At 48.6% G+C, this 71622-nt stretch overlaps 2 protein-coding genes across 3 annotated transcripts in view; both read right to left on the minus strand.

The window, feature by feature from the left end:
• Window positions 1-1724: 1724 nt before the first annotated feature.
• On the minus strand, window positions 1725-31472 carry fbxo32 (F-box protein 32). 2 transcript variants are annotated; one of them, XM_072466940.1, is made up of 9 exons: window positions 31006-31472; window positions 26169-26281; window positions 19848-19897; window positions 19658-19750; window positions 16543-16636; window positions 12064-12248; window positions 8368-8550; window positions 8121-8264; window positions 1725-6186 (listed from the first exon to the last, which is right to left on the minus strand). In XM_072466940.1, exons 1-9 carry the CDS (start codon window positions 31116-31118, stop codon window positions 6097-6099), a joined length of 1065 nt encoding a protein of 354 aa, XP_072323041.1. In that variant the 5' UTR covers window positions 31119-31472; the 3' UTR covers window positions 1725-6096. The 2 variants fall into 2 exon arrangements, with proteins under 2 accessions (XP_072323041.1, XP_072323042.1); XM_072466941.1 differs by lacking the exon at window positions 31006-31472 and adding an exon at window positions 28475-28585.
• Window positions 31473-64257: 32785 nt separating this feature from the next.
• Window positions 64258-71622, minus strand: part of LOC140385112 (kelch-like protein 38) — a 24265-nt gene continuing 16900 nt past the window's right edge. Inside the window, exons 3-4 of the mRNA XM_072466942.1 lie at window positions 66941-67046; window positions 64258-65391 (exon numbers count right to left, since the gene is read on the minus strand). Of these exons, the coding sequence (XP_072323043.1) occupies window positions 65102-65391; window positions 66941-67046 (396 nt within the window). The 3' untranslated portion in view covers window positions 64258-65101. The remainder of the gene's footprint in view (window positions 65392-66940; window positions 67047-71622) is intronic.

Below are 71622 nucleotides of genomic sequence, written 5' to 3' on the forward strand. Positions count from 1 at the left end.
TGCAGGGTTCTTCGGAGGTTTATTTCATTTCCTGGTTCAATTTGAGGCATTGTGCTGTCATTCCAGGTGAAGGAAGGTTGTTTTACAGCTTTAAAAGATGTTTTCTTTGATTTGGGATGTTTCCCCTTTAAATGGTCGTGGTCCGGGGCCTCTGACGTCATGACGCACGTGACGTAGTACGTAGGAGGCGTTTGCACATGCGCAGATCGCGGTTCCTTTACTGATGGCCGTTTTCGTGATTGCGCATGCGCGGCGTCGGCAACTGCGCAAGTGCAGTCCCTTTAGAAAGATGGCCGCCCACCAAAATAGTTCTCTGCTCTGGGATTTCGGCCTCGTGGTGCGTACTGGCGCTTCTCTTCCCTTTTCTTTCTGGTTGGAGTGTGTTTTCCTCACAGTATTTGCCGAATTTGTCCAGGACTGCCTGGAAGTCGCTCCTGTTTTGCCCCTTGGAGAACTTGAATTTTTAAAAGATTTCTTCTGCTCTGGCACCGGCGATGGTGAGGAGAAGCTCTGTTTTTTCTGGATCAGCCAGGTCTTCTAGTTCGGCTGCCAACAGGAAGATTTCAAACTTTTGCCGGAATGCCCGCCAGTTTTCGCGGAGATCGCCGTGGCACTGGAGCTGCTGCGGAACCTGGATCTTGAACATCTTGCCTGGGTATCGTTGCTGGTTGTCACTGTACGCTGAGGTATGGCTATCTGGACTGAACCAGTTCACTCCTGGTATCATGATGTGTTGGGTGTTCTGGATCACAAACAGGTCACCAACATTTGAAGTGGTGCAACTCTATTTTATTATAAGGTTAACTATATTAACATACTTGACCTGTGGGTAAATGCAATACCAGCTTTAACTGTTGACCCTTGCCTAGTCCTAACCAGGTGATGCACTCAGCACATGGTGAATGTCTGTGTTGCAGGCTGTGAACTCTGTGCTCTGAGCTGGCTGCTACTAGAATGAGCGGGAACTCTGATGTCCCCTGTCTTTATAGTGCGTGTGCTCTCACTGGTGATTGGCTGCGGTGTTGTGTATGCTGATTGGCCCCACTGCATGTCCATCAGTGTGTGTGTGTGTGTCTGCACCATAATATACTGGTGTATATTATGACATGTACGTTCTCCCTGTGTCTGCGTGGGTTTCCTCCGGGTGCTCCGGTTTCCTCCCACAAGTCCCGAAGTGCTTGTTAGGTGAATTGGACATTCCGATTTCTCCCTCGGTGTACCCGAACAGGCGCCGGAGTGTGGCAACTAGGGGATTTTCACAGTGACTTCATTGCAGTAAACCTACTTGTGACACCAATAAAGATTAATATTTGCCTCAGCCACTCCACATGGTCGCGAGCTCCACTCTCTCACCATTCTCTGGGTGAAGAAACCGCTCCTGAATTTCCCTATTGGATTTACCAGCGACTGTCCCGTATTTATGACCCTCCAGGTTGTAGCCTCCCTCTCAAGCAGAAACATTTTCCCTCCCTTTTAACTTCTTGAACGCCCTCTATGATTGCCAGAACAAGATGCTCCTTGTGCTGGGACAGGGATATCTTATAACCTCAGCACTTTTGTTGTTTCTCTGCGAATGCTGTCGGTACCTCACTCTGGGCTTAAACCAGGAAGTCAGGAAAGCCTCTGTAGAATCTCCACACCAACATCCCGCATCTTAATAGAGGGGTTACACATGCAAATGCAAAAAAAAAAATTCATTCAAAAAGACACCAGGATACCCTAAATTTTAAAGATATCATTTATTAAAAAGATATCAATTAAAAATTTACAAATAAGTATTTTACATCAGAGTATAGGGTTATTAATTTACAGATTTTCAGAAGCTGGGGAGACAGCACACAAAGTCAATGCAATTGGCATTATCATTTTACTCGCAGAGGGCAAGTTATGTTTCGACTGCATCAGAATTTTAGGCATTAAATTCCTGAGATACAAAGCAACAGGAAGATTAGTATCTGGAGCTGTGTACTTCAGCTCCGAAGGATAAAAGCAGAACTGTGGTGATTACCTATAAACTTGGTGAAAACAGCATACTGCTATCTTCTGAAAGTCATCATACGGTTTCCTCTTTCAAAATAAAATTCACTGAAATCAAGTAGCAACACGGGCACCAAATCCATAGATTTAAACCTTCAATTCGTAAATCACCTTCAATTCGTAAATCACCTTCAATTCATAAATCACCACTGTTAAAACTGTTCTTTGCCATGGCCAAAATAAATCTAAGCGTTTGCAGAGTGAAAAACAAAAACTGGTTATTACAGGATGAGGGATTCCGGATTCGCTGCTGATACTGCGACACTTTGCTTACTCAAACGCTTTGTTTGGGATCCCAAATCCACTGCCGTTTCATCCAGGTTCACTATTAATGTGATCCAGCGACCTCAGACGTCCTCCACAACATCTACCGGGTTGCGCATTCTCAGTGGAAAGCCCCTACCAAAAAGCAGCTTTAAAAACAGGTAAACCCCAAATGGGTATAAAACCGGGGAGAGAGGCGCAAGTCTCGGGTGTCAATATCCTCTCACTCGCTTTGCACGGGGCTTTAAAGAGATTGAAACTGGGCATCAAACTACCTCAACGGACCCTCTCCAGCTGCCGCCGCTGCGCACCGAATAAGCCATGTCCCAACACAAACCCAAAATACTGCTGTACACAGGAGGAGGCCATTCCCGTAACAGCCCCCCCCCGAACAGGAGCCGGGATGTGGCAACTAGGAGCTTTTCACAGTAACTTCATTTGAAGCCTACTTGTGACAATAAGCGATTTTCATTTTCATTCCGCCTGTTCCATCGTTCAGTGAGAGCACAGCTGATCTGCCACCTAATTCCACATGCCCTCCTTTCCCCTCCAAAACCCTGGTTACCTCTAGCTAACAAAATCCCATCAATCGCAGATATAAAATTAACAATTGATCTTGCACCAATTGCCGTTTGCAGAAGAGAGTTCCGAACTTCTGCCGCCCTCTCGTGTGTGCAAATGTTTCCTAACTTCACTCTTGAAAAGTCCGGCTCTAATTTTTAGACCAATCTCCCTTGCCCTAGACGCCCCAAACAGCGGAAATGGTTTCCCACTACCCACACTACCTGTTCCTCTTAACATCTTAACATCTCAAACTTCGATCGGCACACCCCTTAAACTGGGGAAAGATTAACTCGCTTCCAGGATTTGGTTTTGGGATGATAATTTTCATCCCGCTGTATAGCTCAGAGTAGACCAGCCCTTGCACTCAAACCGCCTGGAGCATCTGCAGTGGATAGAAAAGACATGTTTGCTGAGTGCACATACTACTGAAATCAGGTTAACTTTGAAAAAAGAACAAAGTTTAAGTTTCCCCGATTCATCCTGAGCCCCGAGAGAGTCTCCCTCTTCAAGTTTACTGCCAGCAGGTTATATATAAACAAAGCTGTTGTCTGCATATGATAATTAAAGATCAGCTGTATACCTATGTTTCATTCAATGCAGTGAGTTGTGTAAATAGGGTACAGTTATACAGTACCAGTGGTCTACGCTTAGCGTGTATATTGGTACAGTAAACTGTACAGTGGTACCAATGCTGCTTTTAGTAAAACCAGTGTAACAAATTGAGAACACGCAAACTGAATGCTCATATTCTTTGAGCATAATTCTTCATAAAAGCTCTTAAATTCTTCCAACGCCCATGTTATTCCAAGAATGAAGGAATATTTCTGGACAAATACAGACAAGTACCTTACTTCTGAAGTTAGTTTCCATTCTCTAAACTCACAGGGAATGGTTGGGGCAGGGGTTGGCGAGCTATATATGTTTCTTTGGCGTCATGGTTGCCAACTCTCCTTGGGAAGTATTCCTGGAGGCATCGTCATATGACTGCCTGACGCCAAATGCCCCTCCTCCCCGACTCCCGCCATCGGTCATCCGACCCGTCCATCCTCGTAGCCTCTTTCCACACCCAATCAGAGAGCAAATAGTCTCTTCATACCCTGATTGGATGATTATTGACCGCCAGTCAAACGGTCATGTTCCATCCCAAAAGTTGTTTTATAATGAATTGTCAAAAGGTTTCATAGAAGACATAGGAAAAAGAAAACACACACAACTTTTTCCGGCCTCTATGGTTTTGGTCACAGCAGCCATGGGGTATTATCTTTCATTTCTGGAAACTCCAGGACAATTTAGGAGGGTTGGCAACCCAAAGGCGGTAGCAAGTTGGAAATTAAATTAAATTGCTGTGTTTGGTGGCCACCCAATCTCAATTTAGTTGACCAATCATCCACCTATAACATTAGGGTGCCTCGTTTAGGTATTTAAATTGGGGGGGGGGGGGAAACTAAGATGCATTTAGATCCCCACCCCACCCATTTGGGCCATTCGCTTAAACAGACAGGTACAGGCCTATCCAAAGAGTGAGAGCTGACAGGTGTCTGTACGATGTGAGAGGAGGCCAGTTTGCTCCATTTGTCCAATAGTTTTTTGAGGATTAGAACATAGAACAGTACAGCACAGAACAGGCCCTTCGGCCCTCGATGTTGTGCCGAGCTTCGTCCGAAACCAAGATCAAGCTATCCCACTCCCTGTCATTCTGGTGTGCGCCATGTGCCTATCCAATAGCCGCTTGAAAGTTCCTAAAGTGTCCGACTCCACTATCACAGCAGGCAGTCCATTCCACACCCTAACCACTCTCTGAGTAAAGAACTTACCTCGGACATCCCTCCTATATCTCCCACCCTGAACCTTATAGTTATGCCCCTTGTAATAGCTGCATCCACCCAAGGAAATAGTCTCTGAACGTCCACTCTATCTATCCCCCTCACCATCTTATAAACCTCTATTAAGTCACCTCTCATCCTCCTACGCTCCAAAGAGAAAAGCCCTAGCTCCCTCAACCTTTCCACATAAGACCTACCCACCCTCCAAACCAGGCAGCATCCTGGTAAATCTGCTTTGCACCCTTTCCAATGCTTCCACATCCTTCCTACAGTGAGGTGACCAGAACTGCATGCAATACTCCAAATGTGGTCTCACCAGGGTGATGTACTGGTGCCACAAAAGTCTTTCCGTCTGGGTCAAACTCGGTCAAAGCCCTCCCCCCAACTCTGGGACTGGAGGAGGAATCCTGCCACTAGATTTCCTCTGCCTGCACCCCACGCCATGTTTGGTGAGCTGGTGACCAGCCCTTATTCCATGCTGCTGGCTTCCCACCTGCATCATATACAGACCCATCCAGGAAAATGTTTTGGGCCTCCCGCCTGACATTACAATCAAAATCTCACCCTCACAACTTCTCAACTTTCTCTTGCAAGGTGTGCATCTCTATGTACAATTAATTCCCTTATCCCAGAATGTCACAGCGTTTGACATTTCTATCAGGACCTTCAACACTGTAAAGCATGGGAAGGTAATTATCAATTCAGCCCTACTCTCAACATGTCTATGGTTAAAAAAAAGTACAAAAACGGTCAAAGAACAGCTGCGACGCCAACAACAATACAAAATTCTTTGGTCAGAACGGGCGTAACTCAAGCAGTTGTCCCTCCTGAACCCCCACTACTAATATTCAAATAGGACAGTTTTCCTGCAAAAAAAAAGTGTTCATATTACTCGAGGATGCCCCATACTAAATAAAAAATATGGGAAAGTGGGATAGTGTCGGTGTGTAATTCAGAGAAAAGTGCAGCGTCCCTTGCAGTTAGATTAGTAGAAATAAGTTTGAGTATAAAATGGCTCCGACTCAAACAAGTGACTCTGAACTGCAAAGTGGGCTCTTTTTGTGCATTGCCAACATGACACATACCAATCCCATTTTGGGAGCAGGTCAGAATCCCTGTCACGTTCCACACCCTATTTGACAGCACAATCTGACTTGCTACCTCGGGCAAGAAAGCGCTGCTTCAGTAACTTGCTGTTCCTGACATCACCTTACCTAATATTTACAAACACTGAAAAAACGAACAGACTTAACCCACCTCCATTTCATCTTCACTGTACAAAGGGACGTATAAATATTATTGTACATTATTTACACTTTTTAAAGCAAAGCATATAAAGTCAGTAGCTCAGTTCTCGATTGCCAGTGGGAATCTCTTCCGCGGTGGAAGTCCTTTGGAATCTCTGTGTTCAGAACTTGAAGAGACTGATGAAGTCAAGCGGTAAGATGGAAGTGTAAGAACCTTCTGGGTCATTGGTTGTACAAGGGTGATTTGTATCCTGGAATTACAACAAGAGAGAAACACTTTACGATACCTGTGAATTAATGAAGCGGACAATTGAAAAGACCTAGGAATGAGAACATGGCCAGATAATCTCATAACCAGTCGCTTGCTAAGGTGGAACTTGAATATTGCTGAAAAGAGACACATGTTGTTAAAGCTTTTCACCTTACACTCATCAGGACTAATGCAAGAATACCAAATTTCAAACAAAATGCCTAAGTTGTTGCGATCGTTTAAAATTTGACACTCTTGCATTTGTCCCAACGAGTGCAAGAAAGAATCTCCGACAACACGTGTCTCTTTTCCATATTAATCACATAACCCATAAACCATCGTTTGGCTGGAGCTTCAACCTTCCACTAAAGATGACAACATGCAATGTGCTTTGTACATCAAGAGATTACTGCATTTCAACAGCAAGTTGATTAGGCCAATAAACTTAGCAACAATTGAAAATAAAATCTTGCCTTTCTTGTAGAGCCTTTCACAAACTGTGGACATCCCAAAAGTGCTTTACAGCCAATGAAATGCTTCTAAAGTATCATAATAATAATCTTTATTGTCACAAATAGGCTGACATTAACATTGCAATGAAGCTTTATCATATGACCACGGTATTAACAAACACTAATCTTCATTGTTCTTAAGTGATGTTATGCGATTGATTTAGAAAGTGTTGAGGGAGGTTGCCCTGAGAACGTGTGACTGCACTGTGCTATTTGTAATGTCACAGCAAGACTTCCCATACTGGGGAACGTGAGCTCCGAGGCAGCAATGGCGACTACCCAGTCGGTTCATTAATGGGCCAGATTTTCGCTGCCCTGATTGGTCATTCAGTTCAGCACTTCGATTGGCTGATTGGGAGCATCCTCGGACATGCTCGTTAATGGATGAGCTATCTCAAAAGCGTGCGCACTGAGTTGCGGGACAGTACTGGGGTCGGTGGTTGGGGCTTAGTTACACGTGCATGTATGATTCTTCAAAACTATTGTGAACAAAACCATTTGTCCCTGCTCATCAACTCCCCCACCCCACTCAACTCCCCCTCACTCCCTCCTCTGGGCACCCCATCCCTCTCACTCTCACTTTGGGGTGGCACCAGTTTTCAAAGATTAAAATGGCGTGAGCGGGAAATAGTTTGGGAAAGACTATTATAGTACTTGGAAAAGTTCTGGGTTCTTTTACCAATCACCTTAAATCTAGTTAGTGACTCCTCTCCAGCTACACTAAACCCTCATGATCTTAAACACTTCCTTGTGGCTCAGAGGGTAGCTCTCTTGCTTCACAATCAAAAGATTGGTGGTTTACGCCGCCGTAAGACTTCAGCACAAAATTAAGGCGAACACTCCTTTGTGCGATACCGAGGGAGTGCTGCTCTGTCGGAGGTGCCATCGTTCAGATGAGATGTTAAATTGAAGCCTCCTCCACACACCTTCCCTCTAAGGTGCAGATCCTGAGGAACTATTTTGAAGAAGAGCAGGAGAATTCTCCCTCGTCCTGGTTAATATTCAATCGACACTACAAAGTTTGATTATCGGGAGTCATTATTACATTTGCTGTTTGTGGGAGCTTCCTGTGCACAAAATGGCTGCCACAATTCCCCCCCATTACAACACTTCCAAAGGTACTTCAGTGGCTGTAATGCACTTTAAAATATTCCGGGTTCGTGAAAGTTGCCTTAGAAATGTGAGTCTTTAAATTAATAACAAGTTTTCTCAGCGTTTTCTTTTCCAAGAAGGAACAATCCCACCTTCTCCACATGATCTGTTATGTTACATTATTACAGTTAAGTGTGATCAGAATTTGTGGCTTCGAGTGACTGCTGATTCTACACAATAGGAATGATTGGATCTGTTATTTTGGAGTCTGAGGGGCTGACATTTCACCAAAAGGATCAGACCCCAGGGGTTGACAAAGCCAGTCGCGTACCTTCCAGAAAAGGATGTGACAGTGTCGGCAGAATTGCAGTGTGTCCCCGTACTGTTCTTTCTTTGGGTAGCATCTCCCGAGCTTAAAGTACATCTTCTTCCAGTCCAAGTGGCCTTTCTCAGATAAAATGAGACGTTTGCGAATCTAGAATTAAAGGACAAGGTCAAAGGCTGAGCAGGCCTCTCTGAAGCATGCTGAGACACTGGGCCTTAAATTTAAACCAGGTTTTGCCTCATGCTTTACACACCTGGCGCTCTGTGAAGTGATAGCGGCACAGTCTCTTCCAGAGGAGGCGATCCTCGCTCAGCACCTGCAGGGTTGGAGACACCTGTCCCAGATTGACAATGTCTCTTCCATCGGACAACCTCTCCATGATGTTCAACTGCAGGCACATTGGTAGGTCGGTGAGGGTCAGTCCTGGGGACAGAGGCTGCAAAGCAACACATGTTGAACATCAATTTTCCCTTAAGGATCCCAAGCAAGGTACATTACAGAATTGTATCCTAACTCGCAACAAGTCACGCCATTCATCGCCGCACGGTGCTCACTGACCTGCACTGGCTCCTGATAAAGCAACACCTCAATCTTAAAATTCAAATCCTTGTGTCCAAAGCCCTCCAAGGTCACATCACCCCCTCTCCCTGGGCGCGATTCTCTACTCCCACGCCGGTTGGGAGAATCGCCTGGGCCGCCAACATTTCCGGGGACACCGGTCCGACGCCCTCCCGCGATTCTCCCAAGCGGCGGGAACGGCCCGGTCAAGTTTTGCAGGCCGCAGGCCGGAAAATCGCCGGAGACACCCAAAATGGCGATTCTCCAGCACCCCCGCTATTCTGAGGCCCGGATGGGCCGAGCGGCCAGGCCAAAACGGCGGGTTCCCCCCGGCGCCGTCCACACCTGGTCGCTGCAGTTGTGGGCGGTGCGTGAACGCTGGGGGGGGGGGGGGGGCGGCCTGTGGGGGGGTGAGGGGGGATCCTGCACCGGGCTTCACCTGGAATGTGGAGTGACCCGCGATCGGTGCCCACCGATCATCGGGCCGTCCTCTCTGAAGGAGGACCTCCTTCCTTCCGCGGCCCCGCAAGATCTGTTGCCCATCTTCTTGCAAGGCGGACTTAGAGAGGACGGCAACCACGCATGCGCAGATGACGCCCGTTATGCGGTGCTGGCCGCGTCATCTATGCGGCGCCGCTTTTACACGGGCGACGAGGCCTGGCGCGTGCAGATGACGCGGCCCCGATCCTGGCCCATTGTCAGGGCCTGAATCGGTCGGGACCGGGGCCGTTCCGCGCCGTCGTGAACCTCGACGGCGTTCACAACGGCGCGGCCACTTCGGCGTGGGAGTGGAGAATCCCGCCCCCTGTGTCCCTTACACTTCCACGACCTTCCAAGTTCTCTGTACTTCAATTCTGGCCACTTGAGCTTCCCTGATTTCCATCGCTTCATTGAAACTTGTGCCTTCAGCAGCCACAGCCCTAAGTTCTGAAATTCCCTCCCTAAACCCTTGTCCCTTTCTCGCTTCCCTTTTCGGACACTCTTTAAGACCTACTTCTTTGACTGAACTCTTAGTCACCTGTCCGAATGTGACTCATGGTCAAATTTCAAACATGTTACATATTGCAAATTGTTGTTGTAAAATGAGGTGATGGAAGGGGAATTATGAGGCAACCAATTTACAAACGTGTTCAATGGGGCTACACAAAGGACTAACGTGGCAAATGGAAATGACCTAATGCTTCAGAGAATAGCGTTGAAGTAGACTGTTTTGGCAGGATACAGCCTATGGAGCTCAGCATCCTCAGTCAAGGGGCTGCAGTGGTCAATCAATCGCTTGAGGAAAGATCAGTTAATGTGGGAGTTATTTTGAATTTTGCCTTGATGTACTGCAGTAGAATTTGGCGTGGAGAATCAGTCCACAATCTTAAAGACCGTTACAAAACACTGGGGTCGGTCTCAGCCGGAGAATTATGTTCAGTTCTGGGAGCCACACTGCAGGAAGGATACTGAAGGATTTTAGAGAGGCTGACAAAAAGGTTTCTGAGAATGGCTCCAGAGATGAGGGACTTCAGTGAGGTGGGTAGAGGGGAGAAGCCGAGGTTGTTCTCCTTCGAGGAGAGAAAGCTGAAAGCAGATTCAAGAGGAGTGTGCAAAATCATGGGTGGGGTGGGGGGCGGGGGGGTTGGGTTGATGCTACATCACAGCAGCACCTGTCTTTGAAACCATGTCCTGGGCATCTGAATTACTAGATCAGTGCCATTTCCCTTGCAGCACCACCTCCCTGTAAGGTCCGCGGGGGAATCTTTTCGCACAGTCTCTGGTTAGAATCTGGAGTGCCCGAGAGTGCGATGGTGGCAAAGTCAATGATGGCTTTCAAAAGGGATTCAAATGTGCATCTGGAAGTAAAGAGTCTACGGAACTACAGGAGAGTGGGATGAGCTGAGCTGCTCTTGCAGAGAGCTGGGATGGACACAAGTTTTGTATCCATTTTCTGATTCTATAATCAATGTCACAGAATACAGGGATACCCTCTTTGGTCATTGTGGTAATACCAGGTATTGCAGTACCTGAGAGGTGGATGCCCATTGGCTAGACCTAGGAGTCTTCCATTGGCTAATGCACATAGCTCCGCCCTGAGAGGTGGGGTATAAGAACCATTGCCGTCCCAGCTGCCTTCACTTTCTGTATCGAAGCTGCTGGGTACAGTTCTAGCTGATTAAAGCCGATTAGTATGACTCTCCTTGTCTCACGAGTAATTGATTGTGCATCAGTCATCAAAACAATAATGCTCGGCGGTACATTTTCATTTTAATTATACTTCTTCCAGGTTGCCAATCACTATATGATGAAAAGTATAAAAATTTATGTTGGCAAGGTGACGAAATGTGGAGGGCATCACACTCTTCCAATTATGTCCACATGTGATATCTACACATGCAAATTCAGAGTGGGGAGTCAATTCAAGAATATTTTTCTCTCCTCCCTTGCTTGCTAAGTGGTGCTGCCCTCAGTTCCTTCAGCACGAGGCTGGAGATCATTTTCCAACTCTGTCCGCCACACCATATCCTGCAATCCTTGCTGAGCCGCTTGGGAAGGTTGGGGACAGAGGTTAACACACTTTGCAAAATGTAGCAGGTACGGGTCAACGTGAGCAATCGGTTCTGTCAGTCTTGCCCGACAGCAATTACTGTCCCGCCTCCTTCGTTGGCTGTGACTCAGGAGGGAGCACTCACCTCTGCAGGAAATTGTGAGTTCAAGTCCCACTCCAGGCCTCTAGTTGATAGTCTAGGCTAACACTCGCAGTGCAGTGCTGAGGGAGTGCTACACTGTCAGAGGTGCTGCCTTTCACCGGGGATATTACACTGGGGCCTTCTCAGGTGAACATGAAAGATCCCGAGGCATTATTTTGAAGAAGTGGAAAGGGTCTCTCGCGTGCTCTCTCTCTCTCCCTCCCTCCACCACCACCCCCCACCCCCGGTGTCCTGGCCAATACTTTAAACACAACCAACAGCACCAAAACAGATTATCGGGTGGTTAAAGCATCACTGTGCGCAAATGTGCTGCCGCCAATACTTAATTAACTGTAAGGCTCTTTGGGATGTCCTGAGGTCATCAACGGAGCCATTTAAATGCAAGTCTGCCTTTCAAACTATAGCAGCACAAACTGCAAAGACTGATCTAGATTCAAATAGTACGAAGGCTTGCACCAGGTTAAAGTCCAACAGGTTTGTTTGGAGTCACTAGCTTTTGGAGCGCAGCTCTTTCATCAACTCACCTGAGGAAGGAGCAGTGCTCCGAAAGCTAGTGATTCGAAACAAACCTGTTGGACTTTAAGCTGGTGTTGTAAGACTTCTTACTGTGCCCACCCCAGTCCAACGCCGGCATCTCCACATTATAGGTTCAAATAGAAAAGGCATCTCAGAGTGGCTGATTATGACTTATCACTTACTCTGCTGATATGAATGTTGTTCAGCTGCTGCTGCCAGTGAATAATGGCCTCCATTCTGTACACCCAGGTGTTAATGTTTCCCACCAGTACACATTTCCCCACGCCATTCACCAGCGCACAGAGGGTTGTGTAAAGACTGTTCAGCAGCTCCTTAATTAGTCGAATATCCTGCTGGTTTTCAAGCACTGAGCAAAACCAAAAAAAAAATGTGAACAAAGTATTCTTAATATTAAACACGGATGCACCGAAAATAGTTTTACCGGGACTTGTAGGGCTGGAGGAGATTGCAGAAATCGTGCAATTTTCCTTATGGCCGAATTACAACATCAACTTGTATTGATATAGCAGCTTCCGTGAAATAAAATGTCTCCAGGCGCTTCCGCAAAACAAAACATCGTTTGGCACTGAGCCACATAAAGAGACATTGCAGCAGGTGGCCAAAAGCTTGGTCAAGGAAGTAGGTTTTAAGGAGCGTCTTGTAAGGAACAGAGGGTGGCAGAGAGTTCTAGGAAGAGAATCCCGGAGCTTGGGGTACAGGCAGCTGAGAGCACGGCCGCCAATGGTGGGGGCGATTAAAATTGGGCCTGCTCCCGAGACCAGAATTGGAGGAGCACAGAGATCTTGGAGTTCTCTGGGGCTGGAGGTGATTGCAGAGAGGGGTACGGACCCCGGAAGTGTAGAAGATTTTAGTTTAGACGGGCAGCATGGTCGGCGCAGGCTTGGAGGGCCGAAGGGCCTGTTCCTGTGCTGTACTTTTCTTTGTTTTTTGTTCGTTGGACGTGCTCGGTCCAGAACAGGGGGAAACGAGGACGACAAGAACAAAAGACAGAAAGGGGAATAAGAAAAGTGATAGGCAGAAAATCAAGGGCCAGAATCAAACATGGCCACCGTGAAAGATAATGGGAACGGGACGAGGAAAGTTAAAAAAGCAAACCTCAAGTCCTGTGCCTTATTGCACGACGCATTCGCAATAAAGTGGATGAATTAATCGCTCAAATAGATGTAAACGGGTATATGATATGGTCAGGATGACAGAGGCGTGGCTGCACGGTGACCAGGGATGGGAACTGAACATCCAGAGGTATTCAGTATTTAGGAAGGACAGAAAGGAAAAAGTGATGGGGTTGCATTGCTGGTCAAAGAGGAAATTACCATAATAGTGAGAAAGGATATTAGCTCAGACAATGCGGAATCTGTATGGGTCGAGCTGAGAAACACCAAGGGGGAAAAAACATTACTGGGGGTTGTTTATAGACCCCCAAACTGCAGTGGTGTTGTTGGGAATGGCATTAAACGGGAAATTGGAGGCGCATACTGAAGAAACATCTGTAATTATGGGTCACTTTAATCAGCACATAGATTGGGCAAATCAAATTAGTAACAATACTGTAGAGGAGGAATTCCTGGAATGTGTAGAGGATGGTTTTCTGGACCAATATGTGAATACAAGAGTAAGTTTGCGGGGAACATTAAAACTGACTGTAGGTAGCACAGTGGCACAGTGGATTAGCCCTGCAGCCTCACGGCGCCGAGGTCCCAGGTTCGATCCCGGCTCTGGGTCACTGTCCGTGTGGAGTTTGCACATTCTCCCCGTGTTTGCGTGGGTTTTGCCCCCACAACCCAAAGATGTGCAGGGTAGGTGGATTGGCCACGCTAAATTGCCCTTAATTGGAAAAAATTAATTGGGTACACAAAATTTTTTTTTTTTTTTAAACTGACTGTAAAAACTTTGATAAGTATGTGAAGAGAAAAAGATTGGTGAAGACAAATACACTGCACCCAGAGTTGGTCCTAGGTTCTTCCTGTGAATCACTGGTGAATCTTTAATCGCCTTCTCAGTCCTAGAGACCTGATGATTGGCATGTAAATGCTGTAACTCCTGGACATAAAACTTCTGAATACCACCGAAATGAAACTTTGGTTCTTAAAACTAACCGTCCTCTCTCAAAATAACCTACAGCGTTTTGGCTCACTTATTTCACACTGAGCAGATACTGATGGCTCCATTATCAATGCAGACTGAAGCTGCAGTCTGCTCTTTATCCCTATCTCTCGACAGGTGGATTAGCGCAGAAGGATTTTCCAGAAGTGCTCACTGATTTCCTAATGCCTTCTTAATGGGTTCTTAACTGTACAGGAATACAAATATTTTCCCATTGCGTCCCATCGTTAGATTAGTGAAATCCCAGTTAAACAAGGAATAATAAGCAGGCTGCTTGGAAGGTGGCTTGTCGACACAGAGTTCCTACAGTGCGTAGTGACCTACGGAACTCTGACCTTCTGCCAATTACAGGTCTGCACATACAGACATAGGAACATACAAAATAGGAGCAGAAGCAGGCCATTCAGCCCTTCAAATCTTTTCCACCATTCGATAGGATTGTGGTTGATCTGTTCATATTCCAAGTTCCACATTCCCATCTAACCCATGAGAAACTTTGACCCCCTTGCCGAACAGGAATCCCATGCACCTGCGCCTTAAATATATTCAGTGACTCCCACCTCCACTGCCTTCTGAGGCAGATGCCGGAATTCTCCGGTGGGATTCTCCGATCCCGCTGCAGCGACCGGAGTTTTGGTCGAGCGCCAAATTTTCCGTTCTCGCCGGCAACAGAGCAGGGGTGAATTCGGATCCGAGGATCCCGGCCAGAGGGTTGCACAACCCTCTCTCTCTCTCTCTCTCTAGAGAGAGAGAGAGAGAGGGAGAGAAAAAAGTCTCCTCATATCTGTCCTAAAATGCCGATCCCTAATTTTAAAACAATGAGCTCTGGGCTCACCCACAGGGGGAGTTATCTATGTCAGATACTGCAGAAATGAAATTTGCAGCAAAAATCATATCGACAATTTCATTTCTTCAATGAGTGTACTAATGGGGACTAACATTTTAGGGTTATCAGAGAATCATAGAATTTACAGTGCAAAAGAAGGCCATTCGGCCTAGTGAGTCTGCACCGGCTCTTGGAAAGAGCACCCTACCGAAGCTCACAGCCTCTACCCTATCCCCGTAACCCAACCTAACCTTTTTGGACACTAGGGGTGAATTTATCATGGCCAATCCACCTAACCCGCACATCTTTGGACTGTGGGAGGAAATCGGAGCACCCGGAGGAAACCCACGCACACACGGGGAGAATGTGCAGACTCGGCACAGACGGTGGCCCACGCCGGGAATCGAACCTGGGACTCTGGAGCTGTGAAGCAATAGTGCTAACCACTGTGTTACCGTGTCGCCCCAGTCTAGTCTAGTGCCGCTCTAGACTAAAACATGCCAAACGGTGACTGAACATTAAGGAATTGTAGATATGTTTGACTTTGCTCATTCTAAAACCATGTTGTTTTAATTGTTTACTGTGTTCCATGAAATGCAGGATGGGGTAACATAGCATTTTCCTGACCCAATCTCAAGCCGGTAAAGCAGGCAACATGAGTGAAGAAAATGATATAATTCAGAGAAGGACCACACACTTGTTAAGTCAGACTGTAAACTCAAAGTCATTCATGTACTTCAATTCTGGCCCCCATCATGCAGCACAAGGAGAAGGCCATTCAATCCATCGTGCCAGTGCTGGTCAGTTAATCTTACTCCACCTTGCTCTTTCCTCTTGGCCCTGCCAACCCTCTCCATCTCGCATCCCATTCCCCTTTGAAAGCCGCGACTGACTCTGCTCCCACCGCCCTTTCAGGCAACGCCTTCCAGGTCACTGCATTTGAGAAAATAATTCTCCTCACCCCCTCTCTGGTTCTTTGTCAATGATCTCTTTCTTGATGTGCAATTCCCCTCACCATTTATAATAGAATTAATTTAAAGATGATCAATGCTTATAAATATATTTATTTGTCCGTATATCTTGCCCTTTATTATCACAAAGTCTTTAAAACTGAGAAACAGGTCATGCGACCCATCTGGTCCATTCCATTCTTTATGTTACCCATCTCTTTATCTCAACCCATCAATGTATTCCTCTATTCCTTCCTCGCACATGTGTTTATCCAACTTCCCGCTTAAATGTATCGATACTATTCATCTCTACCGCTCCCTGTGGTAGTGAGTTCCATATTCTCATCACTCTCTGGCTAAGAAAGTTTCTCCTGAGATCCTTCTCCTTTATAAATTTAGAGTACCCAATAATTCTTTTCCAATTAAGGGGCAATTTAGCGTTGGCCAATCCACCTACCCTGCACATCTTCGGGTTGTGGGGGTGAGATCCACGCAGACTTGGGGAGAATGTGCAAACTCCACATGGACAGTGAACGGAGCCGGGATTGAACCCGGGTCCTCGCCGCCGTGATATGAGGACCTCTACGATCACCAGAGGAAAGAGCCTCCACCTGTTTCAATCTTTCCTGATAGACGCAACCCCTCAGCAGTTCAGGTAGCTTTCTAGTACATTCCTTTCTCGCACCTTCGCCAGCGGATCTCTCTCTCTCTCCTTTTTTTACGCAGTGGAGAACAAGAAGCTGTTTGCAGTTACTGCTCACCTTTCTGTACGACTTTCTCCAGAATGTTCATGTAGTTTTTCTGGGCAATCCCACTGAGGGACGTGAGTTGGGATTTGGCAATTAGCTCCAGCAGCTGCAAATAGAAAATAACGCGAATGTAATTCGAGTGCAACGGAACCATCACTCCAGCCACTCAGCCGATCCAAATGTGACATCTCGGGCCATGGTAGTTCTGCATTTACAGCTCATCCATCCCATATCAGGAGCTTTGTGTTTCAGGATGTCAAAGGTTTGTGGTTGGCAGGATGGGGTTGTTGAGTGAATTTTGTTATGAGTTTTGGCTGCTTGTGACCTTGACAACATGAAGCAACATTTCCCTCCAAAATTAATTTGCACAGTTTCTCAGTTAGCTCTGTGCCAATGGAAAACTGAGCAAAGCCGGGATTCGGAATACTTGGGAATAATCAAATTATTCCACAGTTTGTTGCTGAAATGATTGACCTATAAAAATAGAAAACGCGATGAATCTAGCTGAAAAGGGACGTGTTGCTGAAGCTTTTCATCTGGCACTCATCAGGACAAATGCAAGAATGCCAAATTTCAAACCATCATGACAATTTAGGAGGAAAGGGTGCTGATTGGTTGGCAAGTCGAATCTGATCAGTTGAGGCGTTGCCATGGAGAAAGCAATGGGGAACTATAGGCTCCCCAAGCTCCCGGGTAATTCAGGAAAGGTGCGAGGTGACATGTCTCTCTTCTCAGAAATAGAAAATAAGAATTTCACATTAACAGACATGGACAGGCAGGGTGCGTCATCAGGGAAGTTCAGGATAATTAATGTTCAGCTTAGTGTAAGGTACAGTACTTTCAAAAGCCACCTTTCCTTGTTGGAGGGCTTGGGTGGGACGGGGGACATTGGAGCAAGGGTTGCATTATCTCCAATGGATGAACACTCTGTTCCTGAGTACATTAGAGTGACAGTCACAAAATGGTTGCACAAATTAATTATCTGGTTCTCAGAGTACACACGGAAGAGGAGGAATAGTGAAAGAAAGATCAGCCCTCATTTTCCTCACTCCAATACATTGCTCCTCCTGACACTCAAGTGCAGAGCACCGCTGATGGCAAAGATTTTCTGCTTTAGTCTGCCTTCTGGCCCCTTTGGGACCAGGAGGTTAAACGCACTGCCCTAGAAAATATTTATTGTTGAAAATAAAGACATACTATCAAAGCTTTTCGCCTTGTACTCATTAGGACAGCTACACATGATAAACCAATAGTAAAGCGAACAACAATTTATACTGCATGAGAAGAGAGTGTTGATTGCTTGGTACATGGACTCTGATTCCACCATTATCACAAAACAAAATCTGGTCATTGTCAGGTTGCTGTTTGTGGGAGCTTGCTGTGCACCAATCGGTCGCCATGTTTCCTGCATTACAACAGTGACTATATTTCAAAATGCATTTCATTGGCTTTGACATGCCCGGCATTTGTGAAAGATGCTATTATAAATCCAAGTCCTTTCTTTAGAATCAAAACATAACTCCATCACCTGAATGACACCCCCAGCTCTTTTACACTCGCATAACCAGGACGGATCTGGAGGCGAGTGAATGTCAGTTCACTGCCTGATTGAACAGAACCTGTGGATGAGCGGAGTTAATGAGTCACAAGATGCAAATTGGAGATGGTGCGGGAGGGGGAAGGCATGACAGGAATGCCATACAGTTCCACTTCCATCATCGCCTTCCAGCTCACAGCAGCAACTCACAGGGAGACTGTATCAGCTGCTGACTTTGTCGTTCAGCATGATGACTTGACTTGTTATTGATAGCCTGGTCTGTGATTGCAGCGTGTCCTAGTATGACTCAAGGTAATGGATTCCCATGTTAACGGGATGGTGACCAGCAAAAACAGATCGGTTTCAAGGGCGTATCACGAAGGCTTGCAAAAAACTCCAACTGAAAAAAAAGGGGCATCTTCGGAGACAAAGCAGACTGCCTTCCCCCAATCACTTAGCATTTCCTGGGATTACAAGCTGCTGTTCAACAGTGCAAAGGATATTTAAGATCGAATTGAACGGCATTAACAGCGGCGAAACAGTCCATTACGCCCACCTGCTCCATGCCAGTCTTTATGCTCCAAACGATCTTTCTCCCACTTCTCTTCGTCTCAATCCCATCTCATCTTCTTCTATTCCTTTCACCATCACCTACATTCCTGGCCTCCCCTACATGTATCGATACAATACACCACAGCCACTCCATACGGTAGTGAATTCCACATTCTCACCAATCTCTATGGTAAAGAAGATTCTCTTGAACTCCCTATTAGATATATCAGTGAATGAATCTGAATGGCTCCAGATAGAGATTCAGAAAGGGCTGTGACGTATTCCTATTGAACGCTGCTGGACAAAGGCAGCTTCCGCCGTTGCCTCGTGTTACACTTGGCAAATCCATTCAATTTCAGATCAGCGCAGTTTCCATTGGATGGAATTACCTCTCGTCCAGTCTGTACAATGAAGGATTCACTGTAATCCGGAGCGGTCCTTGTGACAGTGTCAAATTGCAAATTAATAACAGATGAGGTGGAAATGAAGCAAAAGCAAAGACTTGCATTTACATAGCACCTTACGTGACCACCGCATGTCCATGAGATGAAGGGAAGTGGGAGGAAGCTCGTACGGAGCATAAAGACTGGCATGGGCCAGATGGGCGCTTTGCAGCCAATGAAGTACTTTTGAAATGTTGTCACTGTTACAACGTGGGAAGCCTGGCACCCAATTTACACACAGCACACTCCCACAAACAGTAATGTGGTAATGCCCAGATCATCGGCTTGAGTGTTGTTGATTGAGGGATGAATATTGGCTCCAGCACACTGGGCATAATGCCCTGCTCTTCCTTGAAATAGAGCCACTTGATAATGGCAGACAGGACCTCAGTTTGACATCCCATCCGGGAGTGCAGCACTCCCTCGGTACAGCACTGCGGGTGCAGCCTTCATGCTTGTGCTCAAGTATCGCAGCGGGGACTCAAACCCACACAAACCATCTGACTCAGAGGCGAGAGTGCCGTCCATTGAGACAGGGCTGAAATAACCTACCAAAGCAAAACTCAACTACAACAGTATGGTGAAGACCACCTACCCTCACAACATAGTTAAATCGTCTGGCATCAAGAATAGCACTGGAAAAGTCTAAACGGTTGAAAGCTTCGCCCAAGGTGCAATAGCCATGACGCTGGAAGAGAAGGAAGAGATTATCAATATCAGAGATCTGATTAATGCAGGATTGGCGAATACGTTGGTGTTTATTGATATGACCCAGTATTGCTCACCTCCTTGGTGCTGCCTTTATGAACAGAAATCCAAGTCTCTTGGTGGAAATCTAAGGGTAAAGGTTAAAAAATGTAACAAATGCAAGATTTTATCAGATAATTATGTTTTGGACTGTCCTATTAATTCAAAGTGAATTTACATCATGACAAGGGACGAATTTACATCATGACAGGGTTCAGGGTGGGAGATATAGGAGGGATGTCCGAGGTAGGTTCTTTACTCAGAGAGTGGTTAGGGTGTGGAATGGACTGCCTGCTGTGATAGTGGAGTCGGACACTTTAGGAACTTTCAAGCGGTTATTGGATAGGCACATGGAGCACACCAGAGTGACAGGGAGTGGGATAGCTTGATCTTGGTTTCAGACAAAGCTCAGCACGACATCGAGGGCCGAAGGGCCTGTTCTGTGCTGTACTGCTCTATGTTCTGTGGTGGCTATCATTTGCTGACTGCAATAATAGCTGAAGCAAATACTCAATAGTCCTATTTGATTTTAAAGCAACAAATATCTGATCATTTGTTCCCAGTAACTGTTAAATGTTGCAGTGTAACTTTACACATTTATCTACCATCGTCTATAAGCCCCGAATGACTCGGATTCATTTTCCTTCACCTTTACTATGTAGCTTTGGACAACTTCACCTGACAATGCTAAATTTATGTTGTTCGATGGGCTAAGCGGCCTTTTCTCGCCCTTAAAATTTGTTTTGACAGAGTTTCGGCTCATCGAGTCCATTTCTGCCAGATCATGCACAGTCCCCCTATAATACAATGCAGAAGACGCCCTTCGGCCCATCGAGTCTACACCGGCACATGAAAGACACCTGACCTGCCCACTTAATCCCATTTGCCAGCACTTGGTCCATAGCCTTGAATGCTATGATGTGCCAAGTGCTCATCCGGGCACATTTTAAAGGATGTGAGGCAACCCGCCTCTACCGCCCTCCCAGGCCGTGCGTTCCAGACCATGACCACCCTCTGGGTAAAAATGTGTTTGCTCAAATCCCCCCCAATCCTCCTGCCCCTCATCTTGAACTTGTGCCCCCTTGTAACTGACCCTTCAACTGAGGGGAACACCTGCTCCCGATCCACCCTGTCCAAGCCCCTCTTGTACAGCTCGATCAGGTCGCCCCTCAGTCTCTGCTCCAGCGAAAACAACCCAAGCCTATCCAACCTCTCCTCATAACTTAAATGTTCCATCCCAGACAATCTCCTCTGCACCCCCTCCAGTGCAACCACATCCTTCCTATAGTGTGGTGATAAGAATTGCACACAGTACTCCAGCTGTGGCCTCATCAAGGTTCTATACAACTCCAACATGACTTCCCTGCTTTTGTAATCTATGCCTCGATTGATAAAGGCAAGTGTCCCTTATGCCTTTTTCACCACCCTATTAACCTGCCCTTCCACCTTCAGAGATCTATGGACAAACATGTCAAAGTCCTTTTGTTCCTCAGAACTTCCCAATGTCTTGCCGTTCACACCAGCCAAACAATTCATTGTTTTGACAGAAGTGGCTGGCCACAAGTAAACCCTCAACGATGGCAAAGCTTACCAATCACGATAAGGGGCGGGGGGAGTGGGACTAGTGGTGTTGTTCTTGCCGAGAACCAGCATTGCTCAATGGGCTGAATGGCCTCCCTCTCTGCTGCAACTATTTCACGATTTGGGGCAGCACGGTAGCATAGTGGTTAGCACAATTGCTTCACAGCTCCAGGGTCCCAGGTTCGATTCCGGCTTGGGTCACTGTCTGTGCGGAGTCTGCACATCCTCCCCGCGTGTACGTGGGTTTCCTCCGGGTGCTCCGGTTTCCTCCCACAGTCCAAAGATGTGCAGGTTAGGTGAATTGGCCATGATAAATTGCCCTGAGTGTCCAAAATTGTCCTTAGTGTTGGGCGGGGTTACTGGATTATGGGGATAGGGTGGAGGTGTTGACATTGGGTAGGGTGCTCTTTCCAAGAGCCGGTGCAGACTCGATGGGCCGAATGGCCTCCTTCTGCACTGTAAATTCTATGATAATCTATGATTCCAAATCGCAATTACAACCCATCAATGCAATTCTGACCAACTGGATTTCTCAGGTGGCCCATCAGTTTCCTCCCACAAGTCCCGAAAGACGTGCTTGTTAGGTGAATTGGACATTCTGAATTCTCCCTCAAGTGTACCCGAACAGGCGCCGGGATGCGGTGACTAAGGGATTTTCACAGTAACTTCATTGCAACGTTAATGTAAGCCTACTTGTGACAAAGATTATTATTATTATGTAACAATGTATGAATTATTGCATATTGGCCATCTCTCTCTAGTCTGGTCACCTTCAATCTTGTACACATTTATCCAACTTTCCGATGAAATAGTTATTCAATACAGCAGTAAGTGTATTTGCTGGGAGTTTATATCACACGTTTGTTAGTCTGCACAGATGGGAACATTCTGCTATCACTTGGGATTTATAGGCTATCAGACAAAACAATTTAATCTTAAAAAACGTCAACATTCATCTTCCCATTCCTTTTATTACAGCTTGAAAAAAACCCCACAAATATCTGAGTCAAATATTTCAGCATATAAGGATGTGCATGGTTGGTAGGTGATTCAGTTGAGATTTTGTGGGTCAGATTAACCCAGGCAAAAATTAAAAAAATCACAAACAAGAGTTCAGACAAAACTGGCCCTTAAATAACTTACCATAGAATATTACAGCACTGGACAAGGCCATTCAGGCTATCTTGCCTGTGCTGGCCCTTTGCATCCCTAACCGGAAACCCCTTTGAACTGTCTACCTTTGGTAAATTCAAGGGTTCACATGGATGATACCAGGTTCTAACTGTCAGGGAAAAATCGAACAGGCTTTTCCCCCGAAAAAGAGGAGACTAAGAGATGACCTGAGATAGGGGGGCCATTAAAATTTTGAAGGGGTTTGATAGGGTAGACATGGGGAAGCGGTGGAGGTCAGAACTAAGTGTCATAATTACAGATAAGTACATGAGGGAGAAAGGAATAGAAAGATATGCTAAAAGGGTGAGTGAGACAAAGAGAAGTGTGAGGAGGCTGTTGTAGAATATAGACACCGGTATGGACCAGTTGGTCTGAATGGTTTCTCTGCCGTACATGCTCTATATGGACTGGATATTAAAAACTCCTCAGCAGGAATATCCTTGGAGTTTAGGGTTATCACTTAATTGCAATGTGAGCAATCCACTTTTACACACACAGCCAAAGTTCTCACCGCACCCCTGGATAAGTAATGGTGGTGGTAGAGTGGGAGCAGCTCTGGGGAGGTTCCAGGCCTACGGCCCAGCAGGTAGTCGCAGGCCTGATAAACCAGACTCTCAATGCCCTGACAGCAACCTGTTTATCTGTCCCCTCCCCCAGCATGGAAGGTGACAGCAGCAATCTTATCTCATGGATGGCAAAGGCGTAACGGCATTGACGTAATCCCGCCAGTCTAATCTCTCAGCAGATTTGAAACATTTTTAGATGAGGTCAACAGAGTCAGTACTGCTTCCCTGGGACAGCTCTGTATCCATCTCCCACTATCTATCGGCTGGGAGGTAAAGAAAACGTCAACAATATCAATTTCCCAGTGAAAATAGCAAAGAAACAACTTGCATTTATATAGCACCTTTCAGGACTTCATTTTACTGACAATGAAACATTTTTTGAAGTGCAGAATTGCCGTAATCTAGGGAAATGTGGCAGCAAACCAGCCCACAGCAAGATCCCACAAACTGCAACAGGACAATGATCAGATATTATACTTTTGTGACATTGGTTGGGGAATAAATATTAACCTGGACACTGCAAAGAACTCCCATGCTCTTAGAATCATAAAATTTAAAGGGGTTCCCTAGATTGCCGGGATACACCCTGCTGAAGCGACTGCTGCTCCCGGATGTGGAAGGGGAGGGAAGAATTGGGGATATATACAAGTGGCTGGGAGAACAGGGAGGCGAGCGGGTGGTGAAGATCAAGGAGAAATGGGAAGCGGAGTTGGGAATGGAGATCAATTGGGGAGTATGGAGTGAGACACTGCGAAGGGTAAACGGGACCTCCACTTGTGCAAGGATGAGCCTGATACAGTTTAAGGTGGTGCACAGGATGCATATGACTTGGGCGAGAATGAGTGGGTTCTTTCAGGGGGTAGCAGATGAGTGTGAGAGGTGTGGGCGGGGGCCAGCGAATCGTGCGCACATGTTTTGGGGTTGTGAAAAATTGGGAGGATTCTGGGCGGGAGTGTTCGCGGTCTTAGCCAGGATAGTGGAGGAGGGAGTGGACCCGGACCCTTTGGTGGCGACATTTGGGGTTTCAGAGAAGCCGGAGCTCATGGAGAGGAGGAAGGCTGATGTCTTGGCCTTCGCCTCTCTGATTGCACGGTGACGAATTTTGCTGGAGTGGCGGTCGGCATCGCCACCGGGGTTAGCAGCTTGGTTGTGTGACCTTTATGACTTCCTGCGATTAGAGAAGATAAAGTATGAGTTAAGGGGCTCAGCAGGAGAGTTTGAGAAAAGGTGGGGGATGTTTGTGACCGTGTTTGAGGAGCTGTTCGTCGCGGGGGAGGGTGATGGGGAGAGAGGGGGGGGTTGATGAGGGGGGGGGGGTGAAAAAGGAGAAAAATCTGTACTGTTGATTGTTGGGAAGAATGTTTCCCGGGGTGTTTATTTGCTGTAACCTACTTTGATACAAGTTTGAATAAAATGTGTTTAAAAAAAAGATTCATAAAATTTACAGTGCAGAAGGAGGCCATTCGGCCCATCGAGTCTGCATCGGCCCTTGGAAAGAGCACCCTACTTAAGCCCACACCTCCACCCTATCCCCGTAACCCAGTAACCCCACCGAACCTTTTAGGACACGAAGGGGCAATTTAGCACGACCAATCCACCTAACCTGCACATCTTTGGACTGTGGGAGGAAACCGGAGCACCCGGGGGAAACCCACGCAGACACGAGGAGAACATGCAAACTCCACACAGACAGTGACCCAGCTGGGAATCGAACCTGGGACCCTCGAGCTATGAAGCAACAGTGCTAACCGCTGTGCTACCGTGCCACTCAAATCAGTTCCTCGGACGCTGAGAGAACAGGGGTCTCAGTTTAATGTCTCACACAAAAGCGGCATCTCAGAGACAGTGCAGCACTCCCTCAGGAGTGCACTCGGAGTGTCGGCCGAGAGTTTGTGCTCAGGTCTCTGAGCATTCTACCTCAGAGCCTTGTGCCCCAATCAAATGGAAGCCTATTTAAATATGTAAATCAGACGGTCCAACTCCAGCAGTAGGATCCAGCTGTGGATTTGCTGTTCCACTCAGCGCTGCAGTGCCAAACCAGTGATCCTGAAAATCAGGTGACTCCAAATGGGGGACGTTAATGCTTCTGGTACTGATCGTCATGGGACCAAGAGCACTGAATAGGCAAAAGGGACACACGAATTAGGATCAGGAGGCCATTCAGCCCCTCGAGCCTGCTCGACTATTTGATAAGATCATGGCTGATCTGATATTGGCTTCAACTCCACTTTCCTGTCTCCCGTAATCCTTGACTCCCTCGTCAACTAAAATCTGTCTAACTCAGCCCCTTGATTATATTCAGTGACGCATAGTCTCCATGGCCCTGCGGGGAAGTGAATTCCAAACACTAACGACCCTCAGTGTTACGCGAGGGAGATATTAGGAAATTAGGTCCAGAAATGAGACCCCAATGTAGCAGGCGCTTTAGGGGTTCAACAGACTGAGGGAAAATACTGCCAGCAGAGTCAGCAGGATATGCCCACATCTGCTGAGTTACATTGTCCCTGTCAGACTTAAACTCGTTCTTTGGGAATACACAGGATGCCCAAATCCATTGTCCTTCGGGACATCCCTGTCTGATCAGCTATTAGCCCATTACAGAGTCTGATGGCCTCCTTGTCAATGGGAGGTTAGTTACACATCAATAGCACGGCTCTGTTCTTTTGTATAATAATAATATTTATTAGTGTCACAAGTAGGCTTACATTAACACTGAAATTAAGTTACTAAAGTCCCCCCTAAACGCCACACTCCAGAGCCTGTTCAGGTATGCTGAGGGAGACTCCATACAGACAGTGACCCAAGCCGGGAATTGAACCTGGGTCTAACAAAAAATAACCCTATTAATGTGCTCATTATTTCTCTAATATGCATTGCAGCCAACTCCTTCCCCACTCACATTATGGGAGACGCCAAGAGGTGGAACATTTCCCAAAGAGAACCTCAAAGAAAGGGTTTTGAGGTTTCAGGTAATGCCTTAAAGAGATTATCAACTTTTAAACACTTTGAAGCCTATTCCAAAGACAAATGAAAACTAACATTGGATCTTCGTGTTGTTATTCAACAAGTCCTTCTTTCTCTTCTTTGTCATCACGTCGTATCCAACGCTGTTCAGAAAGTTCTCCTTATTAAACTCCTCCTCGTCACATAAACTATGGAAAGACAAATGCCAAACATGAACTGTATAGTAAGACAGCACAAAACATGACTCATTAATCAAGAGGAAATGTGTTTTGTTTCTGGCCACTATGAGGAAATGGAAACCCGTCGACATCTCTTTTCTCTGCGGGGGGAGGAAAGGTCCCCAGAATGCAAAAACCACAGCCTGGTTTGTCCAGTATCGAACAAGGGTGTGGAGGAGAAGCTTGACTAGGGCAGAACCTACAGGGAATGGGAGATCCTGCACTCGACTGAAGAGTTTCTCAACCCAAAGATGCACAATTACAGAGAATTGCATAGAATTCACTGCCCTGGAACAGGGAATCTGACCTATCCTAGTAACCCTCCGTGAATCACCGACAGTCTCCAGTAATTGAAGATAAATATCCAGGTCAACCCAGGAGAGGAATCACAGGGACATCGGTGGGGAAAAAAACTCATTTTCTTTGAACATTTGTCACAGAATCCACAATGCAGAAGGAGGCCATTTGGCCCATCGAGTATGCACCAGCCCTTGGAAAGAACACCCCATCCAGGCCCACACCTCCACCCTATCCCCATAACCCAGTACCCCACCTAACGTTTTTGGACACTAAGGACAATTTTGCATGGCCACTCCACCCAACCTGCCCATCTTTGGACTGTGGGAGGAAACGGGAGCGCCCGGAGGAAACCCACGCAGACACAGGGAGAACGTGCAGACTCCACACAGACGGTGACCCAAGCCGGGAATCGAACCTGGGTCCCTGGAGCTGTGAAGCAACTGTGCTAACCACTGTGGTACCGTGTCTATTCGTTCTAAAGGTATTGGAGATAGCAAATAAGTCAGTTTGACTTGACAGTCGAAAATCATCGAATGAGCCTGGTAAAGGCTCATAATGAATAATGAACAGGTTAGACGACCAATGGCAGGCATGTGGGAGTGCGCCAGGAGGTCATGTGATGAAACCTGCAAGCATATGTCTATACAGCTGCACTGCCAACCCAACCCTCTGCTGGTATTTATGCACCACATGGGCCTCCTCCCGCTCAGGTAGCAAAGCTGAACCTTGCTCCAACATATATAAACCCCCTTAAACCAGTTTAGCTACTAATGCATGCCACTTAATAGTTGTGCAAGGATTGAATGTCATCTCCGTGGGTCCACTTTGGAATCTGTCCTTTCTCTAACTCGCTCTACTTCAGAGCTGGTTTCAAGGTGAATTTCCTTTTGCTATTGTCTCAATGTCGACCAGATTTCCAAGGCCTCTTGTGCGCCAGTGTTTTGGCAACCCTTGGTTCCTACAAGTTAAACCCATTGTTACTTTAGGATCTGAATCACAAATAGAAGAGGATGAAATTTCACACTGGCGCAGTCTATGGATCGGAAAGAATTGTTCTGTGAATCGACAGAAGTCTACATTACGTGAAGAGAGCTCTGTAGTCACGCAAAACACGTGAGGGAGAAATAAATAGACGGACATGCTGATTGGGTGAGATGAAGGGTGGAGCATGGACAAGTTTGGCCGAATAGTGTAATTTCTAATTAATTCTGAGCCAAAACAGAACCAGTCTCAACTTTTCAAAACATTTGTTACTCTGACTAGAAGAAATGCTTGGCCATAAGTGTTTGAATAATCTTCAGAAACTTTTTTAAAAAAGATTAGTATTATGATGGGGGAAGTACAGGTTTCTGAACAGAAGTGACAATGTTTAGCCACAAGTTAGTGTTCGGCAGGGGAAGCTGGTTCTGAAAAGCCAACCACATACACACACACACACACACACACACAAGTTATTTATAACATTGATCTGTGGCCTGACTTAGACAGTTCCGTGTCTGTAGAGTGAGCTCAGTAAGATTTGAAAAACAAATATCACCCTGGGGATCAGAGAATGCAACAACAAAAAACTGCATACGCAGGCCCTCCTGCCTCCAGCCACCTCTTTCCGCCCTAAGCTTACTCAGAGTAACTAGCTGGAGGCTGCGGCAAGAGACATTTGAAAGATGGGCGGCCAGCCAGCGTCGAGGAAAGCAACAGAGGCTGGCATCCAACGGGTTTGTGTAGAGAGAAGTGGGGGGAATCTACAAAACTGAAAGACAGCAACTCGGTTCTCGTCAGTCAATTTGAACTCATTATGAAAACCGCTGTATTCCCTCGTCTTAGGAACAGGCCCCTCAAACCTGTTCCATCGTTCAATCTGACCTGCATCTTAACTCCATCTGGGTCCCATAACCCTCGATATCCAACTAAGCTCCATCGATCTGAATTTTGTTGTTTTCATTTAACCTCCAGCCTCAACATCTTTTTGTGGGGAGAGAGTTGCAGAATTCCCATGAATCTCAGTGTGGACAAGCACTTCCTGACTGGCCGGGCCCTAATTTTAAAGGTATCCCCCTCCCACACCCCCTCTCTGGTTCCGAATTACCCCCCTCCCCCACAATGCCGTCCCAAGAACAATTAAATTTGCAGTATCATTTTCCCAGGGTGCAATGCTTCAAAGTAAACAAGTTCTGCTGTGCAGATCCATGACATGTTTGCCAAAGAAAATGTGTGTGTGGGGGGGGAAATTAATCATCTGGAGAAAATATTTTAATGTTTTGACACAATGCAATGTCCAGAGTGAGAGTGCTCCACCCCATTGAGGCAGGAATGGACTCCAGCATGTTCTGTAAACAGTGCTTGTATTTGATAATTTCTATCATGACTAATGTAAAATCTTAAATCAGAAATCTTTAGAAAGGCCAAAAAGTCAGTCATATTTCAGAAGTAATATATTGGAAACACTTTTGTATCAACGTTAAAGGACATCTGGTGTTCTGCTGTATATGTTCTAGGGAAGTGAGCATTGTTGAGTCGGCCAGTATTTGTGGCCACCCTTAAAGGTCCTCGAGGCGGGGGTGGTGAGCCGCATTCTTGAACCGCTGCAGTTCATGTGATGTAGGTACACCCACAGTGCTGTTAGGGAGGGAGACCCAGCGACAGTGAAGAAAGGGTGCTATTCCAAGGCAGGATGGTTTGTGACTTGGAGGGAAACTGGCTGGCAGCAGTGTGCCCGCGCATCTGCTGCCCTTTTCCTTCTCGGAGGCAGAGGACACGGGTTTGGAAGGTGCTGTGGAAGGAGCCTTGGTGAGTTGCTGCAGTGCATCTTGCAGATGGTGCACAGGGCTGCCACTGTGAACCGGCAGCGGAGGGAGCGAATGTTTAAGTTGGTGGATGAGATGGCTGTAACATCATGCGTTTGTTCCCCCCGCTCCCCGTGGCTCACTCAGTAAGTTCACTGGCAGTTGCGCATCTGCAACCCTCCAAGATACCTGTCCTCCTCCAATTCTAGCTCCTGGTGCACCTGCAATTTATATTGCCCGACCACAGGAAGCTCTCGAATTCCTGTCCTTAACCTCTCCATTTCTTTCTCCTCCTTTAAGACCTCCCTTAAAACCTACCTCCTTGACCAAGCCACTTGTCCTAATATCTCCTCAGGTGTCGCAGTGCTTGTGTTTCTTTGAAGCAGTGTGGGATGTTTTTACTATGTTAGGCGCATTATATTAAAGCAAGTTTGTGTTGTTAGTGTTGACTTTTGAATCCCAAGAAGATCCCTGATCTGATGAAGAGTCACACAGACTCTATTTCTCTCCCAATGGATTCTGCCAAACCTGCTGAGTCTTGTCAGCATTTCCCTTAATTTCAGATTTCAGGCATTGGCAGCGCTTTGCTTTTGTCCCAGATTGGTACCTGTCTGGACCTTGCTTTGAGTGCCCCCAACTCCTTCCTCATCCCCCGCCACTGACGGAACGAGAACATGCCTGGACATGGATCAGGCCTGCCTGACAAATGCCACCCACGTTGAGAAGATTCTGTGGACACTGACCATCTGAGCTCACACTGGAAGAGCGCCAAATATCAGCTGTTTTGTCGACTCCTCTGTCCCCTTCACCGGGAACCTCGCTACCCCACTAATCCAACTCTCTCCCGATAAATAAATCAAAAAGGTGCACAGGAATATTTTTCACCAACTTTTCCACCCTGTTACTGTGCTGATCTTTAACAGCATCGAGATTTACAAGTGCAGATAAGTCATTCTGCCCCTGGGATCGGTTTGGTTTATCCAGTTGTTCACGTGTGGCAGCTTTTTTGGAGAGTGGCAGCTTTTTTGGGGGGAGAAAAAAAATGATTTTCTCAGAGTCAGGCCGGAACCACAACTTCAAAACTAGAAACTTCAAACGTCATTCCCCAGTGTGAAAAAAAAACCCTAATCTGCTACAACATTCTTCCAGAATGCTTTAGGACACAATGTACACTCACTAAGAATAGACACTTTGTTGAACCCAGAATTAGAAAGCCCTAGCTTTTCTTTTGTTTAAAAAGACACACTGTTTATCAATGTTCAGCACAAGATCGCAGACTCTCTTAATGTGTGTGGTTAATCTCAGACAGACGAAGTTACTGTTGTCCCATTGCAGAATGTTCTTGCTCCCTGACTTCGAACCAATTTATCTCGCCCCATTGCGCTGTCACCTTGACCGTTCACCTCGAAATTATTTCCTCTGCATTTTAGTTTTAGCAACAACCCCCCCACAACCTCTCCACTAACCCTGGCATTAAGTTAGATTTAGCCTTTGTTAAATGACAAGGAATGTCTTTCTCTGCCCTCCCCCTCGCCCCCAAAATAGATACAGAGGACCCTCAGGGTGTACTGTCGCTGATCACAGGAGTTGAGGGCGCAGTAGTTAACTAACCTGTTCAGAGGGGTTACATTATTGTTGGTCTCATCGCTGGATCTTTTCCAGCCGCTGCCAGTTTTCACCCAGCTCTGGCCGGGAGATCTCCAGTCCTGTCCCAAAAACGGCATCTTTCGCAACGGGGAACACAAAAATTGCCGCTTCCGCTTGTTGTTGTTGTTGTTGTTGTTTGTGGATGAAACAGCAACGAGGCGTCACAGCGGGGAGAGAGGCAGACACTGACTCCTCCACAAACCGAGGTGCTTCTCTCTGCTCAGCACAGACGTCGAGTCTGCATCCTCCAACTTTCCTCGCAACCGTCCTGATTTTTTCCCCCCTTTATGTCTTCTTGCAATGGAAAAATAAATTGCTCTCCGCTTTCCCCCTCCCTCTTGCCTCGCAAACTCTGCTGTTTGTGTGTTCAGCTCTGACTCCTTCTTCGCTCTCCCTCTCCTTGTTTCTTTGCGAGCTGCAGAGTTGCTATTTATTGAGCCCCTTTGTTGCCGGAAGAGAGCTTCGCACCGCCTCCTCCGACCCCCCCCCCCCCCCACCCCTTTCCAGGTCGAGTTGCACAGTGCAATCCCAAATCATGCCTCTTGTTCACATGACACATTGTTTATTTTCCTAGCCTGGGACAGCGTGATCCGCTTGCACAATAACAGAAAGGGGGGGGGGACTGAGGGCAACATGGACAACATTATAAACTCCCACAGCAAATCCCATCCTCCTGTGCTGATAGCCGGGCTGTGTAATTGATCCCACCTCCTTACATACATCTAGCTCCCCCCCCCCCCCAACACACTCTCTCCACTAAGTTGTTATTGATTAGGGGAGGTCAGTGTGGGCACTGCTAATACCCACACAAACATGTTTCAACAGCTGAGCTTGAAGCCTGAATCTAAACTGATGGGGGTTTGCCAGGCCGGGTGTCAGCGACACAGGATTTTAGCAGGAGTTCATCCAATCACAGAGTCCCTGCGGTGCAGGAGGGAGGAATTCGGCCCATCGAGTCCGCACCAGCCCACCGAAAGAGCACCCTACCCAGGCCCACCCCATCCCCCACATTGTTGAATAAGTAAAGCCCTTTTGTGGCTGAAATACAACAACTTGTATTTGCATCTCGCCTTTGATAAATGTCCCAAGGAACATGAGAAAACAACATTTTTGGCAGGGATCCACGTAAACAGACAGATGACCCAAATCTTTATCAAAGAGATAGATTTTAAGGAGTGTCTCAATAGCGGGAAGAGAGCAGTAGAGAGGTACTAATAATAATCTTTATTAATGTCACAAGTAGGCTTACATTAACACTGCAATGAAGTTACTGTGAAAATCCCCTAGTCGCCACATTCCGGTGCCTGTTCGGGTACACTGAGGGAGAATTCAGAATGTCCAATTCACCTAACAAGCATGTCTTTCAGGACTTGTGGGAGGAAACCGGAGCACCCGGAGAAAACCCATGTAGACACGGGGAGAACGGACAGATTCCACACAGACAGTGACCCAAGCCGGGAATCGAACCCAGGACCCTGTGAAGCAATAGTGCTAACCACTGTGCTACCGTGCTTTGGGAGGGAATACCAGAGTTTGATTTGATTTATTTATTGTCCCGTGTACCGTGTACAGTGAAAAGTATTGTTCTGCATGCAGTCCAGGCAGATCGCTCCATACATGAAAAAACATAGAACGTACTATAGCCCCAGCCAAGGCAGCTGAAGCCACAGCCACCAGTCCTTTGTTTCATAATTTCCTGGGATGTGAGTGTCACTGACAAGGGCAAGGGCAGCATCTGTTGCTCATCTCTACTTGCCCTAGATGAAGGTGATGGTGAACCACCTTCTTGAGCCACAATGTGGCTCGTCTGGTATACAGACAACAGTGCAACGCTGCTGAGAATCCGCCAGAATCTGCATCAATGTCCCTCCCAGTCACCAAAGAAAGAAATCCGTGAGGTTTTGAAACGGCACTTTAAGCAAATCAGTCACAAAATTTGTACTTCTGAGCCACGGTTGGACCACCAGTCATCAGTCGCCAGCCAGCAAGGAGCAGAGGAGACGATAACGCCCATCATGAGGCATTGCCATGCGGGTGACACTACATCTGGCACATTGCCACCCATAGAACCATAGACATTACAGTGCAGAAGGAGGCCATTCGGCCCATCGAGTCTGCACCGGCCCTTGGAAAGAGCACCCTAGCCAAGCCCACACCTCCACCCTATCCCCGTAACCCAGTAACCCCACCTAACCTTTTGGACACTACAGGGCAATTTATCACGGCCAATCCACCTAACCTGCACATCTTTGGACTGTGGGAGGAAACTGGAGCAATCAAATTCAAAGCTTAAACCGTGGGGAAAAACCATTCAGGAGGAATCCGATTGGCTGGGATTTTGGCGGGCTGTGATGGGCTTGGTGGAGTTGGAATTTCATTGAAGGATAATGCACGACTGTTTGCGTGCGATCGGAGCGAACGGGGTTCGCATCATATCAGCTCATATCTTTTCTGTTAAAAACAGAGATTGATAAAAAGAGAAAACATTTATTTTCTCCTCAGTTTTAGCAGCTTTTAATATTGCAGTTTGAAGCCACAGTTTTGGATTTTGCATTGGACCCCTTAAGCGTCGATAAAGCTTCTTTTTCCCTCTAAACTTTCATCTAAACTTGCACCCTTGCTGCAACGTTGCAAATTCGTCCTGTTTGCCTCGTCAAAGTTAGTGTGGTTTCCTCTCTCATGCTCCCTTATAACCCACTCCATAAGACCACAAGACTTAGGAGCAGAAGTAGGCCACTCGGCCCATCGAGTCTGCTCCACCATTCAATGAGATCATGGGTGAGCTCCACTTTCCCACCTTATCCCCATAACCCTTGATTCCCTTACTGATTAAAAATCTGTCCATCTCAACATTGAACATACTTAACGACCCAGCCCTGACAGCTCTTTGGGTAAACAATTCCACAGATTTATATCCTCTGAGAGAAGAAATTCCTCCCCATCTCTGTCTTAATTGGATGATCCCTTACTGAGATTATGCCCTCTGGTCCTAGACACGTTCACAAAAGGAAACATCCTCTTTAGCATCTACCCGGTCAAGCCCCCTGACATCTGCCTGGTCAAGCGTTGTGCATTTCTATGATGTCACCTCCGCTGGCACCTGGAACATGTCCAGCGAGAACTGGCAACCTTATGGTGGAGCGATTAAAATCAGGGGGTGTTCATGAGGCTGGAATTAGAGGGATATCTCGGAGGCTTGTGGGACTGGAGGGGATTACAAAGATAGGGAGTGGCTGGGAGATGGTTTATTGAAGGTACTTGAAAACAAGGATGAGAATTTTAACATCAAGGCATTACTTAACTTGGAGCGAATGAAGGTCAGCGAGCACGGTGGGGAGGGGGTGATGGGTGAAAAGGACTAGGTGCGTTTTAGGACACGGCAGCTGAGTTTTGGATGATGTCAAGTATGCAATTAAGTAAATAACAAAACACAGCTTGTGGCTGAATAACCGTGTGCAATCGAATATATAAAGCTTTACAGCCCAAAATAAACAGAGCAATCAAGATGATTGTCAACAAAACCAGAGGGGAGATGAGAGAACATTTTAATACAGTGAGTTGTTGTGATCTAGAATACACTGCCTGAAATGGGGAGGAAGCAGATTGAATAGCAACGTCAGCGATGCTGTTTCTCTGGTGACTTACTCTGCAGTTGACTATGCAGCAGTGGGAATAACTGCAAGGGGCTCTCAGGCACAGGGTGGAGGTGAACCACCATCATCGTGTCCTAACCTCCTGTAGCCCCAAGACTGTCCAAGATCTCTGAGCTCCTCTAATCCCGGCCTCCTGAGCATCCTCGATTTGAATTGCCCCACCATGGGCGGCCGTGTCTTCAGCTGCCTGAGCCTCAAGCTCTGGAATTCCCTCCCTAAACCCCGCTGCCTCTCTACCTCCCTCGTTCCTTCTTCCAAGACACTCCTTAAAAACTATCCCTTCGCCTGTCCTAATATTGTCTTTTGAAGATTGGTATCAAAGTTTAATCTGATAATGCTCCTTGGATGTATTACTATGTTAAAAGATCGATATAAATGAAAGTTGTTTCCACTGTAAATCTACTGTTACAACATATGGTCCCGCCATGGCAATGCCTATCTTGCCATTCCAATTCCATACAGCAAGAAAGTTCTCCTAGCCTGTTTGAGGGATTATTTTAAATTAATGGACCTATGTCCCTTACTCCACAAACAGAGGTAATAATCTTCACTGATTTACATTTTACTATTGAAAAAACTCTCCTAATTTCCTCAGCCTTCTCTAGTACACACCGTCAACCATGGCTCAATGGGTACCATACTCACCTGAGTCAGATCTGTGGAGTTAAGTTCCACTCCAAGATTTGAACGCAAGCTATAGACTACATCTCCCTGCGTGGTGCGGGATATTACAGTTCAGTTTTTTGCATTGCATCTCTTCCTTGAAACAATTCTGTCTGAAAAAGGTTGCAACATTCCATTGTCTCTCTCAGGACTGAACATAATCCACATTGGAATTCCAGCAAGAAGTTACTTTGTATTCTCAGCCAGTTTTTGCTTGCTTGTATGTCCTTTCATATATCTTACTTAAAAGTTCAACATGTCCGTACACCATTTTGAGCTATGGTCCATTGTCGTGACACAAGTCAGGATGGCGTGGAGGGGAGTTGCAGGTGGTGGTGTTCCCACGCATCTGCTTTCCATGTTCTTCTAAGCAATAAAGGTTCCAATTTTGTAAGGTGCTGTCTGAGGATAATTTGGTGATTTGCTGCAGTGCATCTTGTAGATGGTACACATGGCTGTCACTGTGTGTTGGTGGTGGAGGGACTGAATGTTCAAGGTGATGGGTGGGGTGCCAATCAAGTGGGGCTGCTTTGTCTTGGGTGGTGTTGAGCTTCTTGAGTGTTATTGGAGCTGCACTCATCCAGGCAAGCGGGGAGTATTCCATCACACTCTTGACTTGTGTCTTGTCGATGGTGGGCAGGCTTCGCGAAATCAGGAGGTGAGTTAGTCGCTGCAGAAGTTCCAGCCTCTGACCTGCTCTTGTAGCTACATTATTTATGTGGCTGGTCTAGTTCAGTTTCTGATCAATAGTAACCCTCAGAATATTGGGGGATTCAGAGATGATAATGCCATTAAATGTCAAAGGGAGATTGGCCATTGTCTGGCACTTGTGTGCCACAAATGTTACTTGTCACTTATCAACCCAAGATTGAATGTTGTCCAGGTCTTGCTGCACTTGGGTATGTACAGCTCCATTATCTGAGGAGTCGCGAATGGCGCTGAACATTTTCAATCATTCGCCAACATCCCCACTTCTAACTTTATGATAGAAGGGAGGTCATTGATGAAGCAGCTGAAGATGGTTGGACTGAGGACATCACCCTGAGGAACTTTTGCAGTAATTTCCTGGGATTGAGATGATTGACCTCCAACCACCACAGCCATCTTCCTTTGTGCCGGGTATGACGCCAACCAGTGGAGAGTTTCCCCCCTGAATCCCATTGACTCCAGTTTAGCCAGGGCTCCTTGATGCCATACTCGGTCAAATGTGGCCTTGATGTCAAGCAAGGGCAGTCACCCTCACCTCACCTCTTGAGTTCAGCTCTTTTGACCATGTTTGAACCAAGGCTGTAATGAGGACAGGAGCCTGTGGAACTCAAACTGAGAGTCACCTGAGTAGTTTATTGACAAGTAAGTGTCGCTCGATCGCACTGTCAACAACCCCTTCTATCACTTTGCTGATGATCAGCACGGTTACAGATGAGAGTTAAACCAAGGCCCCGTCTGCACACTCAGATAGATGTGAAAGACCCCATGGCACTATTTATAAAAGGACGGGGCGGGGGGGTGGTTCACCCAACATAAGAAAACAAGTTATCTGCTCATTAATATAATTGCTGTTACTGGGAGCTTGCTGTGTTTATTTTTATTTTTTATTTAAAAAAAATATTTTTATTGGCATTTTCAATAATATAATGAAACCTTGCATCATTTTATATTTTACGCAGCTCTTATGTGCATACAATCTTTCTTGATGTTTCCTCTTCCCTCTCCCTGCCCCCCTCCCCGACCCTTCCTTGGCATCCCCCTCTTTCGTTCTGGGTGTTCTGTCCCAGAGCTTCTGTTCTCCCCTCCCCTCCCCCCCTTCCTTTTGTGGTTTCTGTTGCTTCCTGCCCGCCCCCCCCCCCCATGCTTCTTCCTGTGGTTCCCCTGAGTTTCCTCCTCACTTCCTCCCCCTTCCCTTTATACCTCTGAGAGTTGTCTTTCTCTGTCTGCTCTCCCCCCGTCTCTCACACTTTCCCTAATTGCTGTTGGCCTCGAACAGGTCTTGGAACAGGCCGACGAATTGCCCCACGCTTTGAGGAAGCAATTGGATGGTGTGCTCGATCTTCTCCAGATGGAGAATGAGGCACCCTCAAAAACGACGCTTAGAGTGTAAACAGTAAAGAAGGCTTTATTAGACTAAGGACTATGCTAGAGCTGAGACATGTGCTGACTGCTGCACAGCCCATGGGGCAGCCCTTTATATATGGCTCACAGATGGGCGGAGCCAGAGGCGGAGTCCCCAGGGTTCCAAGCCCGGTCTTAAAGGGGACATCACCTTACATGATGACAAGGCAGTAACCGTTCATCACAGAGAAATTCCGACAGGTCTGCCAGCCTGTCTGCAGCTGTGGGTGGTGCTGCTGATTGTCAGCCGAGCAGGATTCTCCGGCGTGCGATTAGGGAAGCGAAAGGCAGGGCGTCGGCCCTCTTCCCCAGGTGTAGTTCTGGCTGCTCTGATAAGCTTGCTGTGCTTAAGTTGGCTGTTGCACTTTCTACATTAGAACAGCGTCTAAACTTCACAAAATACTTCATTTACAGTAAATGCTTAGGACATTTTGAAAGGCACGAAAGAAATTCATCAGAACACAGGAAATTGGGACAGGAGTAGGACATGTGGCTCGTCAAGCTCTTCTCTGCCATTCAATATGATCCTAGCTGATCTTGGGATTCACCTCCAATTCCCTGTCCACCCCCAAATCCTTTAATTCTCTGAGAGACCCAAAAAATCTGTCTATCCCAGCCTTAAATGTATTCAACGATGGGGGATCCACAATCCTCCGGGATAGAGAATTCCAAAGATTCATAACCCTTAGAGTGACGACATTTCTCCTCATCCCAGTCCTAAATGATTGCCCCTCATCCTGACATCATGGGCGAAATTCTCCTACCCGCCCCGCCCCATTTCTGCGTCGACCGGCCGGCGGGAGTCTCCGTAACACCGGCCGGTCAATGGGGTTTCCCATTGTGGGGCAGCCCCACGCCGTCGGGAAACCCCCGGGCGCCGGCAAAACGGAGACTCCCGCTGACGGAGAATGACGCCCCATGTGCATCGTGTTCCAGATTCTCCAACCAGAGAATACAGTCTCTCAGTACACACCTTGCCAATCCCCTTCACAATCTTGTGATCACCTCTCACTCTTCTAAACTCCAGAAAATACAGCCCAATTTACTCAGTCTCTCATAATGGGCAACTCTTGCATTCCCAGGGTTCAATCCCGTGAATCTTCGCTGTGCCGCCTCCAATGCAAGTATATCCTTCCTTAAATATGGAGACCAAAAACTGCACACAATATTCTCGGAGTGGTCCCACCGAAGCCCCACACAGCTGTACCAACACCTATTTATTCTTGTGCTCCGATCCCTACGCATTGAAGGCCAACAAGCCATTTGCTTTCTCATGCATGCTGTACACGCATGCTAACTCTCTCCTGTCTTTATTTTACTGGAAACAGTGCTATTGTCTGACTCCCTTCGTAGCCACAGTTTCTGCCTCCTGGTATTACCCTGGTGATCGCAATGCTGCACTCTCTCCTTCTGGGAGATGGGACTCATTGGAAGGTAGGTGCCAAGACGATTTCTACCATGACGTTCAGTTTGTATTCCTTCCAACGCTGCTGCACTGTACATAATGTAAATGTGAACCTGATAATGAAACCCTCATTTCATTCCATCTGTCACAAATAACATATCTGCCATTCATTCTGATTCCTCATCTTGTCCTTTTGTGTTAAACATGTATGTCGTGTATTTAGGGCCGAGAAACAGGCCAGTTGGCCCAACTGGTCTATACTGGTCTTTATTCTCCTCACAAGCCTCTTCCCATCTCTCTTTTTTATCTATTCATTCATGGGATGTGCTGGCGAGACCAACGCTCCATACCCATTCATAACTGCCCTTGAGAAAGGTGGGAGAGAGCCGCCTTCTTGAACCGCTGCAGTCCATGTGGTATAGGTACACCCATCGTGCTGATAGACAGGGAGTTCCAGGGTTTTGACCCAGCGGCAGTGCAGGAACGGCCGATATATTTCCAAGTCAGGATGGTGCGTGCCTTGGAGGGGAACTTGCAGGCAGTGATGTTCCCATGTATCTCCTGCCATTGTCCTTCCAGGTGGTAGAGGGCACAGATTCGATCTTCATCGATACCTGACAGCAGATCCTTTTATTCCTCTCTCCCTCGTGTTGATTACGGGGCTGGTTTGGCACAGGGCTAAATCGCTGGCTTTGAAAGCAAACCAAGGCAGGCCAGCAGCATGGTTCAATTCCTGTACCAGCCTCCCCGAACAGGCGCCGGAATGTGGCGACTAGGGGCTTTTCACAGTAACGTCATTTGAAGCCTACTTGTGACAGTAAGCGATTTCTTCTTCTTGAGGCAGCACGGTAGCACAGTGGTTAGCACAATTGCTTCACAGCTCCAGGGACTCAGGTTCGATTCCCGGCTTGGGTCGCTGTCTGTGCGAAGTCTGCACGTTCTCCCCGTGTGTGCGTGGGTTTCCTCCGGGTGCTCCGGTTTCCTCCCACAGTCTAAAGATGTGCAGGTTAGGTGGATTGGCCACGATAAATTGCCCTTAGTGTTGGGTGGGGTTGCTGGGTTATGGGGATAGGGTGGAGGTGTGGGCTTGGGTAGGGTGCTCTTTCCAAGAGCTGGTGCAGACTCGATGGGCCGAATGGAAGTGTACAGGATGGCCCGCTGATCACATAGGCAATCTGACTGGGAGTGAGAGATGAGAAAGCCGGTGGTCAGGAGTTGTTCATTCTGAAGTCTCAGGTCAGGAAACTCAGATGTTCATGTTTTCAAACCACTCCATCCTGCCCGAGAACCCTGTGAGATCACTCTGCCCTTCTCACTCTGGCCACATGTGCATTCCTGATTTTTGTCACTCCTGCATGCACATCCTTGCTGCGTGGGATTCAAACTCTGGAATTCCCCCACTAAACCTCTCTACCTCGCTCTTTTCCTTACACTCGATCCTAAAAACCACCTGTCCTAATATCTCCTTCTATGGCTGATAATGGCTCATGTGAGGCATCTGGACATGTTTAATTCATTTGAAAGTGTTGTACAAAGGTGGATTGGCCATGCTAAAATTGCCCCTTAGTGTTGGGTGGAGGTTACAGGGTTACAGGGTAGGGCGGGGGAGTGGGCCAAGGTTGGGAGCTCTTTTCAGAGGATCCATGCAGACACGATGGGCCGAATGGCCTCCTTCTGCACAGTCGGGCTCCTGTGGTTTTTATGGCAATGCGAGTTGTTGCTCTACCTTTACAGGAAGGATGCTTGTTGGGTGGGAGCATTGTTCCGGCACTGAGAGCATCAGCCAGATTGTCGGAGCCGGCAGGAAGTGATGCCACGACGGATGAGATCACAGTGCCTCAGTCCACCGTGCAGCATGTGGCCGCTCTCAGGAAACGCGTAGCACAAACGCACAATGGTCCTGAGGACAGTCTTTTCAGGCGCCGAGCGAGGGGGACAAGCTGAGTTTAAAATAAAATGTAAATAAAGGGCCAGCAATTACCAGAGGCCACAATTATGGAACAAACTTTCTCAACTGCAAAAGCAATGTTGGTCCAGTTGTTTTCTAATTAGCCTGGCCAAACAGCTTGTTATCGCAAATATTATGAAAGGCACAGATGTATTTTTTGGGGGGGGGGGGCTCTTGTTTCTAGGTGAGGCAATGTGTTGCAGAGGGGCAGCTGTAAAAACCACCCGACCTTTACTGGCATTGCCAGCTGCTGTGGCACATCTCACTTATTTCATCATTGCTTTGTGGGACGTGTACATTCAGAAAAAAACCCCAAACTCAAGGCCTGCCACATGATGCGAGGTGTTATTGCTGCTTCTAAAAGGAGGGGGGGGGAGTAAAATGGAATTGCCCCCCCCCCCCTCGCTTTCCCAGAAATGAAATCAGCTCCATCCCGCTGTGATTCCTGTCGTTGATCTGGTCTCATTGATCTACCTCCTTGAGATCAGTTTACTGTGCGGGGCAATCACAAGGTAAACACATGGTCCCAACCTGTGACCCATTTCACTGGAACCTCTGCTGCACCTGCTCTGTAGATGCTATTTAAAAACAGAGACCCAATGATTTACTGTGGGCGACCAATAAATAAACACGTCTCAAAAACATTTTGTGACCTACCTCAGCATTATTGTGCAAAATTCGTTCGGGGTCTGATCCCTCCTTCACTGTTGCCGTGGTTAATACACGGACCACAGGCGCCATTGCCCCTCGTGACTAATATTTACCTTCGATGGCCTCTCCCAGTCCCCATGACCCCTATTGTAAAAGGAGGGAGGAGAAAAAGAATGTTGGGATGGGAAACGATGGGCGTGATTTAATGCCCTAAAACAGAGTCCTGTTTTGGGTGTGTGTAGCGGGGTGTTAGCCGAGAACGAACCCGCTAACAAACGGGACTCTTTTTTTGTTTTGGCCTCGGCGAGGAGCGGCACCCTGAGGCTGCACCTACCTCAATTCCTGCACTGACCGGCTCACTGAAGAGTTGAGGTGCCAATTTTAAATGCTGCCCCGATCTCTTGAACCCCCCCCCCTCGGTCTTCCAACGCCCGAATCTACCTCGTAGGGGGTCCTTGAGCACCACCCCCACCCCAATCCCCCGTCCGCACCCCATTTCGTACGAGTAGGGCACCCCCTCCGGGCCTGATCGCTGGCATGGGCAACCTGGTACCCGGATGATGTGTCAGGCAGGTTGGTTCGACGTCGACTGCAACTGGATGCAGGGAGTGGATATTATGACCTTGGCACACCAGCCTGGCACCCTAGAAGTGCCCCAACCAGGATGCCTGGGTGGCAGTGCCAAGGTGCCACCCTGCCCAGACCTAACCACTTGGGAGCCTCCGATGGCCTGGGAGCCCCCCCCCCCCGGCAGGTGGCATTATGCCAGGTTCACGTTCGTGTGGACCAGTGCTAAACCGTGCCATGGCGGGGGTTGCCAAGGCACGGTTAGTTCCGGGGCTTCGGGAGAATCGGGCGCCGACATATTTAAGTGAGGCGTCTCACGAGAGTTGATGGGCTTCACGCGTCACCGAGTCGGGAGCGTCGAAGCCGCTTGATCGCTCCCAGCAACTCCCCCAGGTTGTCTCAATGGCACACCCCAACATAACGTGGAACCTGCCTTCATCATCACTGGGTCGGTATGCTGGAATTCCTTACCTAACACCACCTTTACCACAAGGACAGCGACAGTTAGTTGCCACCTCCTCGGGGAAAGTAGGCCTAGTCAGTATTGCTCCCATCCCAAAATGAATGAAATATACAAGAAAGGAGAGAGGACTTTATGAGGTAGGAGACCAAAATGTTTGGTGGATGTAACATATTCTTACACATGTTCTCTTAAAAAAGAAATACTTCCATTTCTTTAGCGCCTTTGATGACCGCAGGATGTCCCAAAGTGCTTTTCAGCCAATGGAGTACCTTTTGAAGTTTATTCACTGTTTTAATGTACAAAAGGCCACAGTCAATTTACACAAACTGCACGTGGTAATGACCAGGAAATCCGTTTTTTAAAACTAATGTCGACTGAGGGATAAACATCGCCGAGGGGACTTTACATTCATCCGGGAGGGCAGGCAGGGCCTCAGTCTAACATCTCACTAGATGCAGCACTCCCTCAGCACTGAACTAGGAGTGTCAATTTGGATTTTGCACTTAACTTCCTGGAGTGGGAGCTGAACCCAGTACCGTGCGACTCGGAGCTGAGGGTGTTACCCAACAGAAAGGAGGAGGGAGTGGACGTAAGAGTTAAGTATTTTAAGAATTAAAATAGTTTTAAAACTATTTAAAAAGAGTTAAATAAATTACATATGCTCCAACTGCGAAAAACTGAGATTAAAAACGAGACAAAGGATGAGTCAGAATTTCTCTAACTTCATTGCAGTGCTAATAAGAATAAAAATAAAGAATAAATAATCTTTTATTGTCACAAGTAGGCTTACATTAACACTGCAATGAAGTTACTGTGAAAAGCCCCTAGTCACCACATTCCGCCGCCTGTTCGGGTACACAGAGAATTCAGAATTCTCAGCTGGTACGGGAATTGAACCCACTCTGCTGGCCTTGTTCTGCATCACAAACCAGCTGTCTAGCCCCACTGAGCTAAATCAGCCCCTTGTAAGCCTACTTGTCACAATAATAAAGATTATTATTACTGTACTGGGCCGAGCTGCCAACTCTATTACCCTGAATTTCCCCGGAACCGAAGATTAACCTCCAGTGAGCAAACGAGGGAGTAAGATCACAGGAGCATGAAAAACGGTCTTGTTTTTCCTGTTTTTCCTTTTTCGTCTAACACATTTGTTTATGGGTTATAAAAATATTGGAGGCATCAGAAAGGGATGTTTTTTGACTGGCAGCCAACCAATCAGCTGATGAAAAATCTGTTTGTCAGCCAATGAGCTTGGGAAGGCGGAGCTCCAAAGGGATGGACATCTCAGGTGACCAATGGCAGGAGTTTGGGGCGGTGCGGTTGGCGGCAGGTCCAATCAGAGCCGACCGTAACAAGAGCCGACGGGTTAAGAAATGCAAATCTGAAGTGCGATGGTGCCACTGCTGGAGGGGAGGGTGTAATTGTAACTTGACAACTTTACATGATCATTGGGTTTAATAATGGGATAAACATGACGCATGAAACGCATGCAACAATAACAACTAATTCTATTTATGTGGCACCTTTAACGTAATAGGGTGCCCAAAGGCACTTCAACAGGGGCATCATTAAACAGAAAAAACAACGAGATAAGGAGATTTTAGGACTAATCTTCAAAGCTCGGTCACAGAGGAGTTTTAAGGAGTGTCTCAATAGAGAAAAGCGAGATGGAGAGGCGAAGAGGTTTAGGGAGCCAGGAGTGTGGGTTTGGAGTGTGGCGGTAACAAAGGCATGAATGAGGGTTTCAGCAGATTATGAGCTGAGAAAGGTATGGGGTCGGGCAACTCAGGTGGCCTTGGTGATGGTGTGAGTATGTGGTTTTGGGGTCAAATATGACACTAAGGTTAAGAAGAGCTAAAGTTTAGTCTCAGGCTATTGCCGGACTGAGAAAAGGATGGGGAAGTAAGTTTGGAGTGGAGACCAAAAAAACAATGGCTTCAGTCTTCCCAAGATTTAGGGCTCGATTTGGTGGCCCTGTTGCGCTCAATATGACTGGTAGATCCCAGGAGAGGCCTCTTGTGGGCTTCCCAGCAGCCTTCACACCTCACGGGATCTACCCAAGTCCTGCGGGGCGTTGGAATCTGAAACACGCCCAAAAGGGGCATGACTAAACGGCTTATTTAAACTTACTTAGGTGAGTTCACCCGATGTACACCAGCCTCCCAGGATCTATCAGCCTCCCCAGGGAGGCTGCAGCCGGGCGCTGTTCAGTACTGGTCCACACAAATGTGGACCAGGTAGAACGGCACCTGGGGGTCTTCCGGGCCATCAGAGGCACCTGGGTGGTCAGGAATGGTGCAGGGTGGCTCCCGGGCCCTCCCCCTGGAATGCGGGTACCTGGGCACTGCCCAGCTGGCACCGCCACCCTGGCCTTCAAAGTGTCAGGGTGGTACTGCCAAGCTGGCAGGAGCACTGCCCAGTTGCCAGAGTGGCAGTGCCAGGGAGCCTGGGTGGCACTGCCAAGGGTCAGGGCCTGAGGGGGGACATGCCTATGAAAAGAGGGTGGAGGGGGTGGGGGTTGAAGGGTGAGGGTGCATGACAGTTAAGTAGAGACCTCTGAAAGGTTGGGGGGGTAATGAGTGGGGTTCCTGGAGAGGGGGGGCTGTAATGGGGTGGGGGGGGGGGGGTGCTGAAGTGCAAGGGCTGCCAGGGACCCCACAGTGGGGTGTCCTCTCTTGGGGGTGCGGAGTAGTGCCTATGTGTGTGGGGATGATATTGCCCATGGGAGGGGGGTGTGGGGGACCCAGAAGCTCACTTAGAAATTGGGGCACCCTTTCAAAGTGATGGCCCGATCTCTGTGTTCAGCTCCCCAGTGCTAATAAAATTTGTTGTGGCTAAACCGGTGTGAAACCTCCCAGGGCCCCAAAAAGTGACTGAGTGTCATTGGATAGCGGTGAGGGACTCGCCGACAGAGCCGGCGGGAAACTCCCTGAAAAACCCGCCACAAACTTAGAAATGTTTCCATTAAATTCCACCCTTAATTTGAGTAAATATCTACTCATCCAGTCTTGGATGTCAGTTAAGCACTTAGCAACGGTGGGGTGGATACCGCATGTAGGTTGGAGCCAAGGATAGATTCTTGAGGGACACCAGAGATAACGGTACACGAACAGGAAGAGAAACCATTGCAGGTGATTCCCTGACTGCATTTAAATAAATAAGATTGCAACCAGATGATAGCAGCGCCACACAGATAGACAACCTGGAGAAGGTGTTGGAGGAGGATGGTGTGGTCAATCGTATCAAAGGCTGAGAAAGAAGGGGAGGGAGCGTTTCCCTTCATCACAGTCACACAGGATGCCATTGTGACTTTGATAAGAGCTGCTGCGATAGTGTGGCAGGGGCGGAAATCTGATTGACGGCATTCAAACGTGGACGTCTGGGAAAAATGGGCAAGGATTTTGGAGGTGACCACACATTTGTGGAGAGGAAAGGGAGATTGGAGATGAGATGGTAGTTTACAAGAATGGTGTGCTCCGGGCTGGTCTTTGGAGGAGAGTGATAACGGCAGATTTAAAGAAGAAAGAGAGAGACAGAGAACAAATATCCACATTTAAATTAGATTTAGATTTATTGTCACATGTACCGAAGTACAGTGAAAAGTATTGTTCTGCATACAGTCCAGGCAGATCGTTCCATACATGAAAAACAGAGGACATGCACAATGTAAATACCTAGATATTGGGTGAAGCTTACGGAGTACGACACAGTAGAGAAGATGTGAGGAGACATCGGTTCAGTCCATAAGAGGGTCATTTAGGAGTCTGGTAACAGTGGGGAAGAAGCTGTTTTTGAATCTGTTCGTGCGTGTTCTCAGACTTTTGTATCTCCTGCCCGATGGAAGAGGTTGCAGGAGTGACTAACCCGGGTGGGAGGGGTCTTTAATTATGCTGCCAGTTTCCAAGGCAGCGGAAGGTGCAGATAGAGTCAATGAATGGGAGGCAGGTTGAGACTTTCATTAACAGTATCGGTTAACATGGACACCAGGAGGGGGAGGTGGGTGATCACCAGTTTAGCGGGAATAGGATTGAGGGAACAAGATGAAATCAGGGAAGGCATGAGGGCAGGTAGGAGATACACTAGAGGAGGGAAGAAGTTCAGGCAGGGGAACCTTGACAGAAAGTTTGGCCAGGGTGGTTGATGGAGAGTGTGTGTGGAAGGGCGGGACGTGGAAGAGACAGCTGACTGGATGATCTCAATCTTGGTGACAAAGATGTTTATGAGGGTCTCTCACTTATTGCTGGTGAAGGCGAAGATACAAGGCAGAAGGGTTTAAGAGGACGGGTTTCAGTAGAGAAAAGGACCAGGGGGGTCACCTTTGCATTCCGGGATGATTCTGGAGCAGATGGGACAAGGACGTGACGATTCTTTATGAGGTCCAACTAGATCTGGCAGTGAATAAAGAGACTATTGTCCATTCTAGCTACACAAAGGTATGATTTAAAATATATTAATAAATATGTGCAGAGATTACTTCATTTTTTAAAACAATATCTTTTATAAGGCCACAAAAGTGTCCAGACTGAGTAGTTCAAAGAAACGTGGTTAATTATATACATCATGAGGTAGATCCCAATTGGCCCTGCCTTGTCAGTGTCTAACTAGCCAGCTTTATATACCCTATAACTACACGTTGTTCAGAAGTCCCCCACCCCCTTTTTATTTGAAATTTTAAAATTTAAAGTACCCCAATTTTTTTTTTCCAAGTAAGGGGCAATTTAGGTGGCCAATCCACCTAACCAGCTCATCTTTGGGTTGTGGGGGTGAGACCCACGCAGACTCGGGGAGAATGTGCAAACTCCACACGGACAGTGACCCAGGGCCAGGATCGAATTCGGGTCCTCAGCGCCGTGAGGCAACAGTGCTAACCACTGTGCCACCATGCCGCCCCTCCCACCTACCCCTTAGTGGGGGGAGCTCATACTCTGCAAAGTTCAGGGGGAAGTTAATCGTTCCCACCCCATAAGGTACTTGTGGGTTAGAACAATACCATTATTAAATCATACTATCACAGTCTTCGAGCTATCCATTGGATTGCTTTGCCAATACTGAAACTTAAAAAATATATATTTTATGTCAATTATATGTCGTGATAATATCCTTTAAAAGGAAGTGATGTTAATCTGGTTTCCACAGCAACAGTAAGAACAGCACAGAAGTAAACAATAGAGATACTGATCTCACATGCAGACTAAACTGTTCCAGGTACAACAACCTGCAAGGTTTAGCTGCCTGTGCACTGCTGGATAACATTAGAACATAGAACATAGAACAATACAGCGCAGTACAGGCCCTTCGGCCCACGATGTTGCACCGAAACAAAAGCCATCTAACCTACACTATGCCATTATCATCCATATGTTTATCCAATAAACTTTTAAATGCCCTCAATGTTGGCGAGTTCACTACTGTAGCAGGTAGGGCATTCCACGGCCTCACTACTCTTTGCGTAAAGAACCTACCCCTGACCTCTGTCCTATATCTATTACCCCTCAGTTTAAGGCTATGTCCCCTCGTGCCAGCCATTTCCATTCGCGGGAGAAGGCTCTCACTCTCCACCCTATCTAACCCTCTGATCATTTTGTATGCCTCTATTAAGTCTCCTCTTAACCTTCTTCTCTCTAACGAAAACAACCTCAAGTCCATCAGCCTTTCCTCATAAGATTTTCCCTCCATACCAGGCAACATCCTGGTAAATCTTCTCTGCACCCGTTCCAAAGCCTCCACGTCCTTCCTATAATTATTGATCATGATTAAAATCTCAAACACCAGCATACAGACCAAACAGAGCGCCCCACATCCTAGCCTCCAAATTCTGGTGCCAGTCAGGGCCAACAATACAAGGACAAATTGCATTTATGAAGCACCTATATTGTAGTAGATGTTGTGGTGTATCTAAAACCGCTGGGCATCATCAGACAGGATGTGATGTATATACTCATGTAATTATCAGGCGGAAATGAGGAGCAGCTCCATTGACCAGTCTCCTAGACATTATTGCACATAGTTTCACCTGTTCAAATTAAAGAACCCAACTAATTGAGTTAGTAATCCTCTTTCCGTGGTTGGTATGTTTGGGTAAGGTAGGAAACAGAAGACCAAAACCTTCCCAGGGCACTTTACAAGTGCAAAATTAGACAAAGTTCAACACACGAACCGCGCATAGAGATATAGGTCAATTTTGGAGGTTTTAAGGTGTGTCTCAAAGGAGTAGAGAGAGGTGGTGCGGTTTAGGGAGGAAGCTGCAGAATTTGGGGTCTCGGCAGCTGAAGGTCCAGGTCACTATCGATGGAGTGGTTCAAATTAGTGAAGCCCAAGAATGCAAAATTGGAGGGGTGCAGGGATCTTGGGCTGGCGGAGGTGAGAGGGATAGGAGGGGTGAGGTCAGGAAGAGATATGGGGCATGAGAATGTTAAAGTTGGGGCGTTGGGAACCAATGTAGATCAGCGAACACCGGACGATAGAATGGAATATAGTGTGGAAAAATAGGAGGGAATCCATTTTGGTAGAAGGAAAAGATGGGCAGAATGTTCCCTAAATGGGAAGAAATTCAAAAACGTAGATGTACAAAGGAACTTTGGTGTCCTTGTCCATTCATCGCTGAAGGCTAGCATGCGGGTGCAGCGAGCTATTAGGAAAGCTAATGGAATGTTAGCCTTTATCGCAAGAAGATTTGAGTACAGGGGCCTTGCTTCAATTGTATAGGAGCTTGGGCAGACCACACCTGGAGTACTGTGTGCAGTTTTGGTCTCCTCACCTTAGGAAGGACATTATTACCACAGAGGGAGAGCAACAAAGGTTCACCAGACTTGTTCAAGGGGATGGCGGGACTGTCCCATGAAGAGAGGTAAGGAAAACTGAACATTCTGGAGTTTTGAACACTAAGAGGTGATCTCATTGAAACCAACAAAATACATAAAGGAATAGACAGCGGTAAACACAGGTAAGATGTTTCCCCTGGTTGGGGACCAGGGGCCACAGTTTCAAAATAAAGAGGAAACCACTTAAGACCGAGATGTGGGGAGATTTCTTCACACAGAGGGTTGTGAATCTTTGGAATTCTCCACCGCAGAGGGCTGTGTAAGCTCAGACATTGAGTACGTTTAAAGCAGAGATTGATAGATTTCTGATTAACAATAACGTTAAAGGTTGTGGGGGTAGTGGATGTAAAATGCATTGAAGTGTCCAATCAGTCTTGATCGTATTGAATGATGGAGCGGTTCGACGGGCTGAATGGCCTACTCCTGTTCCTATAGTCCTACGTGATGGGCTCAGTATGAGTTAGGATATGGGTAGCAAGGATTTGGATCACCTCACGTTTATGGAGGGCGGAGGATGAGAAGTCAGCCACCAGATCACTGTGGAGTTTGGAGGCAACATGAGGCTTTCAGAGACTGAAAAGAGGCGGTAAGGGTAAAGACAGGGGCTGTTGCAGAGGTGGGAATAGGCGGTCCAGGTGATGGTGAGGAGATGGGGGTTGGAAACTCAGGTAGGAGTCAAATTCGACATCAGGACTGAGAAGAGTCCAGTTCAGGTTGAGAGAGCAGCCAGGTAGGAATCGATGGTGAGGGAACAGGGTTTGTGGTTGGTGCCGAAGAATGGTTTTCGTCTTCCCAATGTTAAATTTGGAGGAAATTGCGGCTAATCCAACATTTGATGTTCGAACGTTGAATGTGCATTTGTTTAATGGACAAAGTCAATTAATTGTTCGTAGCTGCAAAGGGACATCCACAATGTAGGTGTCAAGACTGGCAGTCTAAATAATACTGATCTAAATGATTGACCTAACTTGACACTCTAATGTTATAAATTCTTTCACAGGACATAGGCATCACTTGGCCAGTTTTTTCTAGCCCATCCCTAATTGCCCTCGAGAAGAACCGCCTTCTTGAACCGCTGCAGCCCATGCGGTGTAGGTACACCCACAGTGCTGATAGGGAGAGTGTTCCAATACTTTTGACGGAGAAGGTGAGAATTAGGAACGTTCAGATTGCGTTCTTGGGCTGAAGCCAAAATAGACTGCAGGACTTTGCGGAGGTTGCAATGGTTGAAATGGTGTGACGCAGATTAAGTTCGCCTTGAGAGGGTCATTGCTAGGGTTCGCCCGGAGGTGGCAACCATTCATCGACTTCTTTGCAGAGAATTAATCGTCGGGAGGGGGGAGGTGTTGGCTATGGTAGCGTAGAATAGGGGGTTAAATAGGCGGGTCTTGGCGAGATGGGAGTCGGTGTTTGTACACTGTTTTTATACTGTTGTTGTTTATAATGCCAAAAATACCTCATTAAAATTGTTTGTTAAAAAAAAAGAAATGGTGTGACGCCTGAGGAACCCTGGGCAGGATTCCCCGGTGGGGCGGGGGCTCCCGGCGGGATGGAGTGGCGGGAACCACTCCGGCATCGGGCCGCCCCAAAGGTGCGGAATTCTCCGCACCTTTAGGGGCCAAGCCCTCACCTTGAGGGGCTAGGCCGGTGCCGGAGTGGTTTCCTCTCCGCCGGCCGGCGGGAAAGGACTTCGCCGGGTGACGCATGCGCGGGAGCGTCAGCGGCCGCTCACGGCTTCCCGCGCATGCGCAGTGGAGGGGTTCCCTTCCGCCTCCGCCACAGTGAAGACCGTGGCGAAGGTGGAAGAAAAAGTGTTCCCCCACGGCACAGGCCCGCCCGCGGATCAGTAGGCCCCGATCGCGGGCCAGGCCACCGTGGGGGCACCCCCCGGGGCCAGATCGCCCCGCCCCCCCCCCCCCCCCCCCCCCAAGGACCCCGAAGCCTGTCCGCGCCGCCTTGTCTCGCCGTTCAAAAGGAGGTTTCATCCACGCCGGCAGGCCTGGGTTGACAGCGGCGGGACTTCGGCCCATCGCGGGCCGGAGAATCGCCAGGGGTGGGCCCGCCGACCGGCACGATTCCCGCCGACCGACGCGGTGCGATTCCCGCCCCTGCCGAATCTCTGGTGGCGGAGAATTCGGGACACGGGGGGGGGGGGGATTCACGCCAGCCCCCAGCGAATCTCCGACCCGGTGGGGGGGTCGGAGAATCGCGCCCCCTGTTTATTGGGGAATTGATGTCCCTTCACATTGCACTGAGCTTACATCAATGACTGCGCAGCAAACTCAACATTGTCGTATGAGGAACGGTTGAGGACTCTGGGTCTGTACTCGTGGAGTTTAGAAGGATGAGGGGGGATCTTATTGAAACTTACAGGATACTGCGAGGCCTGGATAGAGTGGACGTGGAGAGGATGTTTTCACTTGTAGGAAAAACTAGAAGCAGAGGACACAATCCCAGACTGAAGGGACGATCCTTTAAAACAGAGATGAGGAGGAATTTCTTCAGCCAGTGGGTGGTGAATCTGTGGAATTCTTTGCCGCAGAAGGCTGTGGAGGCCAAATCACTGAGTGTCTTTAAGACAAAGATAGATAGGTTCTTGATCAATTAGGGGATCAGGGGTTATGGGGAGAAGGCAGGAGAATGGGGATGAGAAAAATATCAGCCATGATTGAATGGCGGAGCAGACTCGATGGGCCGAGTGGCCTAATTCTGCTCCTACGTCTTATGGTCAACGACCTATCAGGAACCCCGCTAATGACCCAGTCAAGGGCTGACATCTTAGACAAACCACAGGGCCCAACAAATAGTTGAATTGATTTCAATTGGTTTGGGGTTGTACTGCTGAAATTGGCTGGAAGACGACGAGGGCGAAGAGGAGGAGGTGGGATGTGGAGGAGGATAAGGAAGAGGGGGAGTGGCAGGGGAGGCGTAGGGAGGGTGAGGAGGAGGACAATGGAAGAGGAGGAGGAGGAAAAGGAGGAGGGTGGGGTCGAGGTGGAGTGGGTTAGAAGCCAGCGAGGTTGAGCAGCTGATGGAAGAGGGGGGGAGCAGGCCGAGAAAGTAGCCATGGTGCTTAGTTAGCTGTCCGATGAGTTCACAATTCCTGCTGTTTGAAGCTTAATCTGCACGTGACAAATTTGAATGTTTTGCTCTGAGCAGTTCTGTTGTTTGCAGTCTGTTACTTGATACTGGATGATCAATCCCTGTGAGCTTCAATTCTTTGCCCAGTTAAAGAAACAATATGACTGTCACTCAAGATAACAAACATGTGGTCAAAGAACATTGCAATCAATCTTTGGATTTTCAAGCATTGAGTCATGATTCTTTCTTATTTTGTTTCGGCCTTGCAGTTAATTGGCTTATGTCCAACATCTTCCATCCCACGTTTCATCCAGGCTGCTGAGCCTCGTGTTAACCCTAATGCTCCCTTTGCTTTACCAGTCATTACTTTCCAGGCCTTTCACACAGCGGGATGAAAATGTCGCCCCCATGACAATTCTGCTTCAGAGCTTGCAATGGAATGCCCGTCCCTTGTGCACAAGGATGCATCGTTCTTGTCTAATGTTGCCTGAGCCGAGAAAGGGCAAACATGTTAATGGTACGTTAATGATTTTGTCGAGATAGAAGGGCATTGTTTAATTAAGTATTGAGAGCATGTATAAAGAGAGACTGCTGGGACACGGGGTTGGTCGGCAGGAAGCAGACATATATAATGCTGCATTCTGTGGCTAAACCCATTATCAAGGAACGTATTAGGGCGAGATTCTCCGGACACATTTCTAAATGTGGTAGCGAGTGGGAACTGCCGCAAACTTCCCGGCGCCTGGCCTGGCGAGTCGGGTAACACTATTCAATGTTAATTGGTCCACTTAACAAGGCCCCACGGGCTCCTAGCCGCAAATAAAGGCTCACCAGCCAATTTGCCAGACCGCGCTCGCCAACCTCCCGCTAACAAGGTCGAGCAGCGCTTAAGCTGCACTTGCTCAGCCAACCCCAGCCGGCTCGCAACAATGGTGCCCCGGAGACCTGCCCTAAGATTCGGGGACGCTGACCTGTGGAAGCTCCTCGATGCAGGGGAGGCCAGGAGGGATGTCCCGTTCCCCTGAAGGTCCAGGAGGGTCAGCCATACGACAGCCAGAGCTGCCAGTGATGAGTTGGTGGTGGCTGTGAGCGCCAGGAATGTGACCAGGAGAACTGGCCTCCAGTGCAGGAACAAGATTAACGATCTACACTGGGCAGCACGAGTGAGTAGACACCCCCCCGACCCCGGGACCTTTCCACCCCTATGTGAGCATCCACCCCCAACTCTCCATGCAACCCCCAACCCTCCCTCCATGCCCCCCTTCAACCCCCTCAAGCCTTCCATCACATCCCCTCCCCACCACCACTGTGAACCACACATGTGGCTAACGATGCCCTCTCTATGTCTCCTCAGAAAAAGCTCTCCCACACTCGCTGGCAGAGGGCCCAGACAGATAGATGGCTGGAGGCATGCCAGACATAAGAATCCTCACCACCTTCGAGGAGCGGGCCCTGGAGGTGGCTCGGGTAGCCGAGGACAGAGCGGAGGCTGGCGGACGCCGCAGAGGTGTGGAACTACCAGGCTCCACCCGGATAGGACCTGTCAAACGTGAGTTGTTATTGACTTACTGGCTGACCCATCCCTCCCACTGACCACATGCCCATTCTCCTGCAGGTCCTCCAGCCGATGGTGCCAGCCCATTCCGGGCGGCCCCCTCTCCAGCCTTCCACAAGACCACCTTGGAGGAGAGTTCCGAGGGTGCCACAACCGAGGCATCATAGCTGTCATCCCCACCCTCCACCAGCGCCGATACGCGCAGAGGGAAATGTTAGTGGTCAGGCTTCTGGGGCACAATCTGGTGAGCACTGCACAGCTGCTGATGCACATCAGGTGGAGGCAGGAACCCCCAGGCGGGACAGCAGTCGGAGGTCTGCCTGGGCCTCTCTGTACCGGGTCTCTGCTTCAGCTTCTGGCACCTGTGCCGGTGCCATTAGCAAGATCTTCAGCGGATGTCCTTTCTCCCACAAGAGCCACCCGCCGTCCTGAGGCGCTCCACGAAGAGCCCGGGGTGGCCGACAGCCCCAGGATGTAGCTGTCGTGGACACTCCCCCAGAAACGTGCACACACGTGCGTGATCTTTATGAGGTGGTGACACACGAGCTGTATGTCCAGGGAGAGGAACCCCCTTTGGTTATCAAAGGGCACCCTCATATTAACTGGTGAGCACAGGGCAGCATGCATGGCATCCGGGTGCCACAAGTCCCGAAAGACGTGCTTGTTAGGTGAATTGGACATTCTGAATTCTCCCTCTGTGTACCCGAACAGGCGCCGAAATGTGGCGACGAGGGGATTTTCACACTAACTTAATTGCAGTGTTAATGTAAGCCTACTTGTGACACTAATAAAGATTATTATTATTACCCCTGGATCTGGGGCATCCCGGCGGTGGCGGAGAATCCTGCTGCCCGAGCATCTTGCTGGGTTTGGTCCATGTCAAAGTGATGTTGTTTTTTCTGCCCGGCAACAGGGCACCTGTGACCTGCCGGATGCACCTGTGGGCTGTGACCTGCGAGATGCCACACAGGCCCCCACTCGGGCCTTGGAAGGATCCTGAGGTGTAAAGGTTCTGGGCTGCGGTGACCTTGACGGCCACTGGGCAGCGGGTATCCACCTCCTCCTCCACGTGGTGCCAAGTCCACGAGGACATGGCACAGGCGCCGCGCCGTCTCCTTGTTGAGGTGAAGCCCCCTGCGGCATCCACTGTCCATTATCTGCTTGGACGGCCAGCGACGCTCGCACACCCTGGGCCTAACCCTAACCCTCCCTGGCCTGATGGGTGGCCGGTCCCTCAGGGTGGGCGGGGGGGGACATGGGCCACCATTTCGTGCATCTGCAGACGCTGCTAATGCCACTGTCTCCGGCGTCTGGCAGCCCGGGATAGCAGCAGCACCACTAAGCCAACCTCTGGGTCCCAAATCCCTGCTACAGCGTGCAATATCTGTAAAGCATTGGGAGATGGCGTTAGACCGGCAAACAGCAGACCCTCCAGTTCCCCCATTGATCCCCCCCCCAACCCGGAACACCCTGCCCACGCACTCCCGGCTGCAGCGGGCCCCCTCTCACCAGACCCCAGACCCTGTACCCCGGACACCCGCTCATAATTTCACCTGGACCGGGAGCTGGTCCCCTCCCCGTGGCACTCACCCACCCTCCGGCCGTGGACATGTCCCCGGGGCTGGGACCCATCCCCTGGGTGCTCGAATGTTGGCTGCTGTGTGTGAGGTGCTGCCTCCCGCAGTGTTCAGGCATCATGGTCTGATAGGGATGCTAGGCAATAGCTCCCACATGCAACACGGAAATCCACTTGGGTTGTGTGAAGTGCTCACTGAACCACGATTGCCAATTTCCTAATAGCTATAGCCTTCCACCGCACGGCCAGAGGCCTCGGCTGTTGGTGGGGGTTATGGGTGGTTGGTGGGGCAGATCGGTAGGGACAAGGGCTGCCCCCAGAACGGGTACACACTATCCAGAGGTTGGCATGGTGATGCTGATAGCAGATGCCCCCCCCAGGTGCCTCCCAGCACCTCCCCCCCCCCACCCTCCCACGGCAGCCCCCTCCTGCAGAGAGTCCTCCCCCCAGCTGAGGGACCCCAACCCCTGCCGAGCACTGGGGTAGCAATCCCAGCGTCCCCGGACTCTTTGCCTGTGAGATGGCTACTCACCTCCTCGGCTCCCCACAGAAGCCCTTCCGCCAGGTTCACGTTTTTCAAAAGGAGTACTAATCGGTGCCAGCGTGAGCACTGGCTGGGGAGGCGGCTGAATGACAGGAGGCCGTTGGATATGGGGTGGCTCCCGTTAATTGTATAGAAATAGGGCTGAAGTGGTGAGAATTGGTTTCTCGCCTCGTTATGGCGCGATCTCGATTTCCCCTATGGGGGCGGGCCGGTTGCATGACAAACTGTTCAGTGCCTGCCACGGTTCTCGTCTACTGCTGGAATCTGAAATGACAGAGTAAATGCTGGAAAATCTCAGCAGGTCTGGCAGCATCTGTAGGGAGAGGAAAGAGCTAATGTTTCGAGTCCAGATGACCCTTTGTCAAAGCTAAAAGACAGAGAAAGTGGGAAATATTTATACTGTGGAGTGGGAATGAAAGATGAGTCATAGCCACAGAAACCCAGGGAAACGGGTGCTAATGGCCACAGAAACCAAGGGGAAAGAGTGTTAATGGCAGTCCCCAGAGAGGACAAAAGATGTGAAAGGCCAAACAGCAGGGAAATTAACATCAGAGGATGAACTGTAGATGTGGGGGGAGGGGAAGGGGGAAGCAAAGAGGAGAAAGGTGAAGGAAAGGTGGATAGGATTGGGGGAGGGGGGATTATATATATAAGCATCTTAGGTCTGTGCGCATTCAGGACCCTGACCTTCCCGTTGCTTGCCATTTTAACACAAGACCCCTGCTCCCATGCCCACATGTCTGTCCTTGGCCTGCTGCAATGTTCCAGTGAAGCTCAACGCAAACTGGAGGAACAACATCTCATCTTCCGGTTAGGCACGCTACAGCCTTCCGGTCTCAACATCGAATTCAACAACTTCAGATGACCAGCTCTTCCTCACCTCGACCCATTTGTTTTCATTTCATTTCATTTTAACTGTCTTTTACCATTTCTTTCTTTAATCCCCCCCCCCCCCTCAATCTTATATTTTATCCACCTTTCCTTCACCTTTCTCCTCTTTGCTTCCCCCTTCCTCTCCCCCCACATCTACAGTTCATCCTCTGATGTTAGTTTCTCTGCTGTTTGTCCTTTCACATCTTTTGTCCTCTCTGGGGACTGCCATTAGCACTCTTTCTTCTTGTTTTCTGTGGCCATTAGCACCCGGTTTCCCTGGGTTTCTGTGGCTATGACTCATCTGTCATTCTCACTCCACAGTATAAATATTTCCCACTTTCTCTGTCTGTTAGCTTTGACAAAGAGTCATCGGACTCGAAACGTTCGCTCTTTCCTCTCCCTACAGATGCTGCCAGACCTGCTGAGATTTTCCAGCATTTTCTCTTTCGTTCTCGTTTACTGCCTCTCCCGCTATTCACCGGCCTCGTTTCGCTCGAGCAAGAGCGTACCGAGGTCGGAGAATCAGACCCTAGGGGTGGGATTCTCCGCCGGCGGGATGCTCCTTATTTCCTGACAGCATGGGGCAGCCCCACAATGGGAAACCCCGTTGACTGGCCAGCGTAACGGAGCATCCCGCCGGCGGGGTGAAACAGAAATGTGGTGCGGCGGGGCAGAGAATCTAGATCCTCATCGCTCAGAATGACACAAAATTCTCTCCTCCCTTTAAATATTAAAAAAAAAATTTAGAGTACCCAATTCAGGGGCAATTCAGCGTGGCCAATCCACCTACCCTGCACATCTTTGGGTTGTGGGGGCGAAACCCACGCAGACACAGGGAGAATGTGCAAACTCCACACGGACTGTGACCCAGAGCCGGGATCGAACCTGGGACCTCAAAGCCGTGAGGCAGCAGGGCTAACCACTGTGCCACCGTGCTGCCCTACCTCCCTTTAAATTTAAACAATACCCGTTGATACACCAAAATCTGACTCCGAACTCACAAAGCCATCGGCATATAATACTGAAGAATACATGTTGGAGCCTAAGATACATTTTTTTGTATTCTTAATGTAACCAGAAATTCTGTTATGTACGTTTTGTAGCATAACTTAAATCACCAAATCATCACTCCCCTTATGCCTGGAACCTGCCCATAACTGTGGCTTTTCTTGTATTTATAGTAGGTAGTCAGGGAGAATTTCATTGACATTAACAGCACAGCTGTTCAGGCCAACAGATGCATCAAGAATCTCTTCCTACCCGACTTCATCCAACCCTATCACCCTACCCTGCTTCGAATTGATCGCGATGTGGGAAAATATTATTTAAAAAATAATTTTGAAGACATCAACATTAATGGAGAGCCGAGAGTAAACAGTGTCTTATGAGAACAGCTGATTTAACTTCCAGTCTCTTTTTATTACTTTCCAACAAGCATTGGTTGGAAATTTTCCAAACAACATCTTTTTGTTGGAAGCCAAAGAGCAAAAAGTATTCATCAGTTACTTGTAATAATTCTTTCAGCTATTTTACCGCGAGTTTTGTTAGACTCCCTGTAACCCACAAACTCCCAACTCCATAAAGCTCCGCTCTCCCTTTCTCCCACTCCTCCACATCGTACTAAACTCTGCAACTCCATCCAGATAAATCTGTGCGTCGCATTGTGAACTGGAGTAACAGAATGCACAGCCATTGGGCCCACATGGTCTTTGCTGGTCATTCTGCTCTACACGGGTTTCCTTGCACATTGTTTCAGAGGGCGGCATGGTAGCACAGTGGTTAGCACTGTTGCTTCACAGCGCCAGGGTCCCAGGTTCAATTCCCGGCTTGGGTCACTGTCTGTGCGAAGTCAGAATGTTCGCCCCGTGTCTGCGTGGGTTTCCTCCGCGGGCTCCGGTTTCCTCCCACAAGTCCTGAAAAACGTGCTTTTTTAAAACAAATTTAGAGTACCCAATTATTTTATTTTTTTCCCAATTAAGGGGCAATTTAGTGTGGCCAATCCACCTAACCAGCACATCTTTGGGCTGTGGGGGTGAAACCCACGCAGACACGGGGGAGAATGTGCAAACTCCACACAGACAGTGACCCAGGGTCGGGATTCGAACCCGGGTCCTCAGCTCCGTAGTCCCAGTGCTAACCACTGCGCCACTGTGCCGATCTTTGAAAGACGTGCTTGTTAGGTGAATTGGACATTCTGAATTCTCCCTCTGTGTACCCGAACAGGCGCCGGGGTGTGGCGACTAGGGGATTTTCACAGTAACTTCATTGCAGTGTTAATGTAAGCCTACTTGTGACATTAATAAAGATTAAAACTGGTCCGATCAGCATATCCTTTTATTCTTTTCTCCTGGATGTGATTTTCCAGCTTTCTATTAAATGTGCCCATGTTATTTGGCTCAATCTCTCCCTGTCGTAGCAAGTTCCACATTCTGTTGACTCCGGTCCTGCCAAGGCTATTGGCCATTTGTGTTGCTCGCCAGTGGGGCCTCAGCAGGGAACACGTGGCCAAGGCCCCACTTAATCCCGTTTCCTGCACTGAGGAGTCCCGCTCGCCAAAACTCCTCAGTGCAGGGAGAGATTTAAAAATGAGGCATGAAGACCCTCTCACGGGGTAGGGGGGTGACTGCAGTGTGAGCTGAACCCCACATTCAGGCAGCAGTGTGAAGACAAAGGGGTTAAGCTGCAGGGAAGTTCAAATCCATTTGTCAGGGAAGTTCGACTGTCAGGAATTGGTGTTGGGTTGGACGGCTGTGGTTGACGAAAGGCTTGTCAACTCTGCAGCCCTATGACCTGGGAGAATGAGGGTGCCCTCTAGGGGATCTGCCTGCCATGCTAATTGCAGGCTTCACTCGAATCAGCTGTTCCTCAACTGCCACACGAGGCATTCATTTTTCTGAAATACGGCCTCACTTTTCCTTGACTAGTAAATTGTGCCAATGGAATCTGCAAAGGTAAACATCCGTGCCACTGAGTGGTTCCAAGTTCTTAACCCTTTGGAAGTGTTGTCCCCAAGCATTGAATTAAAATGCCCATACAAGCATCAACACTGATGTGTACCCCTATGCAAAGCATGATGGTGATGGCTATCATCACTCACCCAGTTCAAGATCATGATGGGGAGCTCGTCATTGAGATCCCCCGTGAGGATGCCAATGCTGGTCCCATGCATCCACTCAACTGCTCGTTCACCTAACGCTAGGGTTGGAGGGAGGGTGGGGGAAAGTTGGGGGGATAAGGTGCCAATGAGACTCTCGAGGGTCCACGCACTTCATCCAGGTGGAGTTGAGAGGGACAACTGTGGGAAAGAGGCTATAGTGTGAGAGAGGAGGGTGTGAGACTTGGTGGAGAGACATCAAGAGGGAAGCACATGGGTGGACGTCCCAGAGGTGGGGGGGGGGGGGGGGGGGGCTGAGGGTCAGGGCTCTGTCAGGAATCCTCAATACTCACTTTGCTATTCTCTTCTTTTCAATGTGTGATTCTGGAGAATCATGGAACCTGTTGAGTTGGCTTTTGTATATTAGCGATCAAGCAACAGCAGAGACACAAAGTACCACTGCACACGGCTAGGACCAGCACCCCGTGGAGGAGGGGGACTCTTGGCCCATAGCTGCCCTGGGAGCTGGACCACATTTGGTGGAGCCTTGTAGGAGACACTATCGGCAAAGGGTCTTCCCACTTTGGACATCCCACCTGCAGATATCGGCGGAGAAGAATGCAGGGGGATGGTGGACCACCTATTACAGGTCCTGCAAGAACTGGGCCTCAGTCCGGAGGAAGGCGATGCCCGTTCATCGTCTCAGGGCAGAAGGCCAGCTCCTGCATGTAAGTTTAACAGAGCAATCAATGAGTTAATTAGGAACCAATTAGTTTAAAGGACTTCAATTCCCCTAAGTTGGGAACAGAATCACAGAATTTACTGTGCAGAAGGAGGCCATTCGGCCCATCGGGTCTGCACTGGCCCTTGGAAAGAGCACCCTACCTAAGCCCACACCTCCACCCTATCCCCATAACCCCACCTTAGCTTACCTTTTTTGGACACTAAGGGCAATTTATCATGGCCAATCCACTAACCTGCACACCTTTGGACTTGTGGGAGGGAACCTGAGCACCCGGAGGAAACCCACGCAGACACGGGGAGACAGTGACCCAAGCCGGGAATCGAACCTGGGACCCTGGCGCTGTGAAGCCATTGTGCTAACCACTATGCTATCGTGCTGCCACCTCACGGACGATGATGATCAAGCCCAGGCTCTATCAACCCTCTCAAAGATCCCGCGGCAATATTTCAAAGATAGGAAGAGGAATTTGCCCTGATATCTTAGCCAATTCTTATCTATCAATCGATATCACAAATTATCTGGTCATGATCACACTGCTCTTTGCGGGAGCTTGCTGTGCACAAATTGGCTGCCGCATTTCTATTTATAACAGTGACTACACTTCAATGGTTGTTCATTGGCTGGAAAGTGCATTTTTACATTGAGACAAAAATGTATAGGATATTATAAAAAGGTGTCAAGGTGAAGGAGAAAGGTCAAGTCTAATGTTGCTGAATTTCATGTTGAGCCCTGAGGGCTGTAACATTTCCAATAGGAATCCGGAGTCCACCTTGTCTGGTTTATTCTTTACATGGAAATCTCTTATAGACCCTGGGAAATAGGAACACAGGAACATAGAAGCAGGAGGAGGTCATTCGGCCCCTCAAGCATGCTCCCCCATTCAATAAGATCACCACCTTTCTGGTTGTGGGCACAGTTCCATTTTCCTGTCTGCTCCCCCCCCCCCCCCCCACCCCCCCACCAAGACCCCCCACCCCATAGCCGACTCCTTTGCCTATCACAAATCTGTCTAACACTGCCTTAAATAAATCCAAAGACCCAGCTTCTCCACTTTCTAGGGAAGAGAATTGCACCCACCAGCGATACTTTGGGGGAAATAAAATGTCTTAATCTCTGTCTTAAAGAATGATTTGATTTGATTTATTGTCACATGTACCGAAGTACAGTGAAAAGTATTTTTCTGCGGCCGAGGGAACCTACACAGTACGTACGTAGTAGGCAAAAGAATAATCATCAGAGAACATTGACAAATGGTACATCGACAAACAGTGATTGGTTACAGTGCGGAACAAGGGGCCAAACAAAGCAAATACATGAGCAAGAGCAGCATAGGGCGTCGTGAATAGTGGGCGGGATTCACCAATAATGGGGCTAAGTGTTGACGCCGTTGTAAACACCAGAGCGTTTTACGACGGCGTCACCTGGCCCCGAGGAGCAGCGATCCAGTGCCGCACAGGGGGCCAGTACGGCACTGGAGCGCTTCACGCAGCTCCAGCTGCCGATACAGGTGCCAGCACGGCCGGCGCGGATCTGCGCATGCGCGTGGCTTGCCTTCTCCGTGCCGGTCCCTGGGGAACATGGCGGAGCCCTACAGGGGCCCGGCGCGGAGGAACATAGGCCCGCCCCGGGATTAGCCCGCCCGCCGATCAGTAGACCCCGATTGCGGGCTGGCCACCATGGAGGCCCCCCCCCCCCCCCCCCCGGAGCCAGATCCCCCCTCCCGCACACCAGGACGGTCCCCGTAGCCAGAACGCCGAGTTCCCGCCAGGTAGGACCACACGCGAACGACGCCGGCGGGACTCGGCTGAACTCGACGGGCATTCGGCCCGTCGAGCGCGGCGAATCGCCGGGGGGGACCGGCACTGCGGTGACTGCGCAGCGCTGTTGGCACCAAGTCTCCGGTCGCCAGAGAATCGGCGGCCCAGCGTCGGAGCGGCGTCGCGGGACTCGCCCCCCCCCCCCCCGGAAATTCTCCGTCCCGGCGCGGGATCAGAGAATCCTGCCCAGTGTTCCTTTAGTTTTAGTCCCCCCCCCACAAGAGGAAACATCCCCCATATCCACCCAATCAAATCCCCAGAGTGAATAATTGGATAGCTCTTTCTTTTTTTTCCAAATGTTTTTATTCAAAATTTTCAATAATTTTTACAAACCACTACAAAAGAAAATATAATGCAAAGAGAACAAAACAATATGCCAACAAAAACAACTTAACCCTCTAACAAATTAACAATTTAACAAACAAAACAAAACAAGGTGGGGCATTTGCCCCTTACAAATAAAATGAAATCAACCCCCCCCCTCCCCGGATTGCTGCTGCTGCTGACCTCCATCTAACGTTCTGTGAGAAAGTCAAGGAACGGTTGCCACCGCCTGGAGAACCCCTGCAAGGACCCTCGCAAGGCAAACTTCATCTTCTCCAACCTGAGAAATCCCACCATGTCACTGACCCAAGCCTCTACGCTTGGGGGCTTCGCATCCCTCCACATTAACAAGAGCCTTCTCCGGGCTACCAAGGAGGCAAAGGCCAGAACTCCGGCCTCTTTCAACTCCTGCACTCCCGGATAATCCGATACCCCAAATATCGCTATCCCCCAGCTCGGTTTTACCCGAGTGTCCAAGACCTTGGACATAGCCTTTGCAAAGTCTTTCCAAAATTCCATAATTGGATAGCTCTTTCAAAGAGTTAGCATAGACACGATGGGCCGAATGGCCCCCTTCTCTGCCTTGTGACCCAATGACATGCGCATGAGCCTCTATCCTCTTCTCACATGATGCTGTTGTGTCATGCTAAAAATAATTTGGTTTGCAAACTGAGAGATGTCATCAAACTGATCAGCTGCCATAAAACCTGGCTTGATCTGATGGTTATAAATATCCCGCCAGTTGTGAAATGAAATCACAGAATCATTGAATTTACAGTGCAGAAGGAGGCCATTCGGCCCATCGAGTCTGTGCCGGCCCTTGGAAAGGGCACCCTACTTAAGCCCACGCCTCCACCCTATTCCCGTAACCCCACCTAACCTTTTGGGACATTAAGGGGCAACTTAGCACGGCCAATCAACCTAACCTGCACATCTTTGAGTGTGGGAGGAAACCGGAGCACCCGGAGGAAACCCACGCAGACACGGGGAGAACGTGCAAACTCCCCACAGACAGTCACCCGAGGCCGGAATTGAACCTGGGACCCCAGGCGCTGTGAGACAGCAGTGCTAACCACTGTGCTATCGTGCCACCCTCGCCCTGAAGGCAAGATCGGGAAAGACAAGCTGCCCCCAATACCAGATGGTCTCAGGTCGAGGGAACAGAGGTTTACAGTTTGGGCAAGAGATACAGGGCGGGAAAGGCAGCGAGTGATAAAATGACCTGGAACCCATTGCCCACAAGGCAGGAAGAAGCAGAAATGATCAATAATTTCAAAAATAAATTAGATGGACACCTGAAAGAAATAAACATGCAGGGCTGCAAGGATGGAGTGGGGATATTTTTTAATAAAATATATTTATTGAAGTTTTATACAATGTACCAGACAATCAACCAATGAAGATGGAAGGGTACCAAGTCAAAGAGTTACAAACAAAACCCCAATAAAAAACACAAACTAAAACCTAAACAAAACTAAACCCCCGAAACAGCTGACGGTGTCTCGGTCCTTAAAAAAGGAACTAAAAGGTTGCCATCTCAGGAATTACATTAAACCGCCCAGGTGGGAGGGTAGACCTCCAGCTAAGCAATATTCGCCTCCGGGCTACCAGTGAGGCGAAGGTGACAATGTCTGCCCCTCTCCCAGATTAAAACACTGGTGAATCCGAAACCCCAAATATGGTTACCATTGGATATGGCTCCTGAGTCTCCCAGAGAATCTCCGATTTCGTGTTGAAAAGGGAAACCCTGAGGCTGGCAAGTTTGGGCAAGACCAAAACACTTGTGTGTGGTTAGCTGGGGCAAGCGAACAACAGTCACACCTGTTCCTGTGTCGCACTTTGAACTGGATTAAACTCGATCGGGCACATGAGGGCGCGGAGTTGACCCTGGTAGAGGGCTCCCCTTCAAGCCTAATCAGTAAGCACAGGACCCAGTCCCCTGTCCCATCTCGCTCTCACCCCATCCAATGGGGCGGGATCCGAGGAGAGAATATAGCCGTACAGCTCCCCCCCCCGTCAGGTTGAGCCAAGGATAAAACCATCTTCAGCGAGGAGGAGGGCGGGACCAAAGGAAAGGAAGGAAAATCTTTACGGGAAAAGTCAACAAATCTGAAAATAACGAAAGAGGCCAGAATTGGGCAACTGAAATTCGTCAACCATATGCCTAAAACTTACAGCGTTGGGGAGTTGTAGGAGATGCTATGCAGTGTTAAACAGCCATGGTCAAACAGTTTGTGTGGCAGCCTTCCTTGTGATACCCAACTGTCCGTCTCGGGGTCGTAGCAATCAAATGAATCACTGTCTTCAATGTTGTTGTCTGACGTGACATAGCGTCCCCCCGTGACGTAGACCTTGTTGTTTATTACAGTAGCTCCGTGATGCATCTTCCTCTCTTTCATATCAGCACATTTTACAAATTGGCTTGTCTTTGTGTCGAAGGCAATCACTCTTCTTGTATATCCTGGAGGGGATGAAAACCACATTTAAAAATTAACAAAGCAGTAATTCTTTGAAATAATGAGCGCGATCCACCAGCCGCGTGTCGCCCCCCCCCCCCCCCGTTCACCCTTGGGGTGCCAGGAGAGGCCTCTTCGCGGATCTACCCGGCTCGCCAGGCCCGTGAGGTCCAGCAGAATCTCACGATCTAGATCCCGCCCAAATCTGCATATTAGAGTGAGTAGCCAGTCGCTCTCGAATATGCAGCTCGCCTGATCTACCTGAGGTGTTGGGATCTAACCCCTTTGCCTTGGAGACCTGATGCGAGCGCTGTTCAGCACTGGTCCCCACAAATAGGGGCTAGGCGGAACGGCACTTGGAAAAGGGGGGGGTCTCCCAGGGATCAGAGGCCCCCGGGTGATTGGCCTCCCAGCAGGGTGGCACCCTGGCACTGCTGATGCCACCTTGGCACTGATGAGGAGGTACTGGCTGGGTGGCAGGCTTGTGGTGCCAGGCTGGCATTTTGCCCGTGCTGCGTATTGGGTCCGGGGTTGCACTGTCTATATGGATCCCTTATAGGTGAGTTGGGGCTTTGGTGGGTCTGGGGATTGTATCGGGGGGGGGGGGGTCGAGAGATCGGGGGCCATCTAAAAATGGCGTTCCGATTTCTTCCTGCACTAAAGAGTCCTGGCGGGTGGGATTCCTCAGTACAGGAAACGGGACAAAGTGCAGCCTAGGCGGGATGTTCCCCACCGAGGCCCCGGATTGTAACAGAGTCCCGTTCGATAGTGAGGTCTTTCTCGGCACTGAACATACCAAGATCCCACAAACATCAATGAGATAATAACCAGATAATTGGTTTTAGTGATGTTGATTGGGGTTAAATATTAGTGGGGGCACTGTGAAAAATCACCCTGCTTTTCTTCAGAGTGGTGCTATGGGGTCTTTTGCCTCTAGCTGTGCGCAAAATTGCAGGGCGATTTCAACCACTTCATCATGAACCTCGTGGATTCAGGATGTCACCCTTAAACTCCCTGTGAGTTTATTTGGACCGTAAATACAAATTGAACTCGCTGTGTCAAGTTAAGGTTGGCACTTAACAATATAAGGACTCTTTTGATGAGGAGATTTATATCCCTGTATTGGTACTGAACTCCTACAGCCCAGAAAGAGAACAATTAAATCTATGATTGAGTCTCATTCCTACAGGTAGTGAATTGTTCTGAGAGCACTCTCAAATATTAAATTTAAATTTCTTTCCTACTTTTTCTCACTGCCTCTTTGCGCTCTCTCTTAATCCAATATTTCTTCCCCTCTCTTTATTTCTCTTTCCGGACCTGATTTGACACTAATTCACCAGATTTCCTCCGGCATTATTTTTCTGTTTCTTTCTCAATCCTTAAATTTCATCGGTTAAGGAGATCCAATTGTTCACTGAGGTCTCAGATGCCTTGTTGCGCCTTGCTACACCATTAATCAGCTGTGTAATACCCCAAGTCCAACCTAGTCTGGAGTAAAGGATTATCTTAAAGCTAATCTTCATTGTTGTTTTTTTTACATCTGTTCCATCTTACCTCCTACAATAATAATCCTGTCTCCAATCACAGCTGCAGGTGCACAGATGTTTTTGACCATCCTTGTCTCCATCCTGAACCACATATTCCTTGGTATGTTGTAAACCTAAATAATGATACAGAATGAAAATATTTCAGAAGTAATGCAGAATGATGCAGGCCAAACTCTTTGGATCAAACCCTGCTCAACTATCACGGCCGCCCCGATGCTGCTGTTTCCCCTGGACAAGGAGAGGTCAAGGGGCTGACCTAATAAAGGGTAGACTTGGAAAAGACGGGCGGGATTGTCCGTGGTGAGCCCGCATCGCTACCGCTGCCAGAGAAGACGGAGAATTCGTCCGTCAGCCAACTCTCCCATTCACTGCAGTGGCAATGGAGAGACACACCGGCAGGAAGGAACGGAGAGTCAAAGTCGATGTTTCCACTTGTGGGAAAATCCCAGCGACCAGGGGATGGATTCCCCAGTGGCCGGCCGCGAAACTCGATTGGTCGGAGAATCGGTTCCGACGTCAAAAGTGCGGCGGGCATAGCTTCGTTGAGAATTTGGAGGCAGTTTCAACAGCGCTTCGGGTTGGGGGCAGGGTCAAGGGAAATGCCAATTCGGGGGAATCATGGATTTGAGCCAGGGAGGTGGGAGGAAAAAAGGAATTAGAACACTAAAAGATTTATTTCTTGGGGGTCGTTTTACGGGATTGAAGGAGCTGGGAGCGAAGTTTGGGCTGGAGCAGGGGGAAATATTTAGATACATGCAGGTTCGAGACTTTGCCAGAATGGAGATACAGAGCTTCCCAGTAGAGCCAGCTTCCACATTGCTGGAGGAGGTGCTGACGACAGGGGGACTGGAGAAGGGGGTAGTGTCGGCGGTTTACGGGGCTATTTTGGAGGAGGAGAAGGCATCACTAGAAGGGAATCAAAGCAAAGTGGGAGGAAGAGTTGGGAGAGGGTATGGAGGAGGGGTTCTGGTGTGAGGTGCTTCGGAGGGTGACGCCTCCACCTCGTGTGCGAGGTTGGGGCTGAGACAGCTGAAGGTGGTGTATAGAGCGCACGTTACAAGTGCGAGGATGAGCTGGCTCTTTGAGGGGGTAGAAGATGGGTGTGAACGTTGCGGGGGAGGCCCCGCAAACCACGTTCATATGTTTTGGTCCTGTCCAAAGCTGGAGGATTACTGGAAGGAGGTGTTTAGGGTAATGTCTAAAGTGGTGCATGTGAAACTGGACCCGGGCCCTCGGGAGGCCATATTCGGGGTGTTGGAACAGCCGGGGTTGGAAACGGCCGCGGAGGCGGATGTTGTAGCCTTCGCCTTGTTGATCGCCCAAAGGCGGATCCTGTTAGGGTGGAGATCAACCTCTCCCCCCTGTGCCCTGGCGTGGCGGAGGGGCCTGCTGGAATTCTTAACGCTTGAAAAGGTCAAATTTGAATTGAGGGGCAGGATGGAGGGATTCATGAGCAATTATTCATTATGCACTTTTGAGAATTGGATCACATCGAACATTAGGGGGGTTTGGGGCTGGGAGGGTTGGGGGGAGGGGGACGGTGTGTGTTCATGGTGACTATGGGTGATCCCTGATTCCTTTTTGTCATTTGTTTGTGTGAACATGCGGGCTAATGTTTGGGGGTTTGGTGGGAGGATGGGATTGTGTTATTGATATGGGGATTGACATTACATTCGTTACTGATTATTGTTTATTGTTGGGTGTAAATTTGGGAGAAAATGTGAAATAGGAGGAGAGTAAAAAAAAAATATTTTTTTAAAGTGCGGCCGTGTCGATTTGAAGCCAAATCGCGATTCTCCATCACCTGGACAGTGGCGTCAATGCGTTCCGGAACTCACGTACAGTAAACACCGTTTGCATGTCATTATCGGCCCTGACCCGGTATTCTCCGGGGCCTCCGCGATTCGCCGATGGGCCTAGTCCCAACGCCGAGGTTCACTTGTACTTTTAAACACCGTGAAACCGGCACCGTGGCTGCTGAGGGAGAGAGAGGGGGGACGGAAAGTGTCCAACATCGCCAGAGTTTGCTGACTGTCGTGCCGCTGGCCGAGGAGCCTCTGCCAGGGCCGGGGGGAGGAGCGGGGGGTGGCCAGGAGGTGGGCTGTGGGGTCGGGGTGGACGGGCACGGAACACCATTGCCGCAGCCGGCAAGGCAGCCGTGCAGCTGCGCACACTGCGGACAGCCCACTTTGAACTTAGTGCCACGGGTCGTATAGGTGTCCCCCCAGGGCAACCCCTGGGTGCCCTCTGGCCCCAGCCGACCCATCAGCTGTAGCGGCACGCTCCAGCGCAACCAGTGCCATCTTGTTGGCTGGGATGAGTGTGTGTGGGGAGTGTAATGTGTGTGTGCGGCTGGGATGAGTGTGTGTGGGGAGTGTAATGTGTGTGTGTGGCTGGGATGAGTGTGTGTGGGGAGTGTAATGTGTGTGTGCGGCTGGGATGAGTGTGTGTGGGGAGTGTAATGTGTGTGTGTGGCTGGGATGAGTGTGTGTGGGGAGTGTAATGTGTGTGTGCGGCTGGGATGAGTGTGTGTGGGGAGTGTAATGTGTGTGTGCGGCTGGGATGAGTGTGCATGGGGAGTGTAATGTGCGTGTGAGGCTGGGATGAGTGTGTGTGAGGAATGTAATGTGTGTGTGCGGCTGGGATGAGTGTGTGTGGGGAGTGTAATGTGCGTGTGAGGCTGGGATGAGTGTGTGTGGGGAGTGTAATGTGTGTGTGCGGCTGGGATGAGTGTGCATGGGGAGTGTAATGTGTGTGTGCGGCTGCAGCTTGTCAGCCTCCCAGATGTCAATCACGGACCCGGCGAATCCCGCACCGTTTTCCATTGTAATCGATTGTGCTCAATGTGGCATCGGTGCTGCCCCTCAACAGTAGCGGAATCGATCCAGGTGTGGCGCCAGTTTTTCTGTTGTGAAAGTCGACAAATTCTGCGTTGGGGTCAACACTTAGTGTCAGAAACGGAGAATCCCCCCCCCCATGAATGTAAGACCTTATTCAGTTCTCTGCCTGGAGGCAGATCCTAGTGATTATTAGGAACTCCCTCCCTAACTGCACAGTGGGGGTACCTACAGCACATGGACTGCAGCGGTTCAATAAGGCGGCTCGCCCCCACCTTCTCAAGGAGCAAATAGGGATGGGCAGCAAATGTTAGCCTTGCCAGCGAAGCCCACATCCCGTGGAAGTATAACTCAATGGAAGTTATTTGCTGAAACATTGTGACATGCCACAATTCAATTTCACTGTGGGGAAGGGCAGAGGTCGACCCGGAGTCTGCCTCAGCTCAAATGGGGATTAAACCCCATGCTGTTGGTGCTAATTCGATCCACACATTGTCTGGCCAACTGAGCGAACCAGCCTCCCCACCCCAGTACAGGAGAGTCACAAAGAAATCCAATGGTGAATTCAGGAGAAATTTACCTCAAGAGTGAAGAGAGAACGGAACCTGCTGCCACAAGGAGGTGAATAGTATTAATGCTTTCAAAGGGAATGTAGATCATCACATGTGAGATAGAAAGAAATGGAAGGATTGAAAAAAAAATCATTTACAGGATGTGGGCGTTGCTGGTTGGGCCAGCATTTATTGCCCATCCCTAGTTGCCCTTCAGAAGGTGGGGGTGAGCTGCCTTCTTGAACCGTGGCAGTCCTTGAGGGGTAGGTACACCCACTGTGCTGTTAGAGAGGGAGTTCCAGGATGTTGCCCCAGCGACAGTGAAGGAACGGCGATATATTTCCAAGTCAGGGTGGTGAGTGACTTGGAGGGGAACCTCCAGGTGGAGGGGTTCCCGGGTATCTGCTGCTCTTGTCCTTCTAGATGGTAGTGGTCGTGGGTTTGGAAGGTGCTGTCTAAGGAACCTTGGTGAGTTCCTGCAGTGCATCGTATAGATGGTACACACGGCTGCGACTGTTCGTCGGGGGTGGAGGGAGTGAATGATTGTGGAAGGGGGAGCAATCAAGCGGGGTTGCTTTGTCCTGGATGGTGTTGAGCTTCTTGAGTGTTGTTGGAGCCGCACTTATCCAGGCAAGTGGAGGGTATTCCATTACACTCCTGACTTGTGCCTTGTCAATGGTTGACAGGCTTTCGGGGTCAGGAGGTCATAGGGTGAGATGAAGTAGGGTAGGAGGAGGCGCCTGTAAACTTTGGCATAGATCAAGTTATTTGTGTGCTGTAATTTCTATGTAATTCTGTGCAAAAGCAAAGAAGTTACAGTAAGTCTTTATAAATCACTGCTTAGACCCCAGCTGGAGTATTGTGTTCAATTCTAGACACAACGCTTTAGGATGGATGTCACAGTGGGTATCGAGGGATTTACTCGAATGGTCCCCGACACTTCTGTTTCGTGGAAAAGTTGGGATTGTTCTCCATACAGCAGAGAATGCGAGGGGGAGACTTAATAGAGATGTTGAAAATCATGACGGGTTTTGATCGAATAAACAAGGAGTAACCGTTTCCGGTTCCCGGCAGGAAAGGGTTAACCACGCAGAGCTCACAGATTTACCGTAATCGGCAAAAGGTCTTGAGGGGAGATGAAGAGAATGTTTTTTTTCTCCAGCGATCTGGCACACACTCCCTAAAAGGAGATGTCAGCAGATAGTCACTTTCAGAAGGAGGTTGAATAATGCTTGAAAAAGAAATATTTGGAGGGGTGTGGGTAAAGAGCAGGAAGAGAGGGACGAACGGGATATTTCTTT

Source organism: Scyliorhinus torazame, chromosome 11 (assembly GCF_047496885.1).
Source record: "Scyliorhinus torazame isolate Kashiwa2021f chromosome 11, sScyTor2.1, whole genome shotgun sequence".
Taxonomy (NCBI): Eukaryota; Metazoa; Chordata; class Chondrichthyes; order Carcharhiniformes; family Scyliorhinidae; genus Scyliorhinus; species Scyliorhinus torazame.

Excerpts from the sequence above, each read along its gene's own strand:
- fbxo32 (XM_072466940.1), bottom strand. The coding sequence starts at position 31,118 with ATGCCGTTTTTGGGACAGGACTGGAGATCTCCCGGCCAGAGCTGGGTG. Across the intron at positions 16,637-19,657 it reads GATTTAACTATGTTGTGAGG|CTGCTGGAGCTAATTGCCAA; the intron begins GTAGGTGGTCTT and ends TTCTATTTGCAG. Across the intron at positions 6,187-8,120 it reads GTCACATCCTTTTCTGGAAG|GATACAAATCACCCTTGTAC; the intron begins GTACGCGACTGG and ends TTGTAATTCCAG.